The sequence below is a fragment of the Staurois parvus genome, unplaced genomic scaffold, assembly GCF_062004578.1.
Source record: "Staurois parvus isolate SC_StPar_1 unplaced genomic scaffold, SC_StPar_1.0 ptg000013l, whole genome shotgun sequence".
NCBI classification, from domain to species: domain Eukaryota; kingdom Metazoa; phylum Chordata; class Amphibia; order Anura; family Ranidae; genus Staurois; species Staurois parvus.
Window position 1 is genome coordinate 10,326,400 of NW_028317809.1, and position 72,089 is coordinate 10,398,488.

Sequence of the window (72,089 nt, forward strand, 5' to 3'; positions counted from 1 at the left end):
GGATTTGAAATGAAATGAACAAGATGTGCTTTAACTGCAGACTGTCAGCTTTAATTTGAGGGTATTTACATCCAAATCAGTTGAACGGTGTAGGAATTACAACAGTTTGCATATGTACTTCCCACTTGTTAAGGGATCAAAAGTAATGGGACAGAATAATAATCATAAATCAAACTTTCACTTTTTAAATCTTGGTTGCAAATCCTTTGCAGTCAATTACAGCCTGAAGTCTGGAACACATAGACATCACCAGACGCTGGGTTTCATCCCTGGTGATGCTCTGCCAGGCCTAATCTGCAACTGTCTTCAGTTCCTGCTTGTTCTTGGGGCATTTTCCCTTCAGTTTTGTCTTCAGCAAGTGAAATGCATGCTCAATCGGATTCAGGTCAGGTGATTGACTTGGCTATTGCATAACATTCCACTTCTTTCCCTTAAAAAACTCTTTGGTTGCTTTTGCAGTATGCTTTGGGTCATTGTCCATCTGAACTGTGAAGTGGAGTCCAATGAGTTCTGAAGTATTTGGCTGAATATGAGCAGATAATATTGCCCGAAACACTTCAGAATTCATCCTACTGCTTTTGTCAGCAGTCACATCATCAATAAATACAAGAGAACCAGTTCCATTGGCAGCCATACATGCCCACGCCATGACACTACCACCACCATGCTTCACTGATGAGGTGGTATGCTTAGGATCATGAGCAGTTCCTTTCCTTCTCCATACTCTTCTCTTCCCATCACTCTGGTACAAGTTGATCTTGGTCTCATCTGTCCATAGGATGTTGTTCCAGAACTGTGAAGGCTTTTTTAGATGTCGTTTGGCAAACTCTAATCTGGCCTTCCTGTTTTTGAGGCTCACCAATGGTTTGCATCTTGTGGTGAACCCTCTGTATTCACTCTGGTGAAGTCTTCTCTTGATTGTTGACTTTGACACACATACACCTACCTCCTGGAGAGTGTTCTTGATCTGGCCAACTGTTGTGAAGGGTGTTTTCTTCACCAGGGAAAGAATTCTTCGGTCATCCACCACAGTTGTTTTCTGTGGTCTTCCGGGTCTTTTGGTGTTGCTGAGCTCACTGGTGCGTTCCTTCTTTTTAAGAATGTTCAAAACAGTTGTTTTGGCCATGCCTAATGTTTTTGCTATCTCTCTGATGGGTTTGTTTTGTTTTTTCAGCCTAATGATGGCTTGCTTCACTGATAGTGACAGCTCTTTGGATCTCATCTTGAGAGTTGACAGCAACAGATTCCAAATGCAAATAGCACACTTGAAATGAACTCTGGACCTTTTATCTGCTCATTGTAATTGGGATAATAAGGGAATAACACACACCTGGCCATGGAACAACTGAAAAGCCAATTGTCCCATTACTTTTGGTCCCTTAACAAGTGGGAGGCACATATGTAAACTGTTGTAATTCCTACACCGTTCACCTGATTTGAATGTAAATATCCTCAAATTAAAGCTGACAGTCTGCAGTTAAAGCACATCTTGTTCGTTTCATTTAAAATCCATTGTGGTGGTGTATAGAGCCAAAAATGTTAGAATTGTGTCCATGTCCCAATATTTATGGACCTGACTGTAAGTAAAATTCCTGGTGCTTATTTAAAAAAAAAAAAAAAAGAAGCAGAATGAAGGACTGCAGAGAATGTGCTAGACTGCATTATGATGTCAGGCCAGTTAGGGCTCATTTACAGAAGTGGTTGGGGGCAGTAAAACCCTGCAGCTGCGCCACACTTTTACTGCCATGCAACTGCTACCCCCTTTAGCTGCAGAGGCAGCAGCCGGGGGTGTACAAGTGTTGTGTAATGGTTTGCTTCGCAGCAGGAATTATACCACTTTTGCTTTCAGCGAGCACATCAAATGTGACCTATTCAAGTAAATGGGGCTACTCTGCAAGTGCTCTGCAATGCTTGTGTTTGCGGTGTACTATTGCAGGGTTGAAGGGGTTAAAGCAGGCGATGAAGAGGTGATATAACACCTCCACCCTGCCTGTAAAATGCTCTATGAAGAGCGATCCAAAAGCAGATCACTCTTCAGAGAGCAAAGCTAGTGTGAATGAGCCCTTAGGACTTAACTGAGAAGCAAAGTCTGCTTTCACACTGCCTCGCTGCAGTCCACTCACAGCACAGTGTACCCTGAATTTTTGTGTGGGTTATCTACACTTTCCCATAGACTTCTATTATGTCCTCTATTATTTATGTGTTCTCTGAAAACACACAAGTCCTGCATGCTGCATCTTTGGTGCGCTTTCAGAAAATGCACCCAACATGTGGGACATAACAGAAATCTATTGGAAAGCATGGATACACTGTCCTGTGGCCAAACTGCAGCAGGGCAGTGTTAAAGCACCCTAAGAATTCACTTTCTTGCAGTCACTTCAAAATGGTGTAGACTGCGACCTTCTGGGACGCAATTTTCCCATGAGTTCAGAAATTGACGTTGAGTCAGTTGGAGAAATCTCCCCTTTGTCTCCTCTTTCATGTGACTTCTACTTCCATGAAGGCTTATAAGCGTAGTGTCACTCATCACCTCTTGAATGCAGCTAGATCCTTGTCCCTAGGTTTTGGAAACAATCTGTGTGCCTCACGCTTTCTGATTGGAAACGGGAGGTGGATGTGGCAGCACTCAGATATAACCCCTATCGCCCGACGGCCAGGTATTTTTTTTTTTTTTTTTTTGCCTTTAGCCCTGCTGCGGGTAAGCAGCAGGGCTCATCTGTCAGGTGGAAGCATTTGGGCGGCAGCGCGGCTGCCCAATTGCTTGCACACAGCCCATAGTATCTGCTTCTCCCCCCTGCCCGCTATATGTCCCAGGCTCCACTTGCCCATCTGCGGGCCCAGGACTGGCTCAGTGTGCGCCAGTGGGATGTGGTATAGGGGAGGGAGGAGAGCGGACACATCCGCTTCCCTCCTTCTTTCCTGACCCGGAAGTGATGTGATGTCACTTATGGGTCCCGTTCAACAAATTCCCGGTCATTGAGGTTGGGAAAGAATGTAATGCAGTGTGATGTGCACTTCATTACATTCAGTGGAGCACAGGGGAGACATCCAGGGTCTTGTAGACCCTGGAAGTCTCAAAAAAGGGAACCTGTCACCAAAAACCATCACATAGAGAACTTTTTGTCCCCTATGTGATTTAAAAAAGAAAAAAAATTTTTTTTTTTATTTTTTTTTTATAAATGGAAGTTACACCCAAGCATATAACCCCCCCCCCCCTTCCACAACCACATATATGCACGCTGAAACATAAAAGCACACGCTCGGGCACCTACACATGAAAACGTCAATTACGTTTCATGTCGCCGCACACGCCAGAATGAGAGCAATAATTCTAACAGCATTTCTGTACACTATACTTGTAACGGAACCAGATCCCGACTGCACTAGGGTATTTCCGTTAGACTCCCGTTTCCCTGTCCGAACACAGATCCACGGACACCACTTGAAGTAAAATCAGGAAACAGACTGCTTTATTTTAACACAGACACAAGATATAAACATTCAAGTGTACAACCCCCCTCCCTGCATATGGACACAGGGCAGGGCAAACCAATTCTAGCAACCAGAGACACATCATCAGACACCCCCCCACCAAGCCAATACACAAACATCCCATAATAGTTTGCTCCCATGCAAGACACACAATAGAACAATGGGATGCACCACATGACAGTAGACAATGAACAACCCCCACACCACACCTATACATGTCTACACAATATCAGGAAACAGGGGTCTCCTCACTCCTCCAACGTGAGCTGTGTTCCATCGGCCCCCACCCAAATTTACTCCAGTCACAATACCGATGACCTATAAGAGCTTTAAAAGACTCACTTTGTTGCCATTTCACGAGTGCACGCAAATTTAAGGTTTGACATTTTGGATATCTATTTACTTGTTGCAACCTCCTCTTTTATATTTTACAAAAACATTGGATAATTTATTGCTTTTTGTGCCCTAAAATTAACTTAAGTGTATTTTTTACAAAAATTATGTGTTTCCTCGACCTTTGTGATAATATCATGTGACATTAAAATTGGAACAACCGCTAATTTATTCTCTAGGGTCTCTGCTTTCAGAAAATATATCATGTTTAAGGGTTTTGTGTCATCTTCAGGCCTTAAATGAGTTTTAAAACAAGTGCAAATAATGCAAAAACAGCTCTGGCAGCGAAAGGGATAAAGGGTAAGCCTGACACTCCCCTTTCCTGACAAGCACCCAATCAGTGCTCATTACACTGCAAGGTCTCTCCCCTCCCTGCTATTCCCCGTGTGCGGCGCTGGTGACAGGCAGGGAGGGGAGGAGATAAACGGCGCAATGTTAAAATTATTAAATGTGTAATTCGTCATAAAGCCTCTTTTGTTTTAAAAACCCCAGACATTACATAAAGCAGATTTAAATAGTGTTTTGGTTAAAATATATGTGTGGTTTTTTTTCATCAGGAGGGACAAGTAGATTGGGACACAGATTTAGTCCCTGGACAAGTAGTTCTTTTTTCAAAAATTTCCACACCCCGGATACACTCAGAATCCGGTACAGCTGTACATGATAGCCAATGGTAGCTGATTTGGTTTCTGTGCAGAGCTGCACCAGACTTTAGTCCAAATTTTAATAAATAATCCCCTGTGTGTTTTGGTAATCAAGCATAACTGTTGGCAGACGTGACTAAAACTTTTTTAGTTACAAGGAAGTTTTGAATTACTGAAGAGGGCTCCAGGAATTGCTTCCAAAAAAAAGGACCCATTCAATCGTCACTGCACAGCAATCCTAGTAGTAGATCTTGATAGAGTGCATGCAGCTGCTGTCTTCAACATACATCACTGCTGAGCAGTTTGGAAGGGTGAGACCTTTTCGTCAGTGCCTGATTGATGGCATTCTGCAAACTGCACCAAGTACTCAATGTAGAAATAGGTGGTTTTATCTCACACCTGTCTAAACTATTTAGCAGTTGGTGAGTGATCATAATGGCTTTCCCATATATAAAACCTTAAAGCAGATCTCCAGCCAGGTATAAAAGATACAACTGAATCCAACTCTATATTTATTAATAAAAATATTTTTTTTAGTCTTTTGCAGTCAGGTACACCACTTGACGCTCCATTTAGTGCTGAAAGCCAAAGACAAAAAACCCTACTTCCAGGTATGGAGGAGCATGTGGCTCGCCCATGTGACAGCCCTGGACCTTGTGTTGGATGTGTCCCAGGGGGTTCATAACCATGAGTTAGGTGCATCTCAAAGCTTAGCCCTCATTCACACCATCAGCATTTCCCAGCACCCTTCCAATACATGGACAAGGCAAATAGTGTTGTGTCCTATGGCTTCAGTTTGCACCAGTGCACTGAATTGGTGTGTGCTAAACAAAAAATAGGACATGTAGCATTTATGCACAGCACATTTCAATGTGCTGCAACATTCTGACTGCAGCAGACATTCTGAGACTGTGGGGGAAGTGATTTGGTGTCACTGGCATCCCCAGTGACACCAATACAGTTGTCAGTGCTAATAAAAAGCACTGACCAGGGGTGGACTGACCATGTGGAAACTCAGGCACTGCCTGAGGGCCCGGGGTCAGTAGGGGGCCTCATGACATGCTCCTGGTACCTTTTTCATAGGCTTTTTTGAGTTTGGGCAAGGACACAGGGGCCCCATGATCCCCTATTGCCTGGGGGCCCCATGAGTTGTCAGTCCGCCCCTGGCACTGACACTGTACTAATGGCACTGGGCAGGAAGGAGTTAACATGTGGGGCGATCAAAGGGTTAACTGTGTGCTGTTTTACTAAGGCTGGCCATACACTATACAATTTTCTGTCCAATTTCTGCCCAATTTCCTTTAGATTTACCTTCAACTATGTAGTGCAAGAGCCTGTCTAATTGGATACAATTGAAAGTGTTGTTAGGTTTGTCCTCCTATTATATGGTTTTTGGTAAATCTAAACCAAAAATCTCAAGAAAATTGTATAATCTATGGCCAGCCTTAGTGTGCTGTGTTAGTGCTTCACTGTAAGCACACTGCTTTGCATGGCTGTGCATAGCAGGAGCTGACAGAAAACTGTTTTGTTTACAAACAGTTCTCCCCCACCCCCCTTCCTTGGCTGAGATGCTCGGCAATCACTGGGCACCGGCGAGTAATCACCGGCCGGGACCCGGTGATTGACAGCCATGGCGGCGTGCGCCCCCTACCAGGAAATGTAAAATCATGTATATATACATGATTTTGCACACAGCTGCTGGATTGTAGCAGTATATCTTCTATAGGGTGGCGCTAAAGCGGTTAAAGCATATCTCAGGTTAGGCAGGGGCCCCTCAGGTCACTGTACATTAAATATTAACTACTAAAATACCTGTTTTTAAATTTTAAACAATCAGTCTCGTGACCACTTTGATCGCTTCCTTCCTCCTGTATGGCTGGGGAGCAGCTTGATTGCATCATCACGGCATGCACCTGTGCTGGGACTGCAGTTCCCCCAACTCCTTACACCTGTAGCTGCAAGGTGTGTTACACCCTTCCTCCATTAGGCAGAACAAGCACTGCTACTAATGCCATTGACACGTCAGAACAAAGTGATGCTAGAGTGAGGTGTAATGTAACATTGATGTCAGTCAGTGTTGGTGGGTGTTACTAGGTGGGAAACTTACCCCAGTGCAAGGCTTTATGGCATACTTGAATTACTATTATTATACAGTATTTATAAAGCGCCGATAGTTCGTTTAGCGCTGTACATTACAAAGGGGACAGAACATGTGACAGAACAATAACAATACAATGCAAAACATGAGGGGATTGAGGGCCCTGCTCTTTCGAGCTTACAATCTAGGAGGGAGGGGATGGTGGCACAGGGGGAGATAGCTGTGGGGGATGGAGTGGTAGGAAGAGTGGAGGAGGTCGGCAAGTTAGCAGGGGGTGGGGTAAGCTTCCCTGAAGAGATGGGTTTTCAGGGTGCGCCTAAAGGAGAGGAGAGTAGGTGATAATATGATGGGTTGGGGCAGGGAGTTCCAGAGGATGGGTGACACCCTGGAGAAGTCCCGGAGGTGGGCATGGGAGGAGGAAACCAGGGAACTAGAGAGAAGGAGGTCTTGTGAGGAGCGGAGCGTGCATGCTGGGTGGTACTTGGATATTAGGTCAGTGATGTAGTTCGGGGCAGTGTGGTGGATGGCTTTGTACGTCAGTGTTAGGATTTTGAATTTGATCCGTTGCGCAATCAGAAGCCAGTGGAGGGATTGGCAGAGGGGGGTGGCGGAGATGGAGCGGTTGGAAAGGTAAGTGAGTCTGGCTGCCGTATTCAGGATCGACTGAAGCAGGGATACCCAGCGGCGAGGCAGGCCAGTAAGGAGGGAGTTGCAGTAATCGAGTCATGATATGATGAGGGAGTGGATGAGCTGTTTAGTGGTTTCTGGGGTTAGGAACGTGCGTATTTTGGCAATGTTGCGGAGGTGGAGTCTGCACGAGCCTGTTAAAGATTGGACTTGGGGCTGGAAGGATAGGTTGGAGTCCAGAATGACACCAAGTACTCTGGCCTGCGGGGCGGGTTTGATGGTGGCGTTGTTGGACATGATGGAGAAGTCAATGGGGGTGGTGTCCGGGCTGGGGGGAAAACAAGAAACTCGGTCTTGGAGAGGTTCAGTTTAAGGAAGTGGAGCGACATCCAGTCAGATATGTCGCTCAGTAGGTGTGTGATTTGGGCAGAGACTGAGGGGGTGAGGTGGGGGGTTGAGAGATAGATTTGTGTGTCGTCGGCATATAGGTGGTAGTTGAAGCCGTGAGAGTGTATGAGTTGGCCAAGGGAGGAGGTGTAGATGGAGAAGAGAAGGGGCCCGAGGACGGAGCCTTGAGGGACCCAAACAAAGAGGGGGAGTGAGGGGGAGGTGGTAGCATTATAGGTAACGCTGAAAGAGCGTTGTGACAAGTAGGATGAGAGCCAGGAGAGAGCAGAATTTCTGAGGCCGAGGGAGTGTAGTTTTTTGAGGAGGAGGGGGTGGTCGACTGTGTCGAAGGCCGCAGACAGGTCAAGAAGTAGGAGCACTGAATAGTGGCCATTAGCTTTGGCGGTTAGCAGGTCGTTGGACAGTTTGAGTAAGGCAGTTTCGGTGGAGTGTAGGGGACGGAAGCCGGACTGTAGGGGATCGATGAGGTTGTTGTCGTTGAGGTGAGAGCATAGGCGGGTGTAGACTAGGCGCTCGAGGAGTTTGGATGTAAATGGGAGCAGGTCTGAGGTTGTTTGGGTCATTGGGGTCCAGGGAGTGCTTTTTAAGTATGGGGGTGATGTGTGCATGTTTCAGAGGGGAATGGAAAGTGCCGGAGGAGAGGGAGAGATTAAAGATGTGGGTGAGGGAGCGTAGGATGGAGGGGGAGGGACGTTGTAGGAGTTGTGAGGGGATAGGGTCGAGGGGGCAGGTGGTGAGGCTGGCATCAGAGAGGATCTTGGAGACTTCCTCGATGGTAGTAAGGTCAAAGGTGTGAAGTGTTGGGGGGGCTTCAGTATGAGGAATGAAGGGTGGGGTGGAAGTGGAGGTCAGAGCAGTGGTGGGGCCGTGGGAGAGGGGTAATGAGGGGGTAGCTGAGTGAGGGGGAACAGGGTTGGAGGGAGTTTGAGCAGCGACGAAGTCCCTGCGGGTTGTGTTGCGGGAGAGGGGGGATGAGGGGGTAGCTGTGTGAGAGGGGACAGGTTGAGAGGGCATGTGAGTTGCGGCAATGTCCTTGCGAATTGTGTCAATCTTGTTTTTGAAGTGATTGGCAATCTCAAGGGCAGTGAGTAAGGTGCTGGGTGGAGGTGGGGGTGGCGAGAGTAGAGAGTTGAAGGTGGAGAAGTGTCGGTGAGGATTGGAGGAGAGGGCCTTGATGAGGGTCAGGAAGTAGGCAAACAAGGCTGTGTGGAGGAGGAGGTGTAGGTGTGGAAGGCAGATTTGTAGCGGGCGAAGGCTTGTTGGGATTTGGTTTTGCGCCATAGTCGCTCCAGGGCACGACTGTGTCGTTTGAGGGTTTTGGTGTGATCGGTCTGCCAGGGCTGGAGCGGTCGGGGTCTGATGTTGCATGTGGTTAAAGGTGCTAGTGAGTCAAGGGCTTTTGACAGCGCGTTGTTGTAGGCAGTCATAGCCAAGTCAGGGCAGGACAGGGGGAGGATGCTGTCGTGGAGTTGATCAGCTGCAGAGTGGAGGGGGGCAGGGTTAAGGTTGCAGAGGTTACGGCTGGTAGTAGTGTGACATTTGGAGGGGTAGGCGTTGGAGGACAAGGAGATAGAGAAGGTAATCAGGTTGTGGTCAGAGAGAGGGAAGGGGGTGTTAGTGAGGTTGTGGGGAGCACAGCGGTTGGAGAAGACGAGACCAAGGATATTACCGTCGGAGTGGGTGGTGGATTGTATGCACTGTGCAAGTGCAAAGGAGGTGGTTAAGTGGAGGAGATGGGATGTGGCCGGGTTGTCGAGGTTGACAGGGATGTTGAAATCCCCAAGGATGATGGTGGGTAGCTCAGAGGAGAGGAAGAAGGGTAGCCAGGAGGAAAAGTCATCCAGGAAGGGGGGTATGGATCCAGGAGGACGGTATATCACAGCAATCTTCAGGGGGGTTGGGGAGAATAGTCGGACGCAGTGGGCCTCGAAGGAGGAGAAGGATAGGGAGGGGGGGGTTTGGGAGGACTTGGAAGGTGCTCTGCGGTGACAGGAGCAGACCAACCCCACCACCTTTATGACCGTTGGGCCTGGGTGAGTGGGGCCAGGTGAGACTTCCGTAGGAGAGAGCAGCAGGGGAGGTAGAGTCAGTGGGCTGGATCCAGGTTTCCGTAATCGCTAGGAGGTTGAGGGAGCAGGAAACAAAGAGGTTGTGGATGGTGGTAAGCTTGTTGCACACCGATCGGGTGTTCAGGAGTGCACATGAAAACGGGGGGGGGGGGAGATTTTAGGGAGCAGGGGGACAGATACTAGATTGTGGCAGGAGGTGGAAGGGTGTTGTGTGGGTGAGGGAGGTGGTGGAGGGCCAGGATTCGGGGAGATGTCCCCTGCGGTTAGGAGGAGAAGGGTGAGAAAGGTGGCATGGGAGCGGGATGTGCAGGAGCGTGAGAAACTCCTAGTGGAGGTATTCGAGTCAGTGGGAAAGTGGAGTAATAGGTGGAGGTGGTGGGTGCCGTGGAGGGGTGAAGGAAGCAGTGAGGACACAATATACAATTGTTTGGGAGGAGCAGAGGGATATAGTGAATGGATTTTGGGGACAGAGGAGAGGAAAATGAGGAGGAGTGGAAGAGGCATTTTAGGGAGGTGCCCAGGAGGGCGGATAGGAGTGGTGGGAGGCTTGGTTGTCGATAGTCCAGCGGGTGTTTCCCAGGGTGTTTGCTTGCAGTCTGTCCAGCATGCAGTCTGTCCAGCATGCAGTAGAGTGAATAGCCTTTTTTTTTTTTTTTTTTTTTAAACCAGAGTTTAGTGTCCCTTGTACATGATGATATGTGAGTGGCCACAGATCATATCAGAGGTGACAGCACAGTGGAGCTTGCTTCTACTAATTATTCTATATTGTTTCTGTGTTTTTAAATATTTTACATTTTCCTTTTGTGTAGGTTTCACTGCTCAGATCTGGGACGGGGTGAATAAGTCTTCGACATTATCAGAATACAGCAGATTGTTGGTGTATGAAGATCCCCTCTTGAACCCAAGTGTTATTTTTCATAGGTAGTGGGCAAAGTCACATTTTCCTTCCCTCTGGGACTGGCTGGAAACTTATGCCATAGTGCTTGGAGTTTTGGGTGCTTTCAGCCATCTTTGAGTTTTCCTATCTCCAAATTAAAAAAAAAAAATGGAAGAGTGGGGCACCATTTATAAGGTATAAAGATGTGGGAACTGAAGCACCAAAAGGGTCCATGAAAGATACTACTATTTTACTGGTGGCTGGGCAATCCCTTGCTGCTATATTTTGCAGTATATGCCCTGCTCTATACATAAAACAACAGATCCAACCTTAAAGTGTTACTAAACCCAGGACCCTGCATTCACTATATCTGGTCTCCCACAGTACACAGAGCATGGAAATGCAATTATTTTAGTAAATATAAACTGCTAAATACCTTTTCTCAGCAGCAGTTAGAGCAGCCTTGTGACTTCTATCAGTGTCCAGCAGAGCACTGGTTAAAGCTTGTAGGAGGAGTTTACTTTCTCCTCTAGGAGGTTGCAGGATGCCTAACTGAGCATGTGCAGAGTGACTCCAAACTTATGTTCTATCAGGAGATATTTAGGGGACAAGGGAAGTAAGGGAGGATCAGAGAAGACAGGATCAGACAGCCTTTTTTAACAATGTGGAGAATTAACCCCTTAGGTTCCACAGTGTGTATAAAAAGCATGCTTTACTGCATATACAGACTGATTTCACTGTTGTGGGTTTAGTAACACTTTAAAGACGTATGCTGCATTTAGGGAGTTAAAACAAGCAGTGAGGAGGTGATGTATCTCCTCTTCATTGCCTGTCTAATGCCTCTGAAAAATGATCCAAGAATTAATTGTTTTTCAGAGGAGTGCCAGTCCTTGCCACCATTATGAATGAGCATTAAAAAAAAAAACAATTCTGATCATACAGGATTAGGAGTCAAGATTGGAAGTAATGTACATACACAAGCACTCACATACTGTACATAGATGCACATGTATACATACACACAGCTTTTTGAAAATCTGCAGTAGTGTACCTGCACTAGCACTGCCAAGTACTGCACTGTAGGGGAAGGTGGAGAGGTAAGATGCCTCCCCTTTCCTCTGCTCATCACTGTTCTGATCGAGTTCCTGCTGTGCTGATGTACAGTTTGGTGGAACAGTGGGAGCTCGGTCCGCTCTGAATGCCTTTCTCAACCAGGATACTGTGGCACCCTTTTGAGAGAGGCTGGACTTAAGGCTGGAGCAAATACGGTGTTTCCTTTTGCTTTGGAGGACAGTTTGAAATGCATTTCTAAAGTCACACTGCTGAAGTTCACGTAGTGCCTAATAGTATTCACGTGATCAAAAGATCACCATTTCCTTATGGAGCCCACTTAGATCCTAATCTCAGGCTGCACATCAGGCCTTCAATTTCTGCTCAAATTCAAATTAAAAGTGGAACTCTGGGCTCCCCCACAAAAAAATTAAAAGCCAACAGCTACAAATACTGTAGCTGCTAACTGTTGATATACAGTAAAAACATTTACCTGTTCCAGGGATCCAGCGATGCCCTCGCCTGAGCTGCTTCTTCAATGGTGATCTGACCTGAAAGTGGGAGCGGGTACCTATCCAAACCAGGTACCTGCTCCAAACCCAACCCCCCCCCAAAAAAAAAATGTCAAATGTGGCAGTGGAGGGGGGAGGAGGGAGGCAAGTGGAACTTCCTCTTTTGGATGGAGTTCCTTTAAACTCCACTTCTGTCACTCAACTCCAACATACCAGAGGCTGTACTGCTCTCTGAACTTCTGGCATTTGAGAGTTGAATCACAGGGTACTGGGCTTAAAACAGAACTAAACCCATAGATTTAACCTTCCTAGCGGGAAACCCAGTGTGGCTCGGGGTTAATTTACAGTACCAAAAGTGGTAACCTCAAACCACACTCAGGGATTACTATATAGTGCTTCTCCAGCTTTCCCCCTGATCCCTACCTTGTCCTGTGACACTGCGATGTCCTCCCGCTGTGTCCCCGGCCATGTCCTCCGGCCGATGCCGGCATCAGTCTCTTGGGTTACGTTCCCTGCAAGCTTCGGGACGTATGGGGGGCGGAACTGGCTGGAGATTCAAAAAAGTTAAAAATATGACACACACAATACATTGTAATCTGTTAGTAAAACATTACTGTATCAATCCATTTCACATACATTTTGTCCCTAGTGCTTTGTCCTGTGCCCTGCCTGCACTTTTATCATTCTTTCTGCCTGGAAACGTGAGAACGTCCATGGCATCCAAAAAGCATCCCTTTAGGTCAAAAGCGGTTTTAAACCAGCTAGAGAACAGCGATAATCAGAATCACTTGCAGAATTGAGTGATAGTTTTTCATGGGGAAATTTATCATCACTGAAAACGTATCTGTGACTGAGTTCAAGTGATGTGCTAACTTAGTGCTCTATTTCAAATCTCAGTGTTTTTGGTTTGATTACATTATAGAATTAAATTTATTATTTTTTTTATAATTATTATATTATAATTTATGTTTTTGTGTTTCAAACTTTATCATACCTGGGATGGTTTCCCAAAATGGTTACATTCAAGGTATGCTTGTGCTCTCAACCAAACTGTCAAATGACTGGCATCATAATTGATCATGTGTGCATCACCATGGCAACTGCTGATAAAACACAAGACTAATGCAGGCCATAGATGGGTCGAAAAACTGCAGATTTTTCTTTTAAAAAACGAAAAATCGGTCGTTCAAGCGGCCGACGTTACCATCAATGGTAAAAAAAAAAAAAAAAAAAAAAAAAAAAAAAAAAAAATCGGCCGATTTTCAGCCCTTCTACAGCTGGCAAAAAGTGTCCCTGCAGAGAGCTCCGCTATTTCTTTGACAGTTCTCTGACAGTTCCTTGACATTTATAGAGGTTGCAACAATGTATCTATTTGTTTCCATTTAGGATACAGATGTTTTTATTCGGAAACAAATAGATACAATGTTGCAACCTCTATAAATGTCAAGGAACTGTCAGAGAACTGTCAAAGAAATAGCGGAGCTCTCTGCAGGGACACTTTTGCTGGACTGGAATTCCTCTTATTTTCATCCTACTTCTTCTTCTTCATCCTCATCTTCTTCTTCATCCTCGTCTTCTTCTTCATCATCATCCTCTTCTTCATCATCCTCATCCTCTTCTTCATCCTCATTCTCTTCTTCCTCCTCATCCTCATTCTCTTCTTCCTCCTCATCCTCTTCTTCTTCTTCCTCCTCATCCTCTTCTTCATCCTCATCCTCTTCTCCTTCTTCATCATCCTCATCCTCTTCTTCTCCTTCATCATCCTCATCTTCATCCTCTTCTTCATCCTCTTCCTCTTCTTTTTCTTCTTTTTGTCTTCCTCTGGCAGGTCACTGCTTATGCGCAGATTTTGTATCGGTAAAAAATCGGCCGATTTGCCCACTAATTGCCGCGAAAATCGACCGATCGGCAAAATCGGACGATTTTTTTCCAACTTTACCAAAAAATAAAAACGGCCAAAATACCGAAAAACGGCCGAACAAATAGCCCACTAACGATCCGAAAATCGGCCGATTTTATTTTCGGCCGAAAAATCGGCCAATTTTCGACCCATCTATGGCCTGCATAAGATGGCAGCTTCTTTGGCTGTAAAGGATGGGAGGGTTGAATTCTGCTTTAAGTTACTTCACTTCTGCAGTCTTCTTGGTACAGGCTGCTTTAGCTTGCGTGTGCAAACACCTTTTGCATTGTGTAGTCCCTGTAAAGGACTTTGGTAAGAACTGCAGTTAAAGTGGAGTTCCACCTTAAAAAAAAACTAAAATAAAAGTCAACAGCTACAAAAACTGTAGCTGCTGACTTTTAAAATACAGACACTTACATGTCCCTCGGTCCAGTGGTGTCTTCACCGCTGCTGATTTCACAGGCCGTCTTCTCTCCCTTGCGCCATCTTCAGTGTGGGCACCCGGCTTTGACAGCTTGTGGCTTCACAGCCGGGTGCCCATTGCGCATGCATGAGAAGTGCTGTGCTTTTTGAATGGCCCCATAGTCTTCTGGGCCCTGTCACGTGTCCCAGAAGACTACGGGGAGGGAGGGGGTGGAGGACAACTTCAGCTTCCGATCGCCTACTCAATCGCAGCGGAAGTTGGAGCAAGCACCTGTCAAATTCGGGTACTTGCTACCCCAAGGTGCCAATCCTTAATGGGTAGTGAGGGACAAAGGCTTAAAGCGGAACTTCCCCTTTTGGGTGGAGCTCCGCTGTAGGATTGAGTTCCCTTGCTGTGTCTATGAACTGTGTAACGTTTAAGCACAAAATAATGTGGGGCAGTGTTGCTCAGCGGATCTAGTTTTTCCATTGCTCTTTAACGTTTGTATGAGCACTTAGAAGTATTTTAGAAGATCTGTCTGCAGTAAGGGCATTGTGCTTGGGTTGGATAACCTAGATTAGGATGCTCTTTTGAGCCTTAGACACTTTAAGAGATCATAATCCAAGCATAATTGGTATGTGATGTCCGGACCTAATTTTTAATGACTAAGGCAACGTTGTCTTTTATATTGGGAGAGGTGAAATATGTGATTTTTGGTATTTGGTAAATTACGTTTTGTAATAAAGGAATTTTGATTGTGTATATGCTGCACGAGTGCTTAATATGGTGGCTATATTAATCAGGGTGTCTATTCCCCGATTTATTTTGTTCCCTGACTGGGGGAACCCCTACCTTATTGGAAACCGTACAGCACCATAACAGAATCACCTTGTGATCTATTGCACAGGGTTCTATATATGCATGTCTAGTGCCAGTTGGCAACTTTACAGGCCATCCCTGCATTGTCTCCCTTCTGCCCAATGCAAGGTCTGGGTACCATTCTGATGAATGATGATATTCATGTGGATGTGAATACCAACTAGTCTCCTGAGTTATTCTGGCCTTCTTGTACAGAGAAATGCACAGCAGTGACCATCACCTTCAGACACTAGCAAAACACTGCAAACAATCCTGAATGGGAGGGGCTTTATAGGAGACTTTTGTTTTTTTGCCAGTGCCCAATTACCTGTAGGTGGTGCATAACTGAGTAATGCAGGCCATAGACTGATCGTTTATCGCACGATTTTTCATCTGAAAAATGAAACATCGGTCGTTCTGTTGCCACCAATGATTGTGAAAATCGGCCGTTTTTCACAAATTTTCCAGCATGACCGATAAAAGAAATGAGGAGGAACCGCGATTATTCTTTCGGACGAAAAATCGGCCGATAAACAAACCGTCTATGGTCTGCATAAGGAATAATAGAGCTGCTCTGTTTTCCATGATGAAGATAAACAATAATCTTTTCATGTTCACCATCTTCTTGATGGACTAAAATTTTGGTCCTAGCATGTCACAGTGATGTAAATCTTGATACCTGTGTAGTTCTTGGCTATGTACATAAATGTCTGAATAGATTAACTCTCAACTGCAGTTTCTCAACTTGTGACAAGAGCTGAGCAGAGTAATATCAGCAAAACTGGGTTCATGCAGAAAATGTCAGCAAAATTAGCCTTCAATTCACTTAAAAGTAGTTGTAAACCCCCTACGTATATTTAGTGAAGTGACTATCCTCGGGTAATACACAGATTAAATAAATCCTCCTATATAAGTTGTACCTGTTTATCTGCTGTTTTCTCCACGTCATTCAAAGTGCTGAATTTATAAAGCTTCTCAGAGTTCACAAAAAAGGGGGCAGAGAGCTGGAGTTGCACTCTACAGATCTCAGGGGAGCTATGAGAGCTGATTGGAGGGAAGGGACACACCTCCTCCCTTCACACAGCTCACAGGAACAGAGCTGAGTCTTTCAATCTGCTGGAGCTCCCTCCCGTCAGCACTTGGCAGAAGTGATTCTTTCTGATAGCAGAGGAACAAGGCAGCAGACAGAAATTAAACTTAGTGCTCTTAATAAAGACAAGTACAAACGATAGAGGCAGATGCTTTGTTCATATTTCATGTCTGAGGTTTAGAACCACTTTAACTAGTTCTGGACCGTGCCATAGCCAAAAGACAGCTACAACATGGTTGGCTAGTTCTGGGAGGGTGCCCATGGATGTCCTCTCAGAACCCCCCCTCCCCTGGGGCGCGCTCTGGGCACAATCTGTGCTCGCTGTACAGCTGATCGCGCATCCAGGTAAAGGGCCAATCAGAGCGGTCTTTTACCATGTGATCAGTTGTGTCCAATCACAGCCAATCAATGTAAATAGAAAATGCTGGTTAGCGGCAGTCCTCTCTTCACGTTGACAGCATGTGAGGAGGGGAGAGCTGGTAAGCGACATTTCTCATCAGTGCAGCCCCATCATTGTGGCTAATAGTGCCCATCAGTGCTTTGTATCAGTGCCAATCAATGCTGCATATCGGTGCAGCCGCATCAGCGAAGGAGAAAAATCGATTATTTACAAAACTTTATAACAGAAACTAAGAAACTTTTTCTTCAAAAGTTTTGGTCTTTTTTGTTAAGCAAAATATAAAAACCCCAGTGGTGATTAAATACCACTAAAAGAAAGCTCTGTTTGTGTGGAAAAAAAAAGATAACAAAATTCATATGAGTACAGTGTTGCATGACTGCACAATGGTCATGCAATGTGTAACAGTGCTGAAAATTGGACTGGGCAGGAAGTGGGTAAAAGTGCCGAACAGGCAAGTGGTTAAACATATTTTGTGTAAAATGTTAAAAAAAAAACAAAAAAAAAAAACAAAACACAACTTTGTTCATTTATGATAAACAAAATTGAGATTTTGCTTTGCCCACATTTTGGAGATATGCATTGGAATCAGAGGCTAACTTTGCTGAAATAACTCCACTCATCCCTACTTGTGATTTGCTACAAAGGAATAATAATGTTATAACGTTGCAGTCTCATCACTGGAGAAGACAGGGAAAAAAAAAAAAGCTTTCTGCCTGCAGCAGAATGATGACATAATGTAAGCTTGGTTTATAGTATCTGTTGCTGTGGTGTATTTAGATCTTGTTCTGCCCTAGGCAACACAAAAATTGGCACCCCCCACCCCGGTCAAAAAGAGCCTGACCATTGTCCCCCATACACCAGCCACCATCCCCCACGGCGAGAGAGAGAAAGAAAGACAGACACTCACCTTCAGTTTTGGACATCCCCAGGAATGTGAGTCAGGCTGTGGATACACTGTCAACCCACAGCATCTCTCAGAACCCACCAGGTCCCCATGCCGTGTGTGTCCCTTCTTCCAAGGGGCAGTGCTGCCCCCCCTGAAAAATGCTGCCCTAAGCAAATGCCTTGTGGTAAATACACCCCTGATCTGTTGCACTCCTTGAAAACTTACTCTGCAGAAAGTTGATCCATGGATTATCTATCCCCCCCATTCTTTTTTTGTCCTCTAGTTGAACTCAATGGATGTGTTATCAACCTACAGTATGCGACTATATGTAACTTTAGTAAAACTGGCGTACTTTCTCTTACTAGTGAGACCTGTAAACCTATAAACAGTTTAGCAAGGGAAATGTTAATGTACAACTGTGTTTAAATTGCACCACTGATCCAAGCTAAGAAGCAGACAAGTTATTCAGACTGTGGGATGTAATAGTTGGCAATTAGACAAGTAAGAGACTTTTCATTTGGGAAAAAAAAAAAATTTAATGAGTTGGAAAATGTAACACAAAGCAAGATTAAAATATACAAAATTTCACATACTGTCTCAACTCAATTCAAAAATGACCATCAACATCCAAGTATTAAACCTAAACATTTTGTATAACGGCACATTGAAAATAAGTCGCCAGATCCATATAAAGGTATATCAAATACACTCTGTGTATAAGCGAACAGAAAATATAATTACATGTTTTAAAAATCATACTGGCGCAGCCTAAACAGTCTGTTCCTATTAAAGGAAAGGTATTCCTTCTGTATTAAGGTTTCCAGAGTTTCAGAAGTCCATCTTCACTGTAGGTGCCAATCAAATTCTGATGAGGATGATGTGCAATCCCTATGACATCCTTCTCATGGACCTAAGGTAATAAAGACAGAAAAACATTACAGGTACAGGATTTCAAAAGCATCTCTGCATTGTTCAATCAGGCTACATGCTCCAATGCAGACTGCATGTGGGTTTTTTGTTTTGTGTTGTTTTTTAAGAAATACCTAGATGTATGGGCTGCTCAAAAAATATGCTATTCGAAATCAGTTCCCATATTCAAGTGAACAGTCTGTGAACTCTAATGCTTAGCCAACTGCTGCAACCAGAATTCGAAGAGTACCTCACAGAGTCACTGGGGGTACACTTCATGAGCTTTAGGTGATTTTGCTTCCCTTATAACATAAAAACTTCTAAGTCAAGTTTGAATCCATGTAGTAGTCCTAATCTATATTTAAAGTAATTTTTATTTTGATGCAGAAAACAATGGTTTAAACCTGTCAGTTTTCTAGGCTATCCATTGAGGAGGTTTCCCTTCATGTTCAGTGAACAGACAAGTAGTAAAAAGTATGCAGAGACGTTCCCAGTGGAAGATATCCCCTCTATCCCCGTTTGGGTGACAACTCAAAATTTTGGATTTTTCCTCACGTTTAGCCCTGGTGGCATTGGTGTCCATAAAAAGAGAGTAAGACTCTCTACAAGGGTCTGAGATGCCAATATATTAACAAAACACACACACACAGGATGTTACCCGGCGCCACTATTTTTGCTCACATTTAGCTGTATGACAGACCTTAAGGAGCCTAAAGTGGGTATGGTTGAAAATTCCTCTTCTGCATCAAAAGCAAGGTGTCTCAGATCACCAACAAAAGGGTTACTATAGCAATGAATAAATGGGGAAGGGAAGAGAGGTGCCCAAGGAACCAATATTGTGTAGTATATCAATTTATTAAAATCATAGTATTGCACTCACAAGGGTGAAATGTTTGCAGGCGTCATTATAGCAGAAGTTCAAAACTGCAGGCAGATGGATGGCTGCACTTCCAGTGGCTGCCTTTCCATGCAGCTCCCAGTTGATCAAGCAGAGAGGATGGGTGCCTTAGAGAGTGGGATGCAAAGCCAGGAGTGTAGCAAAAAGTGCACGAGCTTCAGCCGCTGTGTGCACTAGCGAATCAGTGGATCGGCGGATCGCTGGAACCAAAGCTTCACTGGAAAGGACGGTCATGCAGGAAAGGATGAACAGCCAGGTAACGCCACCGAGGAAGTGAGTGTATGTGACTCAAGTGAATGAGTTTTCAGAAGAACAACAAACTTCCTTCATCAACCTACCACAATAGCCTACCTCCGGAGATTAAATAGTGCGAGTTAATTGCAGATCAGCAGGGGACAACATTCTGGCTGGAAATAGCATCAAGACAAACAACACAGGAACTGCCATTGCAAAAAGGTCAGATCAGCACAGCTAAGTACAGACTCATAGCATTAAGCCAAAAATAGTAGGAATATGTTACATGGGTTATAACATCAGGCCCTTGAGAACCAAGTTTGGAGGACACAGGCAAAATATAGAAGATGAAGCCCCTGAATCCAGTATTGCTGGACATTTCATACAACATCACAATAGTGACTCCTCCAAACAGAGTCATAGTCATTCAATCTATACCAGTGGCTATGGACGAAGGTGAGAGGTTAAAAAAAATTATGTGCCCAAGAAACCTACTGGATATTCAAACTAGGTGGTCTTACAGCCAATGGCCTAAATGAAGAACTGGAAGGTAATACCACCATATGATCTGCTCCAACACCTTTCAACATTTTTTTCATGATTTCTCTTCATCTCCCGTTAATTCTTTCCTTTTGAGGCAACAACCAACTGGGATCTCTTGTCATGGTTAGACACACATCACCCCTCACTCACCTCTCCCCCCCCCCCCCCTTTAGATCATTCTACATTACAAAACCTATTGGCTGCTGCTGGCAATAATCAATATTCAGGACTCTCCCTTCCCAAAGATAGTAGCTTCTCTTTTTGAGATGTTTTTTCGGACACAGTCTAAAAGGTCTCAGGCAATGGAGCTTACAATCTAAGATATATATATATATATATATACATACATACATATATATATATATACACATATATATATATATATATATATATATATATATATATATATATATATATATATATATATATATATATATATATATATATATACACACACACACACATATACATACACACACACACACACACACACACACACACACACACACACACACACACATATATATATATATACACACACACACACACACACACACATATATACACACACACACACACTTTTTTTTAGGATTGATAATCTCAATATAGACTTTTATGAGGTTCACTTAATAGTTTATTATTCCTACTGTTTTTATCTGAATTGCTGCTTAACGATAGGAGTCTGTACTTAGCTGTGCTGATCTGGTCTTTTTGCAATGGCAGTTCCTGTGTTATCTGTCTTGATGCCATTTCCAGACAGAATGCAGATCAGCAGGGGTCAACAATTAACTCACACTATATAATCTCCGGAGGTAGGCTTTAGGGTTAGGCTGATGAAGGAAATTTGTTGTTGTTCTGAAAAAGCCAGTCCCTAGAGTCACACACACTCACTCCCTTGGTGGCGTTACCTGGCTGCTCGTCCTTTCCTGCATGACAGTCCTTTCCAGCAAAGCTTCGTTTCCAGTGATCCGCCAATCCACTGATTCGCTAGTGCACACAGTGGCTGAAGCTCTTGCATTTTTTGCTACGCTCCTGACTTTGCATCCTGCTCTCTAAGGCCACCCATCCTCTCTGCACCTCCAGTGGCTGCCTCTCCATCCACCTCCCAGTGGATCACTCCATCCATCTGCCTGTGGTTATGGACGTCTGCCATAATGACATGCCTGCAAACACTTCACCCTTGTGAGTGCAATAATTTAATAATTTTTTAAATAAATTGACGTACTACACTATATTGGTTGCTTGGGCGCCTCTCTCTCCCCTTCCCCATTTATTCTTCTCAGATATCAATCTATCCCAAGCCAGATTGGAGTCAGCAGCCTGGTCCCATTAGTATGTCCAGTTATACAGCCTTACCTCCAGGATTATGTTTATTCTCACATGTCACAGTATGAAGAATTTGCTACATTGTATCAAGTCATTACAAGGTTCAGTCAATGAGTAGACCACGTTGTTACTCAAACACTAGCAGTGATTTGTTTCACTGAATTCATTAACAGCACCTGATCTGTGAACTAGGGCAATTTTCTTTTTTGTTTTCTGTTACTATAGCAATGTCTGGCTCAAACCTGGCAATAGTTTGCTTAAAAGTACTGCATTGTAGGTGGTAAGGGTTAACACACATGTAAATAGGTTAGCCATCAAAAAAAAACAAAACAAAATGTCCAGATAAAGGGCAAACCATAGGCCAGTAGTCTCCAAACTGCAGCCCTTTGCTTGCTTTTATCTGGCCCTTGGGGCATTATTTCCTCCATCAGGAACAGTGAGGCACAGGTCCTGCCACTGACACCAAGAATAGGGCAATATTCATCCCACTGACACCAATGATGGGGCAGTATTCCTCCTCCTGACACCAATGCTGGGGCACTATTCCTCCTCCTGACACCAATGCTGGGGCACTATTCCTCCTCCTGACACCAATGATGGGGCACTATTCCTCCTCCTGACACCAATGATGGGGCACTATTCCTCCTCCTGACACCAATGATGGGGCACTATTCCTCCTCCTGACACCAATGATGGGGCACTATTCCTCCTCCTGACACCAATGATGGGGCACTATTCCTCCTCCTGACACCAATGATGGGGCACTATTCCTCCTCCTGACACCAATGATGGGGCACTATTCCTCCTCCTGACACCAATGATGGGGCACTATTCCTCCTCCTGACACCAATGATGGGGCACTTTTCATCCTCCAGACACCAATGATGGGGCACTATTCATCCTACTGACGGGGCACTATTCATCCCACTGACGGGGCACTATTGATTCCACTGACACCAATGATGGCAAATTATTCCTCCCATTGATACCAGTGATGGGGCACCATATCTCCCGTTAATACCAAAGACAAGGCATTGTTCACTCCCACTGATCCCACATTTTCTTCTCCCACTGGCCACAGTCCAGCCCCCCTAAAATCTGAAGGACAGTAAACTGGTCCTTTATTTATAAAGTTTGGAGACCCCTGCTATAGGCACTCAATCTAAATGTAACATAGGGCACCAGAAGGTTATGATATTGACTTTTACACAGCAAAAGGAATAGGATATTTATTGTATAAGAGTAAAATAATGCAACTGCAACATTACATTCTTTCAAAGTGTGAATGAGTCAAACAGCTAAACTGACCTTAACGAAAATCCAGGCAAAACGTAGGTTTACTTAGTGTGGGAAAGGGTTAGCTCCTCTGTCTGGTTTTTGTTGTTCTACAATAACAGGCCACTGCAGTAATGACCTATTGCTTACAGATAATTGTAGCATATGAACGAATCAAATCTATACTCACAGTCAAGGTTCTTTCTAGCTTGCCAGTTACAGTGCTGAAACAGTATAGCACAAAATCCTCTCCAACACAGTAGATCCACTCTCCTCTGGGCGATAGTGTACAGCAGACAAAGTCACCACCTTCTCTTTTACCAGAGCTGAAGCTTCTAACAATCTGATTGAAAAATGGACAAATAGATTTTTACCAAAGATGATACACCAAGTAAATATTTATCAGAACTGGTGAATTACATCCAGACTCACAGTGCAAAAATCGGGATTAGGTAAGCATAGTGTGTAATTTCTGTCTGCACCTGTAGAGTACTAGTCATAGAGTATGTTAGAGATACTACAGATATTTCAAACTACACTGCTCAAAAAAATTAAAAGAACACTTTGAAAACACATCACATCTCAATGGGAAAAATATCATGCTGGATATCTATACTGATATGGACTGGATAATGTGTTAGGAACGTAAGGATGCCCCATCGTTTGATGGAAATTAAATTCAGTCTTCTCTAGATTGATCATTTTCAAGACACCTCGAAAATCAAACTGAAAAAAGGATGCAGCAGGCTAGTCCATTTTGCTGAAATGTCAGTGCAGCAACTCAAAATGGTACTCAGTAGTTTGTATGGCCCCCACATGCTTGTATGCATGCCTGACAACGTTTTGGCATGCTCCTAATGAGACGACAGATGGTGTCCTTGGGTATTTCCTCCCAAATCGGGACCAGGGCATCACTGAGCTCCTGGACAGTCTGAGGTGCAACCTGGTGGCATCAGATGGACTGAAACATGATATCCCAGAGGTGTTCTATTGTATTTAGGTCATTCAGTGGTATCAATTCCTTCATCCTCCAGGAACTGCCTGCATACTTTTTCCACATGAGGCCGGGCATTGTCGTACACCAGGACCCACTGCACCAGCATAGGGTCTGACAATGGGTCCAAGGATTTCATCCTGATACCCAATGGCAGTCAAGGTGCCATTGTCTAGCCTGCAATGGTCTGTGCGTCTCTCCAAGGATATGCCTCCACAGACTATCACTGACCCACCACCAAAACACTCATGCTGAACGATGTTACAGGCAGCATAACATTCTTCACGGCTTCTTCAGACCCTTTCATGTCTGTCATATGTGCTCAGGGTGAACCTGCTCTCATCTGTGAAAAGCACAGGGCGCCAGTGGCGGATCTGCCAATTCTGGTGTTCAATGGCAAATATCCAATCCAGCTCTATGGTGCAAGGCAGTGAGCACAGGGCCCACTAGAGGACGTCGGACCCTCAGGCCACCCTCAAAGTCTGTTTCTGATTGTTTGGTCAGACACATTCACACCAGTAACCTGCTGGAGGTCATTTTGTAGGGCTCTGGCAGTGCTCATCCTGTTCCTCCTTACACAAAGGAGCAGATACCAGTCCTGCTGATGGGTTAAGGACCTTCTACAGCCCTGTCTAGCTCTCCTAGAGTAACTGCCTGTCTCCTGGAATCTCCTCCATGCTTTTGAGACTGTGCTGGGAGACACAGCAAACCTTCTGGAAATGGCAGGTACTAATGTGCCATCCTGAAGGAGTTCGACTGCATGTGCAACCTCTGTAGGGTTCAGGTATCGCCTCATGTTACTATTAGAGACACTGACCCTAGCCAGATGCAAAACTAGTGAAAAACAGAAAAGAGGAGTAGGGAAAAAAATGTCAGTGGTCTCCACCTGTAAAACCATTCCTGTTTTGGGGGTAGTCTCATTGTTGCCCATCCAGTGCACCTGTTAATTTCATTACAACAAAGCATCTGAAACTGATTAACAACCCCCTCTGCTACTTAACTGACCAGATCAATATCCCAGGAGTTTAATTGATTGATGCTATACTCCGATTAAAAAGTGTTCCTTTAATTTTTATGAGCAGTGTATAATTACCCCTATGTATCAGAAATTTTGTATGGGCTTCTATTGGTAGTATGAGTATAGGAGCCTAGCACACAAGGAGCGGTCAGACATGCACTGGAACTCTGCAACTAAATATTAGTTATTAACACTGAAATGGTGAGTTGCTGTGCACCTAATAGTGCTCACACATTTTTTAACCAGTGTGGTGACAAGAACTATAAATAAAATAAAATTCCAATGTCACGGTAAACCTGTAGTGGTCAACTTAGGTAATAAAGTAAAAATAAAAATCAAGTGTTTCACTACATAAACAGTATTAAGATGGTAATATGATCATTTTTGAAGTGCTCCTTACAATTACAATGTTAAACACAAAAGCTTCTAAAAAGTGTCCAAACCATCATATCTAATCGACAATTTAAATAAAAACAATACAATTATATATAAAGTTTCTTTTTCATTATTATTATACAGGATGTATATAGCGCCAACAGTTTGCTCAGCGCTTTACAATATAACGGGAGACAATACAGCAACAATACAGTTCAATACAAGAGGGAAAAGAGGGCCCTGCTCCTTGGAGCTTACAATCTAGGATCTAGTTTTCATAAACTTTTTAATAGCAAACACAAAATACCTTCCGTGTGTATAAGACCAACTTCATCCATAACAGTGGTACACACTAGTGGAGGCCCTTCTGTTTCCCCTATAAGAGCTAAGTAAACATGGCTGCATGAAAACAGGTGAACCTTAAAAAGGGACCGTGCCTTATTACTAAGCTATTGGAAACACATGAAGAGAGTCCCTAGTGGACAAGGAGCGCTGGAGGACTGGTCCAGTGGAGGAATCCCAGTGTGTGAATTCTTAGAGGAGCACATATGTCGTTATGAAGGTGAAAGTTCTATGAGCACTGAGGTGGCACGACTTGATATACACTGAATAACAAATGAAGCATTGTTATGGATGCTGATGGTTTAATTCACACGAAAGAAGCTTTGGGTTTGCTATTAGCTCTCACACTTTGAATAACAACTGCACGGACATACAACGCTGTACCCAAACTAAATTTTAATCATTTTGTTCACACGACTAGAGCTTTTTTTTGGTGGTATTTAAATCACCACTGGATTTTTTATATTTTGTTAAACTAACGAACAAAGACCGATAATTTTGAAAGAAAAAAAAACCACGTTTTTCTTAGTTTCGGTTATAAAACTTTGCAAAGAAATAATTGTTCTTCATAAATTTAGGCATCATAACTGGTATTGTGGTATCGGGGACACTGACTGGTGACGGTCCAAAAAATGTATTTCTTCAATTTTTATGACTTTTTTTACAATTTTTTTTTCATAAACACACTGACCAGAGTAGTATAATGTTACTATAATAACACTGTACTACTCTGGGGAAGTGATCAGTATTTTTTTTTTTATATACATTATAATTGCTTATAGCAAAAAATTTCTTTGGCAGCAGAGTTTTGGCAGAAAAAATGCCTGACGCTGATCAAAGTGTCTAATGCTTTTACAAGCATTTACAGGCGTCAAGCACTTGAGCGTTTTCTAATTTTCTTTGGCTAGATTTATAATTTATTCTGGCCACTGAAATGAATTACTGCTCAAGCACTAAATGCGCCTAGTGCTAAAAACGCATTTAGGACATGTTAAGCATTTTTCTGCCAAAACGCTTTTGCTCTTGAATGCACTGGCCCTGGGGGGCTTTTTCTGCAGGTAAACACTACGGCTACTAAACGTCTATGTGTGCATGGACACATAGGATAATATGGAGGGCCATTTGAAGGCAGTAAAAACAAAAAACAAAACTGGCTGTATGCATGAGGCCTTATCGTCACAATTATTTATATGGGAATTATTATTTATTTATTTTTTTAATTTATAGTTATTTTCACCACAATGAATGGTTAAAGCATTGGTGAGTACTATTAAGTGCAGAGCAGCATCACGCCATTTCAATTTTTACCATTATTGTGGGAACACAATTTTTATGTGAGCAGCGGCTGTTATCACGTTTAATGTACATATTGTAGTAGTTATCACATATTGTAGGTAGCGCAGGAGCAACACTTCATATAGTTATTGAAGAAATATAAAAAGTACTAATTATAGAGAGGCTAAAGTAGTGTTAAGTAAAGATCATCCTGGTTTAACCACTTTTATCCCCTTTTAAGGTTTTATCCCCTTCACGACCAGAGCATTTTTTTGCTATTCAGCATTGCGCTACTTTAACAGGCAATTGTGCCTTCATGCAATACTGTACCCAAATGAAAAGTATATAATTTTTTTTTTTTTTTTTTTTTACACAAATAGAGCTGCCTTTTGGTGGCATTTGATCACCAATGGGCTTATTTTTATGTAAACCAAAAAAATTTGGAAAAAAAACAATATTTTTCATTTCTGTTATAAAAACATCCAGTAAAAAAAAAATTAAATTTGTTCAGAAATTTATACCAAAATGTATTCTGTTACAGGTCTTTGGTAAACAAAAAAAGCCCCCACACAATAAGTGTATATTAATTGGTTTGTGCAAAAGTTATAGCATCTATGAACTATGGTATATACACTCGCTGGCCACTTTCTTAGGTACACTTGTTCAATTAATTGGTAACACAAATTGCTAATCAGCCAATCACATGGCAGCAACGCAATGCATTTAGGCATCTAGTGGTGAAGAGTACTTGCTGAAGTTGAAACCGAGCATCAGAATGGGGAAGTAAGGGGATTTAAGTGACTTTGAACATGGTTGTTGGTGAAACACATGCTGGTCTGAGTATTTGAAAAACTGCTGATCTACTGGGATTTTCATGCACAGCCATCTCTAGTATTTACAGAGAATGGCAGACTGGTTCAAGATGATAGAAAGGAAACAGTATCTCAAAAAAAGTACTTGTTACAACCACAGTATGCATAAATGCCACCTCTGAATGCACAACACATCGGACCTTGAAGCAGATGGGCTACAGAAGCAGAAGACCACACCAGGTGTCACTCCTGTCAATTAGGAACAGGAAATGGAGGCTACAAATCCCACAGGCTCACCAAAATTGGACAATAGAAGATTAGAAAAAACGTTGCCTGGTCTGAAGAGTCTCAATTTCAGCTGCAACATTCAGATGGTAGAATTTGGCATGAAAGCATGGAACCCTCCTGTCTTTAATCAACAGTTCATAGATGTGCATGTGACAAATCTGCAAAAACTGCATGATGCGATCATGTCAATATGGACCAAAACCTCTGAGGAATGTTTCCAACACCTTGTTGAATCTATGCCACAAAGAATTAAGGCAGTTCTGCAGGCAAAAGGGGATCCAACCCAGTACTAGCAAGGTGTACCTAATCAGTGCTAATACTGTACACTGTTCTGTATTAATAACACTGGCTGGGAAGGCGTTAACATCTAGGGGCATTCAAGGGGTAAAATAAGTGCTTAACAATGTGTAATATTTGTGACCTGCAGTTTATACTGCTTTCCAGGAAGAAAAAAAAAGCCAGATTACTTTTCCCTATACAGAGAGCTCTGTGTTTTTTAAAGCCAGAACTCTGTGTGTGATTGGACACAGCCGTGATGTTGGCATGAGGTGACTGCACGCACGCTCCAAATTTGGAAGAAGCCCACTCACATACATATCCGTGATCGTGTCTGTACCTGCCACCCGCTCACAGTATATTTACTAAGAGCAGGCAGCTAAAATGAATATATGTTATACTTATCAAAAAGGACCATGCTAATGACAGCTGCAAGTACAGTATCAGATATGCCAACATGCTTGACTAATTCAAGTGCAATAGAGCGTACACTTTAGAAACCAATAACCAATTATAATTATCTTTATAAATCTCTTCTTTTACAGATATAAAATGCCAAAATCCTAAACATGATTGCTTGCCATTTGATTGCTAATCATCATCCTTTCCTCTGCAGACCTTTCATAAATATTATACTTTGTTGCCAAATACATTGCTCAGGATTGTGATCTTACATACTACAGATATTGTAACAGTTAATGGTGTGGTGCTACGAGTATACCTTTTCAGGGTAAAGATACCGTTGTTAACAACAAGTAAAAAACGTATCAATAACTGATGTAATGAGAATCAAGCATAATAATTAAGTGATTAAAACATACCACTCAGTGGTTCCCTATTAGGGATATGCAATACTAATTAGGTGATATCTGTGTACAAAAGTGCAAAAATAATCCACAGCACTCAGTGTTAATAACCATAAAAATGCAGTGATAATAGTGTCCACATAATTAAGTGTTTATCACACGATTGGGAAAAAACACGCTTATGCTCCTCTTGCCAGTGCGGGTGACAGGTGAGAATCCTATGTGGCTATCTCACCTTCCCCCTGCGACCCACAGGGGCCAAAATGCCTTGCGGATCACCTCTGGATCCTAAGTAATGTGCGATCACATGATACTTACTTGTCCTTGCATATTCATAATCACAACTGTGTTCGAGCGATTACACACCACAAAGTGCTCTGGATTTTTCGGCAAGAGAATGACACTGTTGACTGTAATGTCTGTTCCGGCAGTGCTTCCAAGGGACTTAAAGGTATTGACACACTCTGTGGTCTTCATATTCCACATCTTTGTTAAAAAGAAGAAAACATACATGATAATTATGTCTGAATGGCATTTCACAATTGAAGAACCCTAAAGCAAGTTAAAATGACTGTGATTTGTAATTAAACATCACACACTTATCCCAGTGGCAAAAAAGGGGCTGATTCACACCTGTGGTTTTCTGCACTACAAACAATTGTTTTCTATGCGCAAAACTGTGCTGAATTATTTAGTATAACTGTAATTTTTGCCACTCAGCTCCATACATGAACACATGTTCAGAAAAGTGTCCTGTAAATGAAAAATAAAAAAAAAATCCTCCCACCTGTCACAACACCAACAAAACGATCTGCCTGCAGTCCCACTGACCCACATAGAACATTGCCCGGATGTTGTCCAAATATAAACAAAATTATGGCACCACACTCCTTGTGTTTGCATTCAGGCCACATTGGGGTAATGGCGAGTGCAGGTCAGCCAGATCATATCATAGATGGGTGTCATGGCAGGCAGTACATTGCTGGATCCTTATTTTTTTTCCTTTTTTTAAAACCACTTGAGCTCTGGAAGGTTTTACCCAATTTGGCACTACGCTACTTTAACTGGCAATTGCACGGTCATGCAACACTGTAACCAAACAAAATGTATATAATTTTTTTTCACATAAACAGAGTTTTCTGGTGGTGTTTAATCATCACTGTTTTTTTTTTTTATTATATAAACAATAAAAGACTGACAATTCTGGGGAAAATATTTTCTGTAATAGCACATACAGTGGGGAAAAAAGTATTTAGTCAGCCACCAATTGTGCAAGTTCTCCCACTTAAAAAGATGAGAGAGGCCTGTAATTGGCATGATAGGTAGACCTCAACTATGAGAGACAAAATGAGAAAAAAAAATCCAGACAATCACATTGGCTGATTTGGAAAGAATTTATTTGCAAATTACGGTGGAAAATAAGTATTTGGTCACCTACAAACAAGCAAGATTTCTGGCTCTCACAGACCTGTACCTTCTTCTTTAAGAGGCTCCTCTGTCCTGCACTCATTACCTGTATCAATGGCACCTGTTTGAACTTGTTATCAGTATAAAAGACACCTGTCCACAACCTCAAACAGTCACACTGCAAACTCCACTATGGTGAAGACCAAAGAGCTGTCGAAGGACACCAGAAACAAAATTGTAGACCTGCACCAGGCTGGGAAGCCTGAATCTGCAATAGGCAAGCAGCTTGGTGTGAACAAATCAACTGTGGGAGCAATAATTAGAAAATGGAAGACATACAAGAGCACTGATAATCTCCCTCGATCTGGGGCTCCACGCAAGATCTCACCCCGTGGGGTCAAAATGATCACAAGAACGGTGAGCAAAAATCCCAGGACCACATGGGGGGACCTAGTGAATGACCTGCAGAGAGCTGGGACCAACGTAACAAAGGCTACCATCAGTAACACACTACGCCGCCAGGTACTCAGATCCTGCAGTGCCAGACGTGTCCCGCTGCTTAAGCCAGTACATGTCCGGGCCCGTCTGAAGTTTGCTAGAGAGCATTTGGATGATCCAGAAGAGGATTGGGAGAATGTCATATGGTCAGATGAAACCAAAAAAGAACTGTTTGGTAGAAACACAACTCGTCGTGTTTGGAGGAGAGAGCATGCTGAGTTGCATCCAAAGAACACCATACCTACTGTGAAGCATGGGGGTGGCAACATCATGCTTTGGGGCTGTTTCTCCACAAAGGGACCAGGACGACTGATCCATGTACAGGACAGAATGAATGGGGCCATGTATTGTGAGATTTTGAGTGCAAACCTCCTTCCATCAGCAAGGGCATTGAAGATGAAACATGGCTGGGTCTTCCAACATGACAATGATCCCAAACATACCGCCCGAGCAACGAAGGAGTGGCTTCGTAAGAAGCATTTCAAAGGTCCTGGAGTGGCCTAGTCAGTCTCCAGATCTCAACCCCATAGAAAACCTTTGGAGGGAGTTGAAAGTCCGTGTTGCCCAGCGACAGCCCCAAAACATCACTGCTCTAGAGGAGATCTGCATGGAGGATTGGGCCAACATACCAGCAACAGTGTGTGCCAACCTTGTGAAGACTTACAGGAAACGTTTGACCTCTGTCATTGCCAACAAAGGATATATAACAAAGTATTGAGATGAACTTTTCATATTGACCAAATACTTATTTTCCAACATAATTTGCAAATAAATTCTTTCCAAATCAGCCAATGTGATTGTCTGGATTTTTTTTCTCATTTTGTCTCTCATAGTTGAGGTCTACCTATGATGCCAATTACAGGCATCTCTCATCTTTTTAAGTGGGAGAACTTGCACAATTGGTGGCTGACTAAATACTTTTTTGCCCCACTGTATTACACTATACTGGCGGTGATCAGCAACTTATAGTGGGACTGTGATAGTGTGGATGAAAATCTGGTGCTAGCCAACGCTGACTGGTACACCAAGTGACTGACACTGACATCAATAGTGACACTAATACAGTGATCACTGCTAATACTGTACACAGTCACTGACTGTATTATTGACACTGAAAGAGAAGGGGTCAACATCTAGGAGCAGTCAAAGGGATAACTGTGTGCCTAAGAAGTGTAATGTGTGAGATATGTGCTTCTTTGCCTGCTTTTCCTCCCTGCTTTACAGGAATAAGAAACAGCCAAATCACTATCTGTGTATAGAGCCCTGTGTTGTTTGTAAACACAAAGCTCTGTCCTGTGACTGGACACAGCTGTTCAGCAGGTCCCAGCCATAAATCAGTGGCCAGAACTTGCTGACAAAATCCTGCTGTATCCAACCGCAGGGGGCGCTTGAGACCCAAACCTCAAAGCAGGCTCGCTACGTTTATTTAGATTGCTGAGCCTGCAGCTGCTGCCTTGTTACATTAAATCTACTGTGACCAGGCAGCAAGTGATTAGGGGGAATTTTAGTCTTTTCTAATAAAAGAATATTTTAACAATGACTGTGCCTTATTCGAATATGACTTTTTCTAAGGTAGCATTGTGTTTATTTACATTCTACATTGTTTTTGTGTATTACTAACTGGGGTACTATGTACCACTTACTTGTTCACATAGTGAAATAAATAAAAGTCAGCAGCTACAAAAACTGTAGCTGCTGACTTTTAAAATACAGACACTTACCTGTCCCTCGGTCCAGCGGTGTCCTCTCCACCGCTGGTTTCACTGGCCGTCTTCTCTTCCTGGTGCCGGCATCTTGAGTGTGGGCACCCGGCTGTGACAGCTTGAAGCTTCAAAGCCAGGTGCCCGCTGTGCATGCGCGAGAAGCTCTGCACTCTGTGAATGGTACCATAGACACTTGTCACACAGGTCACGTGTCCCAGAAGACTCCGGGGAGGGAGAGGGGGAGGACAGCTTCCGCTTCCGATCCCCTAAGGTACCAATCCTTAATAGGGAGCGGGGGACAAAGCCTTAAAGAGGAACTATCCCTTTGAGTGGAGCTCCGCTTTAAAGGGGCTTCCATATTCTGATAAACCCCTTGCCTACAGACCCCCCCCCCCCCAATGCTTGGGGGAGGAGAAAGTACTTAAAATGCACATGTGGACCAATGTAAAATGCATAAAAAAAACCTATGTAAACTCATGTGTCTGTGTGTCAAACCTGCATGTTTTTTTTCAATCAGTTTGTATGCATGTATGGTGTGAATGAGCTCTAAAGCATTATAAAGTTACACTATAAAGGTATTTGTCCAATGTATTTCTGAACAGTTTCAACCATGGTTCTGTACAAAGTAATACATATAACATGGATAGAGCTTACAAGTCAATACATAGGTTCAGTTAGTTTTACATCAACACAGACATAAAAAATTGGGAAAGAAATCCCCGTTTCTACCTTGCAACCTATTTAAATACATTTTCTAGTATACATTTTGCAGCTAACCTTAGACAAGGGAACCTTTCATGCTCTATAGAGTCTCATTTGGGGATGGATTTGCCACTGCCCAACTCCTGGGCAGGGCACAGCCTGGGTGAGGCTAACGGATGACTACTGAATAAGTCTCCATTGTTAAGCTTTCCTGCACTTTTTTGAAATTAAACAAAGTCAGACTACACAATAAATGTGTAAGCACATTTCATACCTTTCACACAAGGACCCCTGCTTTAGAATACTGCGGGCCTGTACTGTCCCATACTACACAGTATTTTCCGCAAGCAGAGCATTACAGAACCCATGTCTCACACAACTTATTTTGAATTTAATCTGGAACAACAACTCAATTAAACAAAATCTGACTGCATGCAGCATAGCTTCAAGTTCCATTCTGCATTATGTAAACAAAGTCTGACAATGGCACCTTTTCATTTCATAAGTTATGCTTTACTGGTTTATTCTGCTACAATAAGTTACCTTTTTTTTTTTACGAAACAATTTCATTTTATGATATTTAGCAGCATCATGTCCATACCTTGACTGTGCCGTCAGATGATGCACTGATGATATAGTGACCATCCTGTGTGAAGGTGGCTTCATTCACAAACGAGGAATGTCCTCTGAATTCCTTAAGTGTTTTACCAGATTTCAAGCCATGGATTCTACATAAAAGGATTTAGAAATGGCATCATAACTTACTGGCAGACAGATAAATCACATTGCAAATGAAAACAGTAAAGTCATTTAAATACAGAACAGAGTTTATATACAATCTAATCTTCAAGAAAAACGGGTTTAAAGAATGGAATCCTGCCTCCTAAAAGGTGAGACTGAAGACTTGCTTTTAAAGAAAAACTACTCATGACCAAATCTTACAATTATCTTTATATTCACTTTTAGACTAAAAGCATTATGCAAGTTTACATGTAGAGCTGCAAGTCTATTCAATACAGACACAGACTGCAACAAAACAAGTTAGAACCTCTGTCAGGATCTTATTAGGTCTGATTTTTCCCAGTGCCATTAACCGCTACACCTCATATCTTACTCTGATGTCACATGGAATGGAGGTAAAATCTCCCCCACAGTGTCATGGACAGCAATAAAATTTGGACGTATTCCTTCAACTCCATTCCATCAAGTTCCAAAATCATTACTACAAAGAAAACCTTCAATTTTACCTTCAATTTTCTCCTTACTAGAGGGGAAAACACAGGGGCGGTCCATACAGTAACCAACCACTGTGACAGCCAATTGAAGCCAATCACAATGATCAGGTGATTGGGAATTGGTAAGGAGCCGCAAAGTCAGAGTCACACCAATTTGAACAGTTCCATTGCTAGCAATAGGGTGCGACTGTTCACGCGATTTGAAACAGACAAGTCACATGACAAGTCGCACCAGTGTGAATCAAGGCTTAATAGGAGTTTGCCAAAGATGGTACTTAAAAAGAAAAAAAGTTTTGTACCAAAACAACGGAAGACAGCATACCAAAAATACTGTATTACCTGATAGTTTGGTCAAAGGAAGCACTGAGGATCTGACTGCTGTCTTTAGAGAAACTAAGGCATGTCACACCCTTGCTGTGTGCACGTTCAAACCTCCTTAAACACTGCCCACTCTGAATCTTCCACACCTGTACAAAAAAAAAAAAAAAAAGTTTTTCATGGAAAATCTTTACATCTCCTGAAGCATTAAAGTGAAATTGCACTGCATTTGAACCACAAACCAAGAACGTTATTTAATTAATTGGCAATATTCAAAGCAAACTCCCCCATCTATCCATGTCCCCATGCTTTATTTTGCTAAGAAATCATTTTTAAAAAACACCCCATTTCTGGCAGTGGCCATCCTGAGCAAGGGCAGATGATTAATGTATTATTTACTTCCTGGAATCCATCTGCCTTTAGCTAAGTCATTGGCTGAGCTGAGAACCCTCCCTCCTCTCCTGAAGACTTCTGGGATGCATGATATAATTTGCCTAGGCATGGAAAACGGGAAATAACTGAATAAAAAAAAAAAAAAAAAAAAAAAAGAAAATTTTATATATCTTCCGATTTACGAATGCTAGCTGCATAAGTATTTAAAAATTGTCCATATTGATTGAGAGTGAAGTTCTGCTTTAAGTACCGATTCACATTTGTACGGTGCAGTTTGACTGCTCCAGTTTCAGTACAAATTGAAAAGCAGTTGTTCAGCGGTTCAGGTCAGGATTTAAAGAGAAAACCGGCCTGAAATCATGTTCTCATGACATGTGCAATTCAGAAGCAGTTCTCATAGAAGTCAATACGCCTGTAATCTACAAATGAACCAAACCACTGCTCCGAAAAAGGACAGGACTCTTTTTCAATGCACACTGAATCTGCACTGCCAGTGCACTGGACATACGTGAACAGGTACCATAGAAAGCATATTATTTCACATGTCATGTAGATTGGATGCAGTTCAAACTACATCCAATCTGCACATATGTGAACCGGCACTAAGGGCCAGGTCACACTCGCTTTGGCTGCATTCTAACGGGTAGGGCAGCCCATTCATTTTAATGGACTGTCCTACCTGCAGAATGTGAGGAAAGAAGACCCGGACCACATTTTAACCACTTGCTGCCCAAGGACATCTCTGTTTGTCCTTGAGTTGCAGCGGTTATACCAGGATGATACCTGCAAGCATCATCCTGGTATTGGTTCTCTCTTTTTTTCAGGTGCCGGTTGACTTTCTTGTAAAATACTAGCGGTCAATTAGCCGCTAGATTGCTTTTACAAGCAGCAGGAGAAGACGTTGCACTGACTGACCATAGCACTGATCGGAGACCGGAACGGCTCCAATCATCTCTGTGGTCTGAGAAACTGGGACGAACATTTCATTACTTCCAGTTTTCGCTGGATGTAAACAAACCCTTACTGGTTTGAAGAAGAAAAAAAAAAAAAGCATCGGATCATACCAATCTTGGTATGATCCGAAGCTTTGAAAGGCAGAGGAGCGATATGGGGATAGACCTCAGATTTCTCAGTGAAGAGGATTTGTCGTCTATTGCCATCACAGGGCACATTTAAATTCTTTGTGGTAACAATAAAAACTATCAAACAAATAAATAAAGGGATAGTGTAAAAAAATAAAATAATAATAGAAAAAAAATAAAGCCCCCCCACCCCCACGTGCTTGTGCGCAAAGGCAAATGCACACGTCAGTCCTGCATCAGTAGGAAAACAGCGATTCCACCACACATGCGAGGTATGCATGCAAAGGTCAGATCAAGAGCAGTAATTCTAGCACAAAACCTTCTGTGTAAATCTAAAGTAATAACCCGTAAAAGCTTTTAAAACGTCGCCTATGGATAACATTTATGTAGTTTGTCACCAGTGCATGGGCGTGCGCAAATTTTAAAGCGTGACATGTTTGGTTTGTTTAATTGGTGTAACATCATCTTTTAGATTTTACCAAACAATTGTGTATTATATTTTGTTTTCTGAAACTCACTAAATTGTATTTTTTCCAAAAAAATTGTGTTTGAAAAACACTGGGCAAATATCGTGTGACATAAAAAGATTGGAACACTCACCATTTTATTCTCTAGGGCCTCAGTTTAAAAAAAAAAAATAATAATAATGTTTAGGGGTCCTAAATAGTTGAAATGATGATTTTTACATGTAGAAGTGTCAGAATAGGCTTGGGAGGCAAGTGGTTAAAATCATACCCCACGGAATCGCACGGTGCACTGACACTATGTAGTTTAGTGGGCGTTTTGCCAATGCATGGGGGTCTCATTAGGAATTAATGGCACCCCCGTACTTCTGCTAAACAGCAGTGTTTTTCTTGCGTATCGGGTGCGTGCGTTACATATTTTTGGTAAAAAAAAAAACAAAAAAAACCCCAATAAGTGTATATTGATTGGTTTCTGATCCAGTGATCCAATGCAGGAGAGCCGCTTTGCCACAGCACATCTAAGTGATACAGCTGGCAAGTGGTTATTACCTTGATTTTTCCATCCTGTGCTCCAGTAGCCAACATTTCAGTATCCCTGCTGAAGCACATGCACAACACAGCGTCATCCATCATCATGAAGTTATCTTGAGCCTGGTATTTCAAATCCTAAGAAAAAAAAAAAATAAATCATCAACACGTTGCCCACTGATACATTGGATATCTAAATATTTTTTTCAGCTTTTGTTATCAGTTTAGTATACTTCACTTATCCTTAGTCTTAGTCACACTCTGTGCTTGTGTAAAACCCCATTTTAAAAAAATTCTACAGAATAACAGAATTTGTGTACTCAAAAAATACTTTTTTTGGTTTATTGGAGAACACAGTAGACTGCTGGGTAATATGCCACAAGGTGATTAGACTCTAAGAAGCAGTTTTCAGACCCTCCTACAGGGCAGATTCTTCTGCAAAGGAAGTTGCACCATCGAGTAGCTAGTATTCAAAATGTAACTTCAGACAGCCATAACAACCATAAACTTTTACTCAGGCAACAGACTTGACAACCCAGAACTTAATGTGTACTAAGAAAAAGATTTTACAGCAAGTAAAAAAAAAATCCCCCTTTTTCACCCCAGCATCAGGGAAAAAAAACTTGCAGGCAACTACCAGTAATGTTAGCTCCAGCTGATCACACTGCCATTTGCAAGACCTTTGGGCCAAAGAAGGCTTGATGGCACCTTGTCCACACAATATCTTCATTCTTGAAATAGCATCAGCTGAGAAGGACAACCTACCTACTTAGGACACTATGTTAACTAAGGCTGTAGAAAGGAATATGCCCTTTAGAAGGGACCGATCGAACATCTGAGTGGCAGGGTGTATACCCAATGGTCTGCTGAGTTCCCCAATGAAAGCCAGCAGCTTCCATTTTTAACTACACAAATGAAAACCGTTACAGGTCATTTTCTTAGACATTTTCAGTGAAAAAGGGTGTAACAAAGTACAATGCTGCCAATACACAAATTACAACACTGTACTCTAATGAAATATTTATGTAATAGTACTTGCCTTTCTGATCTTTCCTGTAGTAAAGTTCCACACCTCAATAAACCCATCTACAGATCCTGTAACCAAATACTGACCATCAGGTGAAAAGCGTGCACATTCCACATGTGATTTCTGACCAAACTATAAAAACAAAAATGAAAGCGTGTTATAAAACTAAAAATTATAATTCAAAAAAAAAAAAAAAAAAAAAACACAGCTAATCTTTATATCATAGGCATACATTTGACAATATATACAGTATATAAGACCTGTTGCCAGTATCTATTGTGCAGGTGTGAGCATACTTCATAGGTACTCAAGGGCATGAAGGCACCAGAGCTTACAAATGACAAACAACAAAACAAATCCCTGGTCAGATTTACCTTGATATGCCTACTCAGCTGAGTGGGGAACTTCTCCTCCTCTACATCTTTCACAGCTGCTTTACCTCTAAACAAATCAATAGTCATTCCTGGGGGCAGAAGTCCCTGATGCTGCTGCCATTTTAATGCCTAAAACGGTAATGAAGATGGTGAATTTGAAGACAGGTGTACACCCTTTTAGAATACAGATAAAACAATTATTGTGAAAATTAATAAACAGAAGAATTTCAAAGGCAATGAAATATGTTCATGTACATTATAGCATAGCATTGTGCTTTCTATACAAATTCAATTTTAAAGGACAAGTGTATAATCACAACACTATATGATGAAAAAGTAAAATATCTTTCCTACAGATCCAAAGGAAAACTACAAAAGATAAATACAACACCATATAATCATATGAATGGAGATTCTTATCCTTAAATTTCATGTATTTGATTGATAAAGATCAAAAGAAAAAATGTATTGTTACTTGTTTGCATTAATTATATATTACCTGTCCCAAAAGCGCCATGAGACGTGATGGAGGCACTACACTCACTTCTCCAGCAAGGGCCTGAGCTATTGCTGCTCTTCTCTTTTCCTTGCTGCTGCCATCAGGATAAGCCTTTGGGAAGTACACAAAAATATTCACTTGTCATTTTAGGCATTAACCATTAGTCATAAAAGGTTATATTTTTAATAATATGAATCAAGCAAACCAATGAGAGCTGATTTTCCTGCATTATGTGAGCAATTTTACCTGCATAAATACATCAATTTGTATGTATGTCCACCCTGTCCTGAGAATTATACAGCTCTACCACACCACACAATTGTGTCTGGCAGGACAGGATACCTGTCTTTTCTCTGCTGCAGTTAAGTAACACTTACAGGTCTTGCTCATTCACCAGCCTGTGATCGTACAGTCAACAGAGAAAGACAGATTGTGATTGGACAGTCAATGGAGAAAGGGCAGACCAATCAACTAATCTCTCTAATACTCTGCTCTCCCCAGCACAACTGACTGGCTTTTCGTGATACTTCTTTCTCTCCTAATCTGAACTCTGCTGTTCACTGAGTATTAGGAGGTTGATATCAAGTCAAATTCAGGTAGCTAAATTGTTTGAATTTTTGAAAAATACGTCATTTGATGATACATTATTAAATAGACAGCTGAGTTGATTTGAGTCCTTTATATCAGAGTGGAGTACTGATTTAAAGAAGAACTACACCAAAAACAAATATTTACATTTTTGGAAGGTACAGGGGATTGAAGTGTCTATCATCTCTTTCTGTTAGGGAATCCAATGCTGAATTATCACCACAGCCAAGGTCAAAGTGAAAGTGTCCTTGGCTCTTGCAACAGGATTCTGGATAACCATTCAGGGTAACAGGACGCTCTTGTATGGTCATTGTTTGGCCAGCTTAAGGCCTCAAAATTAAATTTCAGTTCTGACAGATGCTAGATAAATTAGTAACCAACCAACCAACATCTTTAAGGTCTCTGCACCAGTATTTTCCATTATGCAAGAGGTGTTTTTCATTCATTTTGTATTTTGGTTTCTCATCAATATCCATCTACAGCAATTTCAACATTAACATAAAGAACACTTTATTAAATTTGAAGGGAGAGCAGGAAAGTGCACCCACTGAAGTCCGTGGGACACAGGAGGCAGAGTTGAGTTACCTCTGAGATGTAACCATCCAAACGATCCCTACTTAAAACTGCTGTAATCTTGAAAAAAATAATCAGCCCAATAAAAATGACAAAGCAAAAATCTGATTACAAAGGGTTTTCTGCTTGTCAGGACTTTGTACCATTCTTAAAATATGCCCATATAAGTCAACCTATTTTGGATCAAACATACCTCACGTGGGTCAAAATATGATCTTGCCAAGAGATTTTCCAAGTGAATGTATCTTTCAGGCTGGGTCTGTTTTAACATGATCATGGGGTCAGTTTGTCTCAGGAGAGATCTAGCGGCTCCCAATTCACGAAGTTCAATCAATTCCAATACCACCTGGAAATTGTAACATAAAAAACCATAAGACATCGCATACGTCATTACAATGTTTAACAATACGCATAAACTGAACACACATGTTGCTACCAATCAAGTACTGTGCAGTACATAAAAAAAAGGCACAAGATGAAACTGTTAAAAACTAGCCTTAAAAGTGGATATGTTTCAAACATACAATCTCATTTTAACAAGTTACTTATTTGTTAAATAAGTCTTGCCTACTGCATTAGTGTGACACGCGGTGCTTGTATCAACAGATCCAGATGCCCCATATCCAGACTAATCAGGTAAGAAGAGGGGAGTTTACACAGCTCTTATAATATGGCAGGGTCAATGTTTTGAACCCCCCCCCCCATCCATTGGGCTGCATGCAGCCGGAGCCCATCTGTAGAGATGCTGGGGTAGCAAGGTAAATGCATGTGGGGAGAGATCCCAGGGATGCTGTGAAAAATAGTTGATGGGTGAAGGGTGTGTGCTAATGAGCAGGGGTGTATTTACTGCAAGGCAAACAAGGCATTTGCCTAGGGCGGCATTTTTCGGGGTGGGGGGTGGGGGGGGGTAACACTACCCCTTGGAAAAAGGGACGGAAGAAGGGACACACGTGGCATGGGGACCTGGTGGGTTCCGAGAGATGCTGTGGGTTTCATGACGGTGTATGCACAGCACGACTCTCGTTCCTGGGGATGTGAAGGTGAGTGTCTTTCTCTGGGGGATGGTGGCTGGTGTATGGGGGGCAGTGGTTGAGGATGGCTTGGGTGGAGGGCAGGGGTGTTCTTGGTCAATGTCAGGCTCTGTTTGAGCACGGGGGGGGGGCGCCAATTTTTGTGTTGCCTAGGGCAGCACAAAACCTAAATACACCACTGCTAATGAGGTCAGTGCAGGATGTGTGTGCTAATGAGATAAGCTGGTAATATGCTCCGGGGTTCCTACTGGCTCTTCTGTCCTGTGTCTAAACTCCAGGAATTGAAAAAGCTTTCTAAGAAATTTACCAATAACTGAGTTAGGCCTTGTTCTTCAGATCAAAGACAGGGCAAGTATTTTTGCAACTGAGGTATACTGGTGCATAGGGGAGCTGGATTTTATTTAAAAAAAAAAAAAAGTGAACTTAGCCTTTAAATGGCTAAAAACCTAAAGCTTGTAAAAAGGAAAGATATACCTAAAATAAATAAATAAAATGGTTTACTTTTTACATCATACTTACCTAGGTGGATGTTGCATCTGTCCCCCGCCGGCTCCAAGTGTGAGAACTCAGTGATTACATGACAGAGTTCTCACAGCCGCTCTGAACACCGCTGTCTGCACTGCACCACCCCACCCTCCCGTGCTTACTGGAGCACTGGACTGCACATTGCTGAGAGTGCCGCTCCAGAATCTGGTGTGAATCCTGACTTTGAAAACAGGTCACAGGAGTGCAGAACGAACTGCCTGTGATCCACAGAAGTACAGTCAAAAGAGCTTTGGTTGTACCTCTCCTTTAAACATGTATAATATTTTAAAGTATATCAATTAATGATTGTTAAAAACATGTTTCTATGTGTAGTTTGTTATTATACATGTACATGGTAAAGCCATGTTTACTTGTCAGACTCCTCCTTTGCAGTATTACATAAGTTTAGTTCACTGCTCCTTCTCAGAAAGCAAGTTTGAGGTGGCTGACACATTAAGAACAGCCCAGTGTTGCAGCTAGACAAAAAAAATTAATCTCCTTTGCTGCTACGTGCTAATCTACAAACCTCAAAATTTAAATACAAGAACAAAAAATGGAAGAGCAAGACTATAAAACTGTGTGTTAGACTTAGTCATGTCTAACACGGTATATTTTATATGGAATGATAGACAAGTAGTTTAATCAAGATCATGGCAGGGGCAGCTGTGAGCTTGGTACCAACTTTAACAGCTGGCAAAGGGCTTAAGAGCCACCCAGTCACTTTTATGGGGCTCTTCAAATGCTCCAGGGAAACCAGGAAACTGCTTGCACAGTGAATGCACGAGGAACTCAGGGAACATCCATTCATCAATCCCTCCTGTGACTATTGACACCAGAAATGATGTGTATTATGTTACTTCCAAGGTCACAGCTGAAATTCCTCTACTAGATTAGCAGAGGATGCGACTATTCAAGCCCAATCTGTGCCCGAATAGCTGCAGTGAAGGGCACAGGAGATGTTAATCCACTAAAACCTTACCTGTTCATAGAGATCAATGAGTGTCTTATCTGGCAGCTTTAGTGACTGTATGGCTTGCAGAACTGTATCCCAATGTCCACTGTTAATGTCCGCCACAAAACTCTCGATACTGTCCACAGTGTTTAAAGACACTGTTGTTTCTTCTTGCAATGTAGCCAATGCACGATGCAAACTGTTTTCTTTTAGGTATTGCATAATAAGACGTATGACGCTGGGGAGACAAAGCAATTTTGTTTGTTAAACTTTCCTTATCATATTTTAGCCTAAAGTAGATTTTAAACCCAACCATCGATCTAACGGTTTCCCAAAATTGTTACATTTAAAGCAGAGTTCTAGTCATTTTTAGAAATTACCCACATTGTAATGTACACCACTAGTGAATCAAGATATGGATACTGAAATGTAGAAATTTCTCGCAGAAAGTACCTTTTTAGTAATGTTCCCCGTTACTGCCGGTTGGGGCTGCCTAGGCGATTGCATCATCAGCCCTGCCCATTGAATCCTGGGATATCTACGTCATCGATCCCAGGAGTCTCTGTGCATTTAATGCGAGTACACAAAGCGCGCCTCGCAGTGTCATTACTGCTCATGCGCGAGATCCTGGGTGCATGCTAGGTATGCTGCACGAAATCCAGGAAATGAAGCCAGGCCGGCTTCAGCTGCCCAAATCCTGCATAGCCACAGCCAGACTTGAGGGGGACAAAAGAAAAATAAGCAGTTTGTAAGTAGTTACAATGTGTACAGGGGCAACATTATCCATTCTGCTTATGAGGAATTACAATGATCCCTGCAATGCTATTAATGCAATGTTGGGGGGGGGGGGGGCAGATGTGGACAGAAGTGCACCCCTTGTCAAAACAATAGCACAGTGGGGGAGAATGCTGCACTAACGTTACATTTTTAGTATGGTGACTTCTCAGTTTTTTTTCCTTATTCAGGTCGCTTGGTTAAATTAAAAACAAAACAAAACAAAAAAATGTGTATGAGGCTTTAGATTTTAACGGCTTTGCACTGACACCTCCGGTCCTTTACGGGGTTTGTGACACCGGAAGGTGGGGTTTAGGGTGAACATGACTGGCTGCCATAGCAGTCGCATGATAGGAAACCTCCTGAAGTGGCGATTGGGACCTTTCCATGAGGTGCCGGTGAATGTGCTGGGAGTGCGCAGGGCACACACTCTCTGCATGTTTGTTTACAAGGTGTATGCAAATATGCAGCCTCGTAGCGTCAAGGCCCAGCCACCGAGAGGCCATATATTTGCGTACCATCCTCGCCTAGGTGTTATGCTCCTTGCAGGGGTGTGGAAATTAAAAAAAAAAAAAAAAACTTCTTGGGTCTAAGGCTAGGTTCACACCTAAGCGGTTTCTGCAGCGTTTTGCCGAAACACACTACAGTCCATTTAACATGATTTCCTACAGGACACATTCACATCTCCGAGTTTTCACCTGGTGCGGTTTTTGGAAAGTTGCATTTTTGGTTCCATCTATGTATGCTCATTGCTTCCGGTTACCAATATCACAGAGGTGGACAGAGCAGTTTCAGTCTTTGCCTACCTCTATGATCAGCTGGCAGAAGTGTCGGCTAGTTGATCGGGTGTCCCAGTGGGATGGAACAGCCCACGGAAGGCGGCGCTGCTTGTATATGTGATCCAGCAGCTAGTTAGCCACTCGGATTGCTTTTACAAGAGAGCTAGTCTGGGGGGGGGGGGTGAGGGCTGGTATAGGCCATACTCTAAGGCTAGGTTCACACTTACATTGTGCAGAATACAGCATATGATTTGCACATCACATGCGATGCCTGTGAGGTGCGATTTGAGCAATACATTTTGTATAGCTCAAATCAGATCACATCCACACCAAAATGGTGCAGAGCCCTTTTTTTTTGGCTGCACCTGAATCGCATTGCTGCACACCCACGCAATGCGATTCTAGCAATTGCACTGTGTTTTGCAATCTATTTCGGGGTGTTCATTTAAGACTGACCCCTGCAGCAGATCGCATGGACGCTGTGGGATTGCAATGCAGGAAGCGCACAGAATTCGCAATGCATTAGTATAAATAGGACTCAGAGATTTATATGAGGACAGATATTGGTGGCATCTCCATTCCATGTATGGTGGTCTCCCCCCTCCATGTAGTCTGAAAGGTCCACCAAGGGCCCCCCCGAGTAACAAACCATGTAATCTTTACAGATACTGGACATTCGAGTACATAGCAGAAAAAGGTCTACAACTCCCAGTATCCACGGGGCGGCTGGTGCAGCCTGTACTCCATCTCTCTGGAGACCAGACTCCACTTTGCTGGAGGCCCAGGGAGGTGAAGAAGGGGGGCCGCACTAGCCCGGCGGTGACGTTTAAGGAGGTGAAGGAGCTCCGGGGCAGGACCTCCCTGTTTAGCAGGTCAAGGACATGGGGAAGGGGAGAGGTGGGCCACACTGCCTGGCGGTGACGTGTCTGGAGGGGACATGCCACGATGGGACATCCGGCGGGAGGAGAAGGGGGACCATCAGCTTTAAACCCTGCTGCTTGCCCGCAGCAGAGCTAAATGTGAAGAAAAACCTCTTGCGCAGCACCTGGAACGGTATGTCCCGCATGTCAGGCGATAGGAATGACACATCCCTATCCTTGAGAGCCTAATTTTTGAGGGCACTGATAAAAATGTAGCAAAAGTATGTGGTTGGGGGGGCGGTTGAGAACGTTTCCTTTAGTTCCGGAGAAAGTGACAGCTAATTCTGTTAGCTATAGTGAAGAAAAAAATCAGCACCGACATACTGTGACAGCCTCTCTGTATACACTGCTCCTCTCCTGCCCCCCCCCCTGCTCTCCCCACCCCCTCCAACCTACAAAGAGGACCTGTCACTCATGCGATCACATAAGGGACTATTGGTCCCCTCTGTGAAAGCAATAAAATCATGATAAAAAAAAAAAAAGGGAGCCTCCCAACCCCCAGATAAGCAGACATTTTCGTTTCGGTTCTCGGCCACATGCATTCTGAGTTTTCTGTATCTGTATCAGAATTTTCATTTCGGTGCACCACTAAAAATTATCCCCACTGTGACATTCAGTAGGTAGTACCACCTTCTGAATGCTACCCTGTTCAACTGAATTGGGACACCCCGCAGATGTGTGCATTGGTGTGCTAGTGTGGGGTTCAAGCAGCAGATGAAGAGGCAATACAATATGTGGATTGCTCTTCAGAGAGTCACTCTAGAGTAAACTAGCCCTAAGGATAGGCTCATATTTGTTTGTGTACGTGTGTAAATCACAGATATTCTCACACCCAAAACATAGTGCTTTGAAGAAAACGCAAAGGGGAGCCATTAAAGTGATATTGAAGGTTTGTTTTTTTTTTTTTAATTAACAAACATGTTTTACTTACCTGTCCTGTGCAGTGGCTTTGCACAGAGCAGCTCAGATCTTCTTCTCTGGTCCCCTGCCAGCACTCCTGCCCCTCCTTCTTGACCAGTGCCTCTGCTTGCCTTGGGGGCACTGGTGCTTGCTCGCTCCTGAGCCCTACTCTATGCCTCCATAAGACACAAAGAGCCACAGCTCGGCCATGCCCCCCCCCCACTCCCTCCTCACTGGCTGTGACTGACCGCAGTGCGAGATAATGGCTCCCACTGCTGTTTCTCAGCCAATGAGGAGAGAGAAACCCAAAAGAGCTGAGACTCCTGTGCACATCGCTGGATCGAGGGGGCTCAGGTGAGTATTAAGGCAGGCTGTAGGGGAACAGCACACAGGTTTTTTTTACCTTCGTGTATAGAATGCATGAAGGCAGAAAACCTTCCGCATTTAAAAATCGCTTTAACTTTTAATGGCATCCCCACCCACTGAAAACCACAGTGTGTGTCCACGTGGCTACATTTTAAAAAAGCAAAAACGAGACCTTTTTCCTGCAGGAAAATGCAGGCACAGCAGCCTCTTCAAATGAAGGGGCTGCTGTGCTGGCACAAATGAGCCACACAGAACTGCACTAATTATTATTATTATACAGTATTTATAAAGCGCCAATAGTTCGCTCAGCGCTGTACATTACAAAGGGGGACAGAACATGTGACAGAACAATACCAATACAATGCAAAACATGAGGGGATCGAGGGCCCTGCTCTTTAGAGCTTACAATCTAGGAATGTGAACCTAGCTGAACAGTGCAGAGCCTGGAAGGCTGGTTAAAGTGTTACTAAGCCCGGGACCCTGCATTCACTATATCTGGTCTCCCACAGTACACTGAACATGGATATGCAATTATTTTAGTAAATTTAAACTGCTAAATACCTTTTCTCATCAGCAGTATGTAACAGTCTTGTGACTTCTATCAGTGTCCAGTTGAGCACTGCTTAAAGCTTGTCGGAGGAGTTTTCATTCTCCTCTGACTGTCTTATGAGGCTGCATGGCTCCTGACTGGGCAGTGCGGATTGCCCCTGTGTGATCACATGAACAACCCACCCCCCCCAAAAAAAACTCTCTAGCAACACACACCAAACTAAGCATGTGCAGAGTGCCTCCTAGGGCTCTATACTATCAGCAGATGGATTAAGGGCCGGTAGAAGGGGAGGATCAGAGAAGACAGGATCAAACACCCTTTTTACACACTATGAAGTGTTAACACCTTAGGTTCCAAAGTGAGTATAACAAGCATGCTTTACTGCTTATTTATTTCAGGTACTTATATAGCGCCGTCAGTTTACGCAGCGCTTTACATATATATTGTACATTCACATCAGTCCCTAACCCTCAAGGGATGTACAATCTAAGGTCCCTAACTCACATTCATACATAATAGGGCCAATTTAGACAGGATCCAATTAACCTACCAGCATGTCTTTGGAGTGTGGGAGGAAACCGGAGTACCCGGAGGAAACCCACACAGGCACAGGGAGAATATGCAAACTCCAGGCAGGTTTGAACCAATGAAGCTAGTACTGCCAAGCAGAAATGCTAACCATTTGGCCACTGTGCTGCCCATACAGACTGATTTAGACTGTTGTGGGTTTATTAACACTTTAATTATGACTGCTTTTTCAGCTAACCCCCAGTAATGTTCAGGCAGCTCCATGTTCACCTTCTCTGGAGCACAGCTTTATTTTGCCTTCCCCATTCACTCCAATGCATTTCCCCAAATATGGAGACAAGGGATTCTGTTCTTTTTCTATGTTTTTGATCCCTAACCACCAGCAGGCAAACGTCCAAGCACACCCCACAAACGTTTGTCACCCCTTTCATGAGAGGATCCTACACTGAGCCCATTCCAGCCTCAGACATGCAGCAGACTCCCCCCTCCCTGAACAAACACAACGTGTTCGGAGGATCCCGCACACCTCACACCGCCCTCATATACTCACTCGGAGGACTCGATCTCGATGGACATCTTTGCGGCTGTTTTTCTCTATGCAGCAGCAACCCAGACCCGGAGAGCCACACAACTTCCGTCACACCAACTGCGCCGTCTGCAGGTTTCTTCGTCACTTCCGCTTTTCAGGCACATTGAAGATATTCGCTGTGAACAAAAGAGGGCGCTAAAGTGGAGTACAGGTGGGCTGGAGAGAGAAGGAGCAGGACTAGGAGATATAGCTGTGGCAGGGCGGGCTGACAACTCATGGGGCCCCTGTGTCCTTGCCCAAACTCAAAAAGCCTATGAAAAAGGTACCAGGGGCTTCTCAAGGGGCCCCCTACTGACCCCGGGCCCTCGGGCAGTGCCAGAGTTTCCAAATGATCAGTCCACCCTTGAGCTGTGGCTGCAAGTTTAGTTTGTCGTTGTACTAAGTTGCAGGTTGTTATTCCAAACATGTACAGGGCATAGTTATCTACATTATATACCCTCTATGGCAGGGGCGGACTGACCATTGGGAAACTCCGGCACTGCCCGTGGTCAATAGGGGGCCCCTTGAGAAGCCCCTGGTACCTTTTTCATAGGCTTTTTTGAGTTTGGGCAAGGACACAGGGGCCCCATGATCCCCTATTGCCCGGGGTCCCCCTGAGTTGTCAGTCCACCCCTGCTCTACGGCCACTCTGTAATGTACACATTCCTAGTACTGGGTTGGACTCCCTTCACAACTGCATTAACCACTTCCAGTCCGGACACTTTCACCCCCTTCCTGTCCAGGCCAATTTTCAGCTTTCAGCGCTATCACAGTTTGAATGACAATTGCGCGATCATGCAACAGTGTACCCATATGAATTTTTTTTAGCATTTTTTTTTGAGACAGATAAAGCTTTATTTTGGTGGTATTTATTCACCACTGGGATTTTTATTTTTTTTGCTATGTAAATGAAAAAGTCCAAAAATTTTGAAAAAAAGTGTTTCTTATAACATTTTGCAAATAAATAATATTTCATCATAAATCTTGGCCAAAATTTATTCATCTATCTTTTTAGTAAAAACAAATAACCCAAATTAGTTTATAACCAAAAATAATTTTTATTTTTTTTTTTACATTTTTATTTTTTTTAGATAATTTGTTTTTTTTCTACATACTGTCACCCTAGCAGTGCGGTGTTACCATGGTGACACTACTACTTGTGGGGGGGTGATAAAGATTTTTTTTTTTTTTTACACTGATTGCTTTTATACCCATAAAGGCTGTAAAAGCAATCATTTTTCCTTCTCTCTGGCTGCATTCTTGCAGCCATTGAGAACTATTGTGTGAGCTGTGATTGTTCACAGCTTGTCACATGGTACAAGGCTGTTGTGAATAGCCTTGTACCATGTGACCTCTGTGATCATTCACAGATTTCACACGTAGTAAGCAATGATGTCAGTAGTGACATCTTGCTTACTACTCTGCATGTGATCACTGATTGGCCAATCAGTGAGCACATGATTGGGACCTCACACAGAGATCCCGTACGACGATCGGAGGACACAGCGGCCACTGGATCGCAGTGCTGCACGCTCCCAGGGAGCATGCACAGTCCATAACAGCGGGCGCCGTTTATGAATGGCAACCTGCCCCTGGACTGCCGCCGTCCGGCCGTTTATATACAGCAGCCAGATGGCAAGTGGTTAAAGCGGAGTTCCGCCCAAAAGTAGACGTTCCACTTGTTTGCTTCCTCCCCCCCTCCACTGCCATATTTGGCCCTTTTTTAGGGGGAGCGAATACTTGTTTTTGACAGGTACCCGCTCCCACTCCCAGCTCAGTTCACTGCTGCAAAGTGAGCCGCAAGTTTGGTGCCCTCCTTCCTCCCGCAGTCTCCTGGGACACTTTACAGGTCCCAAAAGACTGCCGGACCAATCAGGAGGCGCAATGCGACTTGTGCATGTGCAGTAGGCACCCGGCTGTGAAGCCGCAAGCTGTCACAAGCCTGGTGCCCACAGCTGAGAGGCCGGCTCCAGGGAGAGAAGGAGAGAAGGGACGGTGCGGGTGAGCGCATCACTGGGACAGGTGAGTGTGTATTTATTAAAAGTCAGCAGTTACACTTTTTGTAGCTGCTGACTTTTAGGCTCCATGTGCACTGCAGCTGATAAATTCACATTTAAGAGCTGTTCAGCATTTTTTTCAGCAGCCCCTGAACTCACCCTAATGTTTTCCTATGTGTCCATGTACACACCTTCATTTACAGGCAGTTGAGTTTACAGTCATTTTTTTGAACGCACCAAACTTGCGTTCAGTAGTAGATTTTATCAGCGTTTCAAACGCCAAACACTTGTAAACGCGGCTAACCGTGTTTCTAAGCGTTTGCGTTTGGAAAATGTATTTAACTCTTCCATTTCCAGATGCTGCCCGGAGCCTTTTTTCATCATGAAAAATGCATGCAATGCGTTTTCCTGGTACTCAAATGGACCTGGTACACCATACTTTGAGGTTTCGCATGAAAGAAAATATGTTAGACACTGCTGCAATCATTTCTGCACAGAAATGAGCTGGAACACATCCAAACACCACAAAAAAGAAAAGACAGCTAATCTCAACAAATACTTCTCTCTCTGCTTCTGCTCTCTCTATTTCTCTCAAAATGTCTGAAATAGTTAATTTTGTACTGTTTTTCAGTGCATTCTGGCCATTTTGGAAGGTCTCCTGAGGTTATCTTCAAAAACGCTCATAAACGCACATAAATGCAGTATGCAAACGCGGCTAAACAGATGTTTTTTAACCTACGTTTTCCAGCAGTCAGTTTCCATCATTCAGAAGTGTCCTGTGTACATGGAGCCTTAGCCCTGGTTCACACTGATGCGGTGCAGAATTTGCAGCGTTTTCAGTGCGAATTCCGCACCGCATCAGAATCGCACCCCGTTCTTGCGAACCGCTGCGGGTGTGTATGTTAACAACACCCCGAAAGAGGTCTGCAAAACACGGTGCGATGTGCAGAATCGGATCACATAGGTGTGAATACCCATTATTATTATCATATTATTATACAGGATTTATATAGCGCCAACAGTTTGTGCAGCGCTTTACAATATAAGGGAGACAAGGTGTGAATACCCATGCGATCTGATTCTAGTGCGGACCAAAAAAAGCGTCCTGCACATTTTTGGTACGGGTGCGGTGCGAATAGAGCCATACAAAATGTATGGCTCCAATTGCACCACACACAAATCGCATGTGATTTGCACAGAAATGCGGTGCGGTTCCTGTGCAAATCACATGCAATATACCGCACCGCAGATATGTGAACCCAGGCTTAATAAACACAAAAATGACCGAAGCTCCACTTTAATTCTTCGTGGCATAGATTCAACAAGGTGTAGGAAACATTTCTCAGAGATTTTGGTCCATGTTGACATGAGTTACTGTTGTCTTTCTGCCATCTCGAACCAGTCTGCCCATTCTCCTCTGGCCGCTGGCATCAACAAGGCATTTTCATCCACACAACTGCCGCTCACTGGATATTTCCTCTTTTTCGGACCATTCTCTGTAAACCGTAGAGATGGTTGTGAGTGAAAATCCCAGTAGATCAGCAGTTTATGAAATACTCAGACCATCCTGTCTGGCACCAACAACCATGCCACGTTCAAAGTCACTTAAATCCCCTTCTCTCCCCATTCTGATTCTTGGTTTTAACTTCAGCAAGTACTCTTCACCATGTCTAGATCCCTAAATGCATTGAGTTGCTGCCATGTGATTGGCTGATTAGCAACTTGTGTTACCAAGCAATTGAACAGGTGCACCTAATAAAGTGGCCAGTGGGTGTATATACCATAGTTTGTAGACACTTTAACTTTAGCACAAACCAATTAATATACACTTATTGTTGTGTGCTGTAACAGAATACATTTTGGTCTTCACCATGTCTAGATGCCTAAATGCATTGAGTTGCTGCCATGTGACCAAGCTATTGAACAGGTGTATCTAATAAAGTGTACATGAGTTCTCGTCACAACATGCTTTGAACTGCATTTATGAAGCCATGAATGAAAGAGAACTGTAAAGTGAGCATTGAAAACTGAACTCGAGGAATCCAGGAGCTTTGTAAAATGTGCTGGGTTACTAAGAGTTAGGTCCAAAGAAGTGCATGTCACCAGGTAGACCTATCTCTTTAATTTACATTTGCCATTTGGAATTATAGCTCTGACTATACCACTCTGCTCTGGACCTTCTAATCTCCACTTCTGAGGCTGCATAGTTTCATGCAGCACTGTTCCCACCCCTCTGCCGAATCACAGAACGCTTTGTACTATATGAGCCCATCTGTAAATGGGCAGTAGAGGGGAGAGCGGGCAGAGCTGCTGTGTGTGAGAACACACTGGGGGTTATTTACTAAAATTGCAGAGTGCAAAATCTGGTTCAGCTCTGCAAAATCTGGAACCAGTCAGCTTCCAGATTTTATTGCCAGAGCTTGACTGAACAAGCTAAAGCTAGAAACTGATTGGCTACAATGCATAGCTTAACCAGAATCTGAGTGCACCAGTTTTAGTAAATCCACCCCAGAGTTTCTTCTGTCAGAGTGCCAAGTGTGTAGCAATAGCTGTACTCCCAGAGCCCAGTAAATCTGTCAGTTGTAAATAAAAGGGATTACCGTATTTTTCGCTCCATAAAAGGGGGGAAAATGTCAGTGCGTCTTATGGAGCAAATATAAAGCGGCTGGTCCGGTATTTCCGCTGCCACAATGTTAGAATACCGGGCCTGTAGCTCAGCTGTTCTCTGCGGCAGGAACTCACCTGTTCCTCGGTCCAGCACTGTAGTCTTCCCGCGCAGGCTTCTTCCCGCCCCAGCATCTGTGACAGCCGGGTGCCCACTGCGCATGCGCGAGAAGCGCTGCGCTTTGTGAATGGTCCGGTGTCTTCTGGGACACATGACAGGTCCCAAAAGACGCCGGGCCATTCACAAAGCACAGCGCTTCTTGTGCATGCGCAGTGGGCCCCGGCTGTCAAAGTCAGGTGCCCACAGTATAGGAAGGAGAACTCCGCGGAAGTGGGAGCTGGTACCTGTCAAATTCAGGTACCCGCTCCCCCTCCCTCCCTAAAGGTCCGCAGTCTCCGGTCATCCCCTGCACTGTGTCCGCAGTCTCCGGTCATCCCCTGCACTGTGTCCGCAGTCTCCGGTCATCCCCTGCACTGTGTCCGCAGTCTCCGGTCATCCCCTGCACTGTGTCCGCAGTCTCCGGTCATCCCCTGCACTGTGTCCGCAGTCTCCGGTCATCCCCTGCACTGTGTCCGCAGTCTCCGGTCATCCCCTGCACTGTGTCCGCAGTCTCCGGTCATCTCCTGCACTGTGACCGCAGTCTCCGGTCATCCCCTGCACTATGTCCTCAGTCTCTGGTCCATCTCCTGTACTATGTCCGCAGTCTCTGGTCATCTCTTGTACTATGTCCGCAGTCTCTGGTCATCTCCTGTACTGTGTCAGCAGTCTTTGGTTATCTCTTGTACTGCCTGCAGTCTCTGGTCATCTCCTGTACTGTGTCCGCAGTCTCTGGTCATCTCCTGTACTGTGTCCGCAGTGTCTGGTCATCTCCTGTACTGTGTCCGCAGTGTCTGGTCATCTCCTGTACTGTGTCCGCAGTGTCTGGTCATCTCCTGTACTGTGTCCGCAGTCTCTGGTCATCTCCTGTACCGTGTCCGCAGTCTCTGGTCATCTCCTGTACCGTGTCCGCAGTGTCTGGTCATCTCCTGTACCGTGTCCGCAGTCTCTGGTCATCTCCTGTACTGTGTCCGCAGTCTCTGGTCATCTCCTGTACTGTGTCCGCAGTGTCTGGTCATCTCCTGTACTGTGTCCGCAGTCTCTGGTCATCTCCTGTACTGTGTCCGCAGTCTCTGGTCATCTCCTGTACTGTGTCCGCAGTCTCTGGTCATCTCCTGTACCGTGTCCGCAGTCTCTGGTCATCTCCTGTACCGTGTCCGCAGTCTCTGGTCATCTCCTGTACTGTGTCCGCAGTCTCTGGTCATCTCCTGTACTATGTCTGCAGTCTCTGGTCATCTCCTGTACTATGTCCACAGTCTCTGGTCATCTCCTGTACTGTGTCCACAGTCTCTGGTCATCTCCTGTACTGTGTCCGCAGTCTCTGGTCATCTCCTGTACTGTGTCCGCAGTCTCCCCCCCCCCCCCCCAGAGTAGTACACTGTTACTATGGTTACATTGAGCTACTCTAATGAATGTATTAAAAAAATATAACATTGTGAACATTTTTTTTTAACTACTTGCCAACTGCCCACCCACAGTGTGCAGGCAAGCAACGGCTTTGGGCAAGGCTACGTACCCTTACCTCGCTTTCTATTTCCAGGTGTGCATGCCCCCGGGAGATAAAAGAGAACACCGCACTGTGAGTTTACACACACGTTAGATTAGCACATTTGACCCTCTGATCGCCCTTTTTAACCCTTTGATTTGTGTAGCATCTGAGGCCAGTCACTTCACTGGGTATATGTAAGGGTTTACAACCACTTTAATTGAACAAGCTGAAGTTAGAAGCTGGTTGGCTACCATGCACAGCTGCACCAGGTTTTGAACTCTCCAGTTTTATCAAATCAACCCCAGTGGCTGAATCCAGGCATTGTAAACCCACTTTCTGTCCAGCCAGTTTTTTCAGCACTGTGATACTTTGACTAACAATTACTAAGTCATGCAACACTATACCCAAATTAATTTTATATAATTTCATGAGGCAGATAAAGCTTTCTTTTGATGGTATTTCCCTTTTTCCCTTAGTTTTGCTATAAAGTTTTGCAAATGCATAACTTTTCTTCATAAATTTGGGCCAAATGTATTCTGCTACATTTCTTTGGTAAAAAAAAACAACAAATAAATCTGTGTATATTATTTATTTTGTGTGAAAGTTATAGAGTCTACATAGTATGGGATATACAGTATACAGTATGTGAAATTTTTCAACCCCAAAGTTCTGACTGACCATCTCATTTGATGAGGCTCTAAAATGCCAAGACAGTACAGACACTCCCAAAATGACCCATTTTTTAAAGTAGACACATATGTAGCATGGTGAAGTTTTTTTTAAGTTTAATTTTTTTCAACAATTCTTTTGAAAATGAAGAAAGTAAATAAAATTTGTATTTATTTCACAAAGTTGTCATTTTAACAAGTTATTTCTCACTCACGACATGGGCATACCTACAGATATGCCCCAAAACACATTCTTCTACTCCTCCTGAGTATTGTTGTCGATAGCCCCTGGCTATCAAGTATGGTGATACATTTCCACCGCCAAGCCACACAGAGGGGTCAATCAGCACTGTCCAGACAGAGGGTCAGTGATCATGCAGCCTCATAGGACAGTCAGAGCAGAATGAAAACTCCTCCTACAAGCTTTAACCAGTGCTCAGCTGGACACTGATACTAAAATAATTGCATTTCCATGTTGTATGTACTATAGAAGACCATATATAGTAAATGCAGGGTCCTGGGCTTAGTAACACTTTAAGTAGCATAGTGAGTGTTGAAAATCGTATTTTTGCTACAAGTTTTTGGAAACTGGAGAAAGAAAATTAAAATGTATTTCTTTTACACACAGCTGTCAGTTAATAAGACATTTCTCACACACACAGCATGGGCATACTTATAATCACACCCTAAAAAACTATCTGCTGTTTCAGATGTGAGACTGCTGTAAGGGGATGTGAGACTTTTTTGCAGCCTAGCCCAGTAGAAGGGCCCAAAATCCAGATAGTACCTTCAAGCTTTCAAGGGGCATAAATTAGGCATCGAATTTTCTGACTATCCATCACAAGTCTGGTGGATCTGGAGTGCCAGGACAGTAGAAACACCAACAAAATAACCACATTGTGGAAATCAAAAACCCCAAGGTATTTTGTAAGAGGCATGGTGAGTCTGAAGATTTCATTTTTCTGCCACAAGTTTTAGGAAAATGCAGAATGAAAATGAAAATTTGATTTTTTTTACACAAAGTTGTAAATGAATATGATATTTTCAACACACCCCAAAATACATTCTTCTACTTTCAAGTATGGGGATACCATCCAAATTCCAAGCAGCACCTTCAGGCTTACAAGGGGCATAATTTACACTTCTAAATTCCTGATTACATGTCACATTTTGGAAATACCCTGGAGCCCCAGGATAGTATAAACACCCACAAAATGACCATTTTAGGAAAGCAATCACCAAAAAGTATTTTTAAGAGGCATAGTGATTCTTTTCAGTATTTCATTTCCTTCTACAAGTTTTTAGAAAAAGTGGAAAAGAAAATTTCATTGTTTTGTTTTTTTTACACAAATGTGTCAATTTAATAATTATAGGGGTTGATTTACTAAAACTGAAGAGTGGAAAACCTGGTGCAGCTGTGCTTGGTAGCCTATCAGTTTCTAACTTTAGCTTGTTCAGTTAAGCTTGACAAAAAAAAATCAGCTGCAAGCTGATAGGTTACTATGCAGAGCTTCACCAGATTTTGCACTCTCCAGTTTTAGTAAATCAACCCCACGGTATTTATCACACAAAGCCTTTCCTGTATACAATGACAGGAACAGACAGGAAATCTCTTAAAAGTGAGGAAATTTACCTTCTTAGACAGAACTAGTGACCAGGGCAGCGGTCTAGTGGATACACAAATAGCAATAAAAACTTAAAGTGGTTGTAAAGGATGAAGGTTTTTTTTATCTTAATGCATTCTCTGTATTAAGGTAAACCTTCTGTCAGCTCCCCCCTTCCCCCAATTACTTACCCGAGCCCCAACTCGATCCAGCGCTATGCCCGAGAGCAGCAGCGCTGTTCTCTCTCTCCCACCTCATTGGACCCATTGGTTCCTGCTGCTGTCAATCAAGGCCAGTGATGAAGGAGTGGGGGGTGGAGCCGAGTTGCACTGTGTGTGATACACAGAGCACAACTCGGGATCAAGCCCGCACATGTGCCACCATAGGAAGCGGCTTTCTATGGTGTCACACGGAAAAGAGGAGGCACTCAGAGCATTGGAGGGGAACTCCAGAAGAGGAAGATTGGGGCTGCCTGTGCAAAAGCAGTAAGTATGACATGTTTATTATTTTTAAAACATTAACTTTAAATTCATTTTAAAACGGAGCTCCACCCAAAAGGGGAAGTTCCGCTTTACGGCTTCATCACCCCTCCGTGCTAAGGATTGGCATCTTTAGTACCTAATCTTGACAGGTATCCACTCCCACTTCTGCTGGGATTGCCTAGGCAATCGGAAACAGAGGTTCTCCTCCCCATCCCCGCCGCAGTCCTCTGGGACACGTGACAGATCTCATAGGATTGCGGGATCATTCACAATGCGCAGCACTGTTCGCACATGCGCAGTGGGAACCCGGGTGTAAAGCCACAAACCCACACTTATGATGCTGGCAGCGGGACACAGGACGGGCAGTGAACCCGGCTGCGGTGAGGACACCACTGGGTTCTAGGACAGGTGAGTGGCTGTTTTTAAAAAGTCTGCAGCTACAGTCTTTGTATCTGGCGACGTTTTTTTTTTTTTCAACAGAGACTGGAGCTACGCTTTAAGCCCCAGTTCACACCAGATGGGGCTTTGAAGTTGCTCTACTTCAGCGCAGTTTCAAAGCTGTCAATCAGTGTGACTTCATGTGTGGCCAACATCTGTCTGACTTCATTCACAGATATCAATGCAAGTTGCACATGTAATCACACAAAAATAACGCAGGAACATTTTTCAAAGTCGCTGCAGCTCTAGTCGCACTAACCACTGGGTGGCAACATTGTACTGTATTTACAAAGATGAAACAGTTCCTAACAACATTCAGTATCTTGCATAAAAAAAATTGGTAGATAGCGCTCAACATTTGTCCATTCCACTATGTCTTTTTTTCATTAAAGCAAGAAGCTTTCTGCAGCCCTTTCCTACTCACATCCAAGTTGTGCCATATCTTGCTGTCACTGATTACAGGATGTGTACTGTGTATTGTTGGTCTTGTAAGACCATGGAACTAGTCTAATATCACTGACATTTGCATTGGCCTTTCTATTTATATGCTTACTTTCTCAGAAGGTTCTATTGCAAACCCAACACACGTGTGTCCATAGACTGGCCTGTCAAGAAATGACCTTTAAGAAATGTCGATAAGACAAGTTCTAGCTCAATTGGTGCCATTGCCCTAAGCCACACGGCTTAGAAAATTTGAAAGCAGATTGGCTGCAATCCACTTGAGACAAAGATGAGACGTTTTTATTAATTCCCTTCTGTATTTTCTTACTACTTTTTACTTAGTGTTAATTGCACCTATTGGTTAGTGAATCGAGTGATATGCTTAAAGTATAGTGTTGTGTCCTAGATTGTAAGCTCGAAAGAGTAGGGCCCTCTAACTCCTCGTGTGCTGTTTGTTGTTGTATTGTCCCCCCCTCTATTGTACAGCGCTGAGCAAACCCTTTGGTGCTATATAAACTCGATGTAATAATAATAATAAACCTTATGGTTTTTTATCGAAAAAAAAAAGATGCTACATTTATCTGCTCTGTGCAATGGTATTGCTCAGGGTGGTCCCTTAGGCTTGGTTCACATATATGCATTTTTCGATTTCTCTGGTGCTTTTTGCAGTTTGTCTTGCATTTTTTTTACATGGTTTTGACATGTGTTTGCATCATTTTTACCGTGTTTTGCATTTTTTTTAGCTTTTTTTTTTTTGTTAAAGTGTAATTTTTTTTGTTGCTGGACAGAATAAAAACACAAAACGCAGCAAACGCACTACATTTCAGCAGCTTCTCCATTGAACTCTATTGTAGCAAAAATGCTGCTTTTTGCTTTTAAAAAAGACCTTGACCCTTTCAGGGCAGAAATGCAGCAGTTTAAAAAAGTATAGATGTGAACATGCTTCATAGGAAACCATGTTAAATGGAATGTAGTGCGTTTCTGCAAAAAGCACTAAAAACGCATTGGTGTGAACCAAGCCTTTCTTCCACTTCTGGAGAGTGCCCTTCAGCAAGCCATGTGCTACGGGGGCACAATGCAGAAAACAACATTGGCATTTTTGATTAAGGATTTAATAATTTTTATTAATAAAGAACAGAATTTAGCAGTATGCCAAGCATGGAATTAACTCTTTGCAAACTTCTACATGTCAACTTTTTCATGTCAGCTGTGAAAGAGTGGTCACATGATGACGGCTTCATTAATAAAACGATCCTATAGATAAACATCTTGACTTTCAGACTGCAGTGCAATTTAAAGTGTTTTTTTAACAGCATTCCAAATAAAAGTTTTGTATGTGCTTCAAAAAATATATAATTATTGAAGTATGAATATTAGTCATGAAGTTTTATCAAATTAAAGCAGAGCTCCACCCAAAAGGGGAAGTTCTGCTTTAAAAGACTGGTCTCCCGCTCCCCGTTAAGGATTGGCACCTTTGGGCAGCGGGGGAGCAGGTACCTGAAATTGACAGGTACCACCTCACACTTCCGCTGCAAACGCCTATGCGATTGGAAACAGAAGTTGTTTTCCCCTCCCTCCCCGTGGTCTTCTGGGAGACATAACAAGTCCCAGAAGACTATGGGACCATTCACAAAGTGCATGTGCACATGTAATCACACAAATATAACGCAGGAACATTTTTCAAAGTCGCTGCAGCTCTAGTCACACTAACCACTGGGTGGCAACATTGTACTGTATTTACAAAGATGAAACAGTTCCTAACAACAATCAGTATCTTGCATAAAAAAAATTGGTAGATTGCGCTCAACATTTGTCCATTCCACTATGTCTTTTTTTTATTAAAGCAAGAAGCTTTCTGCAGCCCTTTCCTACTCACATCCAAGTTGTGCCATATCTTGCTGTCACTGATTGCAGGATGTGTACTGTGTATTGTTGGTCTTGTAAGACCATGGAACTAGTCTAATATCACTGACATTTGCATTGGCCTTTCTATTTATATCTCAAACTGTATATCACCAAGTGGAAGATATACAGTCAGGTCCATAAATATTGGGACATGGACACAATTCTAACATTTTTGGCTCTATACACCACCACAATGGATTTGAAATGAAACTAACAAGATGTGCTTTAACTGCAGACTGTCAGCATTAATTTGAGGGTATTTACATCCAAATCAGGTGAACGGTGTAGGAGTGACAACAGTTTGCATATGTGCCTCCCACTTGTTAAGGGACCAAAAGTAATGGGACAATTGGCTTCTCAGCTGTTCCATGGCCAGGTGTGTATTATTCCCTCATTATCCCAATTACAATGAGCAGATAAAAGGTCCAGCGTTCATTTCAAGTGTGCTATTTGCATTTGGAATCTGTTGCTGTCAACTCTCAAGATGAGATCCAAAGAGCTGTCACTATCAGTGAAGCAAGCCATCATTAGGCTGAAAAAACAAAACAAACCCATCAGAGAGATAGCAAAAACATTAGGCGTGGCCAAAACAACTGTTTGGAACATTCTTAAAAAGAAGGAACGCACCGGTGAGCTCAGCAACACCAAAAGACCCGGAAGACCACGGAAAACAACTGTGGTGGATGACCGAAGAATTCTTTCCCTGGTGAAGAAAACACCCTTCACAACAGTTGGCCAGATCAAGAACACTCTCCAGGAGGTAGGTGTATGTGTGTCAAAGTCACCAATCAAGAGAAGACTTCACCAGAGTGAATACAGAGGGTTCATCACAAGATGGAAACCATTGGTGAGCCTCAAAAACAGGAAGGCCAGATTAGAGTTTGCCAAACGACATCTAAAAAAGCCTTCACAGTTCTGGAACAACATCCTATGGACAGATGAGACCAACATCAACTTGTACCAGAGTGATGGGAAGAGAAGAGTATGGAGAAGGAAAGGAACTGCTCATGATCCTAAGCATACCACCTCATCAGTGAAGCATGGTGGTGGTAGTGTCATGGCGTGGGCATGTATGGCTGTAAATGGAACTGGTTCTCTTGAATTTATTGATGATGTGACTGCTGACAGAAGCAGCCGGATGAATTGTGAAGTGTTTCGGGAATATTATCTGCTCATATTCAGCCAAATGCTTCACAACTCATTGGACGCTTCACAGTGCAGATGGACAATGACCCAAAGCAGACTGCAAAAGCAAACAAAGAGTTTTTTAAGGGAAAGAAGTGGAGTGTTCTGCAATGGCCAAGTCAATCACCTGACCTGAATCCGATTGAGCATGCATTTCAGTTGCTGAAGACAAAACTGAAGGGAAAATGCCCCAAGAACAAGCAGGAACTGAAGACAGTCGCAGTAGAGGCCTGGCAGAGCATCACCAGGGATGAAACCCAGCGTCTGGTGATGTCTATGCGTTCCAGACTTCAGGCTGTAATTGGCTGCAAAGGATTTGCAACCAAGTATTAAAAAGCGAAAGTTTGATTTATGATTATTATTCTGTCCCATTACTTTTGGTCCCTTAACAAGTGGGAGGCACATATGCAAACTGTTGTAATTCCTACACCGTTCACCTGATTTGGATGTAAACACCCTCAAACTAAAGCTGACAGTCTGCAGTTAAAGCACATCTTGATCGTTTCATTTCAAATCCATTGTGGTGGTGTATAGAGCCAAAAATGTTAGAATTGTGTCGATGTCCCAATATTTATGGACCTGACTGTATACATGCGGTGCAAATATGTATAATCCACTCTCTGAACATAAACCGCACTCTCAATAGCTATAATAAAATTATATATAAATAAATATGTGATCAAATAAACCATATAAAGCTACTACTTTTTTTCTATAAATGAAAAATGTGACTAAAATAATATTTTAATTAATTCAATTCATTTGGTGGATTCAATGAGGACTTTTTTTGATGGACTTTTTGTTTATTTTATATAATGTTTTATTATACGGTTAATGTTTTATAGAGCGTTGCATATATTTTGGGATTTTCAAAATATTATTTTGGTCACACTTTCTATTTATATGCTTATTTTCTCAGAAGGTTCTATTGCAAACCCAACAGAGAACCAGACTAATAGAAATGAAGACTGTATTGTGCTTTATTGGCCTATTTATTTGCATTTTTATGTAAAGGAGTTTACCCTGCAGAATTATTGTATTTACCTGTTTACTACTTGCTTTGAAAAACTGTGAAAAAGATAAATAAAACCACAGCTAAATTATTTTTCTAATATATTTAAATTCCAAATTTGCAAGAGTTTGTACTTTATCTTGCAGTGACTACCTTCTTTAACCACTTGCCCTCCTGAGGATTTACCCCCCTTAATGACCAGGCCTCTTTTTGCTACTCGGCGCTGCACTAATTGCGCGGTCATGCAATGCTTCACCTAAACGAAATTTACGTCCTTTTTTCCACACAAATAGAACTTTCTTTCGGTGGTATTTGATCACCTGTGCGCTTTTTACTTTTCACGCTATAAACAAAAAAAGACCAAAAATTTGGAAGAAAAACGATATTTTTTACTTTCAGCTATAAAAAATATATAGTAAACTCAAAGTTAGTTATAAACTTAGGCCAAAATGTATTCTGCTACATGTTTTTGGTAAAAAAAATCCCAATAAGTGTATATTGATTGCTTTGTGTGGAAGTTATAGCGTCTACAAACTATGGTATAAATATTGCAATTTACGCCATTTTTCTGCTATACAGCGCTGCGCTAGTTTAACGGACAATTGCGCGGTCATGCAATACAGTACAAAAATGAAATTTACATCCTTTTTTTCCCCACAAATTGAGCTTTCTTTTGGACACCAATACAGTGATCAGTGCAAAAAAAAAATATTGACACTGTACTAATGGCACTGGGGAGGAAGGGGTTAACTTTATTATTCAGTGAAAGGGTTAACTGTGTAAGGGGTGTGTTTTACTAGGGGCAGGGGTGTGTACTGCAGGGAACACTGCTGATCGGGACAAATAAACTCTGCTGTCCCGATCAGCGCGTCAGGAGCCGTCAGGGAACTGACAGAAAGCACAGCTATTGCAGCTGTCACTGATTGCCGCTAATCGCTGGGACACAGCCGGTAACGACCGGCTGTGACCTGACGACTGACATCCGCGGCCGTGATTGGCGGGACAGGTAGGGCGGCGCGCCCCCTACCTGTTTTAAAAACACACGTTTTAAAATGTGGTTTTGCCCAGCCGTGCCGCCCTACCGCCGTATTTCTACAGTGGCTGGGCGGCATGTGGTTAAAGACACATATTAAGAGCCATTTTACATATATGCAAATTAGAATGCACTTTCAACAGCATTCAATTTGCATGATATGTGAAATAACATTGGTTTCTATTGTGCCTGTACGCATATATTTAGTGCAACCAGAGTGCGAATTGAAACAGTCCTGTCAGTTTTCTGAGCAGTGCAGTCCAGCTCAAGTGCAAATTCAGGCTCATTGACTTCTATGAGAACGCTTCTGAATTGCACATCATCAGTTGTGAACAGGATAAAATCCTGACCTGATCCTGACCTAAACATGACCTGAACCTGATCTAAATCTGACCTGAGCCTCTGAACAACTACTTTATCAATTATCTGTAATGTTTGCACTGCACATGTTCTTATTGCTTGCCTAACAGGGCAATTTTGACATTTTCACTTACGCACAAACTTATTGAAATAGAGCTGTTTTATTATGTCTGCAGGTAACTGAACTTAATTCCTACCAGCCCTGGCAATGTCATTATAACAGTGTGATAGATAAGAAGAGAAGAGTGAAGGACCTACATAGAGAGGCATTGCACTCTATATAGAAACATAATAAAGAATAAAAGTGCAGCGCTACATAAATGGTGACTTTACATAAAAATATGATAAACACAAATGACTTGATGTCAGTGGATTAATAGAATGCCGGCGAGAGTTCATCAAAAGTGCTGTGGTGAAGTGTGCATACAGTCTCTGATATGCCAAAAAAATAAGTAGTGACTTTTCGTGGTGATAAGAATAGTCAAATAATGCACTAACCAGATAGCGCATAAATAGCACATGGGGCATTTAAGACCTGCCCCTGGTACTCAGCCACTGTGTCACTGGAACAGAGGGGTGTCATCTATAGGGCAACCACTAGATGTCACGGAGTTCAGAGAGGTTGCTGGACGTGGCAGTAGAGGAGGCTCTTTATTTCTGGGGAGCCTGTAACTTTGAAGGTCCTGTAGCTGAGGGCCATGCACAGTAAGAGAACATCTGCAAGTGACATCTCCGGATCTATGAGACATCTCCTCCACGGACGGATGACATCTAGTGGTCGCCCTATAGATGACACACGCTTGTTCCATTAATTCAGTGGCTGGATACATCTTCTGCACGGACGGATGACATCTAGTGGTTGCCCTATAGATGACACCCCTCTGTTCCAGTGACACAGTGATCTGGTTAGTGCATTATTTGACTATTCTTATCACCACGAAAAGTCACTACTTATTTTTTTGGCATATCAGAGACTGTATGCACACTTCACCACAGCACTTTTGATGAACTCTCACCGGCATTCTATTAATCCACTGACATCAAGTCATTTGTGTTTATCATATTTTTATGTAAAGTCACCATTTATGTAGCGCTGCACTTTTATTCTTTATCATTTACTGTGGAGGTGCCTTTTTTGTTGCCAGCGGCTACCATATTTTATGCACTGCACTCAATTTTTTATATATAAGTTTTATTCTATATAGAAACATACCTGTAAGTAATGCAGGTCAAGTATTAATTTTCCTCTTTATACCAAGACTAAAGAATAAACTCTTTACTATCCAGATATTCCACCAACACCCAAACTGATTTATTGAAATGGTATAAATAGAGTGGTGTAAGACATGTATCTCTTGGTAATCCAGCCAGGGCTGCCAAGTATGTTAAATAGTGGATAGGTATATATAATATTTCATGAATCTTTCCTATACCATAATTACATAGGTTCCTTCTTTTACTGGTGAAGGTGTTCTCTGCAAATATGGATGTAGGCTGTGCTAAGATTGCTTGACACTCTTTTAGACTGACTACTCCCTTCAGAGAGAGACCCCAGGATAGCACCAAAAGTTGCGAATTAGCTAAGGCAGATGCTACATCACATGAAAGCCCAGGGCATCATTTTGGTGTAAGAGTCTCTATTCCTCCCCCATTGTGGCGGTGCAGGAAAATTGTGGAGCCATCCACCTGAGTGTAAATCACAGAACTCTGAATCGGAGGACACTACCTAATCAGTATACACTAGGGATGCACCGAAACATATTGGCTGAAAATAGCCCTACCGGCATTGTGCAGATAGGAAAAGTTTAGCCGAGACAGGTGCCGATACATTTACTGTGTGTACTGCAGATGTGGGGGGGAGCGTCGGAGAAAGGAAGGAGAGGAGCAATGTATACAGTTACTGACTGTCACTATATGTCAGTGCTGGTTTTTAAATGTAATTGCCAGCTTTTTTTTTTTTCACTATAGCTCACAGAAAGAGCTGTCACTTTCCCCCAGCTAAAAGAAACAGTTTCCTATAGCTCCGGGAAAAGTGACAGTTCATTCTCTGAGCTATAGTGAAGAATAAAAAAAGCCGGCAATTGCATTTAAAAACCGGCACTGTAATTGGGTGACAGCCAGTGAGGGAGCCTCTCTGTATAGACTGCTCCCTCACTGTATACACTGCTCCTCTCCAGCCCCCTCCTTGCATACACTGCCCCCCCACCCCCTCCCCCATACAAAGATGGCCTGTCACTCATATGCTATCACATAGGGGACTACTGGTCTCCAATGTGATAGCAATAAAATCATAAGTTAAAAAATAAATATATATACAGGTGAGACTCGAAAAATTAGAATATCATCGAAAAGTTCATTTGTTTCAGTAATGCAACTTAAAAGGTGAAACTAATATATGAGATAGACTCATTACATGCAAAGCAAGATAGTTCAAGCCGTGATTTGTCATAATTGTGATGATTATGGTTTACAGCTCATGAAAACCCCAAATCCACAATCTCAGAAAATTAGAATATTACATGCAATCAATAAAACAAGCATTGTACATAGAACAATATTGGACCTCTGAAAAGTATAAGCATGCATATGTACTCAGTACTTGGTTTGGGCCCCTTTTGCAGCAATTACTGCCTTAATGTGTGGTATGGAAGCTATCAGTCTGTGGCACTGCTGAGGTGTTATGGAAGAACAGGATGCTTCAATAGCGGCCTTCAGCTCTCCCGCATTGTTCGGTCTCATGTCTCTCATCTTTCTCTTGGCAATGCCCCATAGATTCTCTATGGGGTTCAGGTCAGGCAAGTTTGCTGGCCAATCAAGCACAGTAATCCCACAATCATTGAACCAGGTTTTGGTGCTTTTGGCAGTGTGGGCAGGTGCCAAGTCCTGCTGGAAAATGAGGTCAGCATTCCCATAAAGCTCATCTGCGGAAGGAAGCATGAAGTGCTCCAAAATCTCCTGGTAGACGGCTGTGTTAACCTTGAACTTAATGAAGCACAGTGGACCAACACCAGCAGATGGCATGGCTCCCAAATCAACACAGACTGTGGAAACGTCACACTGGACTTCAAGCATCTTGCAGAGTGTACCTCTCCATTCTTCCTCCATACTCTGGGTCCTTGGTTTCCTTGGTAAATGAGATGCAAAAGTTGCTCTCATCAGAAAAGAGGACTTTGGACCACTGAGCAACAGACCAGGTCTGTTTTTCTTTAGCCCAGGTAAGACACTTCTGACATTGTTTCTTGTTCAGGAGCAGCTTGGCAAGAGGAATACGACATTTGAAGCCCATGTCCAGGATCTGTCTGTGTGTGGTGGCTCTTGATGCACTGACTCCAGCCTCAGTCCACTCCTTGTGAAAGTCCCCAACACTTTTGAATGGCCTTTTCCTGACAATCCTCTCCAGGCTGCGGTCATCCCTGCTGCTTGTGCACCTTTTTCTTCCACACTTTTCCCTTCCACATAACTTTCTATTAATGTGCTTTGATACATCACTTTGGGAACATCCAACTTCTTTTGCAATTACCTTTTGAGGCTCTCTCTCCTTATGGAGGAGATGGTCAATGATGGTTTTCTGCACAACTGTCAGGTCAGCAGTCTTTCCCATGATTGTGATTCCTACTGAACCAGACTGAGAGACCATTTAAAGGCTCTGGAACCCTTTGCAGGTGTTATGGCTTAATTAGCTGATTAGAGTGGGACACTTTGAGCCTAGAATATTGCACCTTTTCACAATATTCTAATTTTCTGAGATTGTGGATTTGGGGTTTTCATGAGCTGTAAGCCATAATCATCACAATTATGACAAATGACAGCTTGAACTATCTTGCTTAACATGTAATGAGTAAATATATATATATATACACACACACACATATTAAAGTAAAAAATTGGAGCCTCCCCACATACGCAGACATTTCAGTTTGGTTTTCGGCCACATGCATTCTGAATTTTCGGTATCCGTTTCAGCACCAGAATTTTCATTTCGGTGCACCACTAGTATACACTGCCCAGAACTCAAGAAGCTCTGGAGGCTTTAAATGGAAATTGTTGGTTCACTTTGCTACACCTACGATATGGATTTTACCAAGGTCCAATGGCACCAGAAGATCAAGAGAAGACAGCCTTTATATATCCTTTTGGCTTCTAGCAATGTACTTGCATGTCACGAGGCATAAGAAATGCACCTTCAACATTCTAAAGGTTAATGGAAAATGTTTGGGGTGAACAAGTACCCAGAGAATGCCTTGTTTACCTTAATGACATTATCATGTTTGGGGCTACAGTATAAGAGCATGAAGAATGACCCATATGAGTATTACATTGCCTGAAAGAAGAGTTACTGGAGTTGTCAGCAGGCAAGTGCAAGCTCTGTAGTTCATCAGTCATCTATATGGGTCAAATCATCTCTGCTGAAGGAGTAGTCATTGATCCAGACAAAGTTGAAGCAGTGATAAACTGACCTCAGCCTCAAAATATTACAGAGCTACAATGCTCTGAAAAAGTATTTGCCCCCCCTTCTTGTTTTTTTTCTTGTTGGGTTTTTTTTTGCATATTTGTCACACTTAAATGATTCAGGACCTTCAAACAAATTCTAATATTACACAAGGATAACCAGAGTAAATACAAAATGCAGAGTTCTCCTTGACCTGTTGAACACTCATGTTTACAGTCAAGGGAATCAAAAGAGGTCTTCCAAAAGTTCCTTTGAGGATCACTGGACTTCTGCATGTCCAGAGATATTCACTCAATTGAAGCTGACAGAAGCACCAGTATTAGCACCAGTTTTCTGATGCCCAGAAACCGTATGTGCTCCATGTGGATGCTAGATTTGAAGGATTGGGTGAAGCGTTGCACCAAGACTATCCAGCTGGGTTACGATTAATAGCATTCATCAGTTTCAGCCTCACTCTTAGTGAGTGCAGCTACCCAGTCCACAAGTTGGAGTTCCAGGCATATACGTAAGTTGGACATCATTGATAAGTTATTTGATTATCTGTATGCAGCAATGTTTGACGTCAGAACAGATAATAATCCTTTGATGTAGATTATGTTCTAACCACAGCCAAACTGGATGCCACAGGAAATTGTTGGCTGGCTCCCTTATCCAATTTTCAGTTCACTCTGAAATACACTGCTCAAAGAAATTAAAGGAACACTTTGAAACCACATCAGATCTCAATGGGGAAAAATATTATGCTGGATATCTATACTGATATGGATTGGGTAATGTGTTAGGAACATAAGGATGCCCCATCGTTTGAAGAAAATGAAAATTATCAACCTACAGAGGACTGAATTCAAAGACACCTTGAAAATAAAAGTGATAAAATGATGCAGCAGGCTAGTCCATTTTGCTGAAAGTTAATTGCAGCAACTCAAAATGGTACTCAGTAGTTTGTATGGCCCCCACATGTTTGTATGCATGCCTGATAATGTCGGGGCATGCTCCTAATGAGACAACGGATGGTGTCCATGGGTATTTCATCCCAGATCTGGACCAGTGGATCACTGAGCTGGACAGTTTGAGATGCAACCTGGCGGCATTGCATGAACCAAAACATGATATCCCAGAGGTGTTCTATTGGATTTAGGTCAGTCGAGAATGGGGGGGCCATTCAATGGTATCAATTCCTTCATCCTCCAGAAACTGCCTGCATACTCTTGCCACATGAGGCTGAGCATTGTCGTGCACCAGGAGGAACCCAGGACCCACTACACCAGCATAGGGTCTGTCAACGGGTTCAAGGATTTCATCCCAATACCTAATGGCAGCCAGGGTGCCATTGTCTAGCCTGTAGAGGTCTGTACATCCCTCCATGGATATGCCTCCCCAGACCATCACTAACCCACCACCAAAATATTCATTCTGAACTATGTTACAGTCAGCATAACATTCTCCACGGCTTCTCCAGACCCTTTCACATCTGTCATGTGCTCAGGGTGAACATGCTCTCATCTGTAAAAAGCACAGGGTGCCAGGCGGACCTGCCAATTTTGGTGTTCAATGGCAAATGCCAGTCCAGTTCTATGGTGCAGGGCAGTGAGCAGAGGGTCCATTAGAGGACGTCAGGCTCTCAGGCCACCCTCATGAAGTCTGTTTCTGATTGTTGGGTCAAAGACATTCACACCAGTGGCCTGCTGGAGGTAATTTTTGAGGGCTCTGGCAGTGCTCATCCTGTTCTTTCTTGCACAAAAGAGCAGATATTGGTCCTGCTAATGAGAAAAGGACCTTCTACAGCCCTGTCCAGCTCTCCTAGAGTAATTGCTTGTCTCCAGGAATCTCCTCCATGCTCTTGAGACTGTGCTGGGAAACACAGCAACCCTTCTGGCAATGGCATGTATTGATATGCCATCCTGGAGGAGTTGGACTGCCTGTGCAACCTCTGTAGGGTCCAAGTATTGCTGCATGCTACCAGTAGTGACACTGACTTTAGCCAAATGCAAAACTAGTGAAAAACAGAAAAGATGAGTAGGGGAAAAAAAATGTCTGTGGCCTCTACCTGTAAAACCATTCCTGTTTTGAGGGTCTTCTCATTGTTGCCCATCTAGTGCAGCGGTTGTTAACTTCATTAACACCAAAGCAGCTGAAACTGATTAACAACCCCCTCTGCTACTTAACTGACCAAATCAATATCCCAGGAGTTTAATTGACTTTATGCTGTACTGATTTATCCTTTAATCTTTTTGAGCAGTCTACAACCATTCTGAAGTACAAACTGGGCCCAAAAAACATTGGAGCTCATGCTCTATCTAGACATCCAGAATTGGCTTCTGTTACCAAAGACAGTGAATGAGAAAAGCTCCCTGGTCTCAGCATTGGGGCTCTGTGTGCTATGGCTGCATTAGGTAAAGATCAAGTGGCCTTTTCTGAAGTGTGGCTAATAGACTCCATAGAGGGTTGACCAGAAGCCGTGCCAGACATGTTCACTTACCCTGCAGCAATGGGGTCATTTGAGAACTGCTCCATATCTCCACAGTGGATGATTCAATGTCAAAAGGCTGATCCCCAATTGGATCTCTGTGTAGGGTTGTGCACACCAAGGTCCATGAAATGTTGGGGAAGACTACCTACTGATTGTGGTCAGTTCCCAAGAGGTTGGGAGAAATTTAAGATGGACATGGAACTGCTGTATCATGACCACCCTGGGAGATGACAACTGGATCTCCTATATTGTTTCGGAAAGATAGTCTTCAGAAGTCTGCATGATCACCATGGCCATCTAGGACCTGAGAAAACATATGGAATAGGTTCAAGGAAAGCCCTGCCAGTTCAAGATGCTGCAATGAGGCACTTACAGAGTTCAAGCCCTATGGACTCAATCTGTATAGATTTTTTCTGCATTGACAATGACTAAAGAGGAATTGGAAATGTACTGGTGGTTGTGATAATTGTGCGCTTAGGCACATGGATGCTGACCACCATTTTGTTAAGGTCTACCATCTTGTATCATGATCTGAAAATATCATTCTCACTCCATCCAATCCCCCCCCCTCCCCTTTGAATGGAATGTGGTCTGTGTGTGCACTGAGGTCACAAATACATAAGGCACAGCTGAATAAACTTCATGGTTGTAATCCCTAATTAAGCCTGGTGCCAGAGGGTCTGACAAACACTTTCCTCTGCCCGGTCGTAAAACTATAACTCAGTCGGTCACTTGACATGTAAGCATTACAGCAGGGGCCATAAAACCTACATCCCACGAGTCTTCAGCAGGAACTAGGGAACATTGATATAAAATATATATATTCAGATAGGTCATTTTAATACAAGTCACATGAGACCTTACATCCCTATGTAGCGTCTACAAGAGGGTAGAAAGCAATATATTTTTATCCGGAGCAGCAGGATATGCCATAATTGGTATCTGGACGTTCGTAATATGATTCTGCATATTAATCTGCCAGTTGCTAGGATGCTACCTATTGAAGGTTATTGACCATGGTATAAACTAGTAAGGGATTTGGTCATATCCTGGGTCCCCACCTAACACCCATCCCCAAATGAGGTGTTTGGCCCTTTGCTTTCAGGAGACACCCCTTTGGGTTACTAGAAAAAAGGCTGACATGCCTGGAGAGAGGTAAGAAGAGATACCTCCCTTTTAACATCAGGGACATCTTTGGGAGAAAGGCAATCTTTTTGTTCAGACGACTGGATTCTGCTCATACCAAGGACTCTTGCAAGTATCCTGCCTTCTGAAACTTCTTTCTTTTATTTATCTGTTGTTTTATTGCTCTCTCTCTCTCTCTATATATATATATTTGTTACATCTTTTCTGTAAAAATTTTAATTGCACCATTTTGACCTTTTTAGTACTAAATCCTATTTTCTGAACAGTGTTGAAACTGTCTCTAAAG

General features: G+C 42.9%; 1 protein-coding gene across 1 annotated transcript; it reads right to left on the reverse strand.

The window, feature by feature from the left end:
• Positions 1 to 18,217: 18,217 nt before the first annotated feature.
• Positions 18,218 to 48,480, reverse strand: SMU1 (SMU1 DNA replication regulator and spliceosomal factor). Its single transcript, XM_089675579.1, has 12 exons — positions 48,345 to 48,480; positions 43,005 to 43,215; positions 40,663 to 40,815; positions 39,309 to 39,419; positions 38,810 to 38,938; positions 38,448 to 38,567; positions 37,430 to 37,546; positions 34,963 to 35,090; positions 33,990 to 34,116; positions 29,397 to 29,564; positions 23,083 to 23,235; positions 18,218 to 18,617 (listed from the first exon to the last, which is right to left on the reverse strand). The coding sequence occupies exons 1-12, from the start codon at positions 48,368 to 48,370 to the stop codon at positions 18,519 to 18,521; spliced, it is 1,542 nt and encodes a 513-aa protein (XP_089531705.1). The 5' UTR covers positions 48,371 to 48,480; the 3' UTR covers positions 18,218 to 18,518.
• Positions 48,481 to 72,089: the final 23,609 nt, after the last annotated feature.

What these genes read in the sequence shown, in the direction of transcription:
- SMU1 (XM_089675579.1), bottom strand. Translation starts at nt 48,370, where the DNA reads ATGTCCATCGAGATCGAGTCCTCCGA. An exon ending in TCATGGCGCTTTTGGGACAG is followed by an intron (nt 38,939 to 39,308) that starts GTAATATATAAT and finishes TTACCGTTTTAG; the next exon opens with GCATTAAAATGGCAGCAGCA. An exon ending in AGCTGAGTAGGCATATCAAG is followed by an intron (nt 38,568 to 38,809) that starts GTAAATCTGACC and finishes TTGTTTTTATAG; the next exon opens with TTTGGTCAGAAATCACATGT.